The sequence below is a fragment of the Medicago sativa genome, chromosome 8 (assembly GCF_051527215.1).
Source record: "Medicago sativa cultivar Bolivia chromosome 8, Bolivia_mono, whole genome shotgun sequence".
Lineage (NCBI taxonomy): Eukaryota > Viridiplantae > Streptophyta > Magnoliopsida > Fabales > Fabaceae > Medicago > Medicago sativa.
Genome location: NC_140756.1, coordinates 54,782,915 through 54,845,992, shown reverse-complemented (window position 1 = coordinate 54,845,992; position 63,078 = coordinate 54,782,915). Strand labels below are relative to the sequence as shown.

Genomic DNA, 63,078 nt, shown 5'->3' with positions numbered 1-63,078 from the left:
TAGAGAATATCTACCGAAGTTGTTACAAGGTTTAGTCACGACCAGGTCGCTCTCTTTAAGACGTTTCATGGCACTGCCCAAAAATGTGCAAGGTAGACTATCAACTAGCTACAAATGTGCGGTTAACTACTGCATTGTAGAAAATCGTTCGAGATTTACACACTCAAATATGGTACTACGACCACTCTTTAATACTGAAACCAATATGGTATTGTGACCACTCTGTTAAGGTGTTGAGACCATTCAAATATGGTGTTACCTGTTGGAATATTTTATTATTTTATTATATTCCAATATCATTATGTGGGCAAATATCGTAATAATAATTATATTAGCTATTTATCAATTGTGAGCCTTAGTTGATTAGTGATCAAATTAAGTAATAAGGCTATTAGATTTCTATTTAGAATATTAATTAATTAATTAATGGATATGGACTCAATATGGGTGGATGTCCGGATGGCCCATTAACGGAATAATGGGAAACTCTAATGACCATCCAATATAAAAGAGGCTGTGGTCCCCAATATACCGTACACGGCGAAATCTCTCTTCTCCCCATCTGAAGAGAACTTAAGGCATAAAGGTACCGGTTGACGAAGAACCAAATCAGCCGCCGCTAACCCTTGTTGTGTGTTCCAGATTATCACCTCCTCTCTCGGTTTACGGTTGATGTTGAAAGAGGGTTGTTATGAAAGCTTTATCCAGGTATTCCTAATACCCTAATTCTTAATATCCTTGATAAATCAAACATGTCGTAGATCCGATCATAATCATGTTCAATGTTTTGTTTGCTTCCGCTGTTTGATTCATAATTGTTGAACATGTTTTATGAAATCAGTTTTATATTAAGACTAAATTTCTAACAAGTGGTATTAGAGCAGGTCTTCATGTTTGATTTATTAAGTTTTTTGAGTTCTTCCAATTTTTGTTAAGGATTCTTCAATTTGTTTGTATCGTATAAGCCCTAAAATTTTAATTTGGGGATTTTGTCGATCTTAAATTCCATGGTTTGATCGATTTATGTGTATGTACAGACTACCATAAAATTTCTTTTCATTGTGATCATCGCTCCCTTATTATTTATTAACATTAATCATGCGAGTTCTCCTATTCATTCTTTCGAATAAACCCCTTCTTCTTATGTTTTATTTGGGGATTTATTTTGTTTGATTTGGTGACGCAACCATTTATTGCTATTTTGCTTTATTTGTGATGATTCGATGATCCAGTAAATATTGTTGCTATTATTCTGTATACTTTTGCGGTAATATATATTATGGATCCATATGCTATGCAGCTTTGGTAATTTTGCTTTGTTGAAGTTTGGCTAGAAACTCTTACTTTGATTGCCAGATATTTTGTTTTTAAAATTATTTTTTATGAATTTCTTTAAACAAATATATAAAGGGTATTAATTTGGTTATAATACGTATTTGCCTTCGTATTATTTGAATTGGAAATTGATTTAAAGTCTGCATCGATTCTAGTATTTGGATTATGTATATTTTGGATCCAGATTATATTACTTTGTTAGCTTGCACATGCTTGGCAAATAAAATAACACATGTGGATGTCTTGCTAACTTGTTATTTTAGATAAGAATATATGATCGGTATGAAATTTATAATAGAATTCACCATTTTGGTAACCGATCACACTTGTAAGCCTATTTTTTGAAAAAATATTTTTCTTCAATGTTGCAAGTCGCGAAGAACTGGTCAAATGAACTTTTCGCATTTGACATAGTTAAATCTATTTTAAGTTTCAGAAATTTTGGAATTAAGGATTTTGATATGAATATGATTTGGTTGAATCTTTAATCTTTTCGAATCGAATATTTAGTTTTGACTTATTTATAAAGTTTTTTTTTTTTTTTTGTATTGTTATATCTTTCAGGTAGCAGGTATAGCAAATATAAATGTGTTGTTAACAAATAAGTATTTGAATTTGATTTGACATGATTTTCAAATATCATTATCATATCTTGCAGCTTAATTTCCATTTGAAATTATTTTTTGATTCACGAAGATTTTGTATATAAAGTTTATTTTGAGAGAACTAGGCAAATAAAGATTAAAATATGTTTGTGTTTTAATAACGAATCTCAAAATATTATGAATAAATTTTTGGTACAAAAAGTAAGAATTTGATTCTTTAAAGTTTTGAAAATAATAATTCTAGTTTTGTTTGTTTATTTATAAACTTAAAGTATATTTCCTTATTTAGGAAATAATTGAGTCTAGAGTTATTCACTATTTTATTTAAAGAATCATTGATATATGTGAATTAATTGTGGCATGAATATTTTGGTGTATATAAGATTCAATTTTCTTTTGGTTTGAAATTGAATATTTTTCGTATAGCATGATTATGATGTTAGAGTTTATTGTTATTAAGTTTTCTACAATAATATTTTGTCTTATCATGCATTTTGAATATATTTCATGCCATGTTTGTTGTTGCTTTTATGCGATATATGTAAATGTATTGTCATACACACATTGGTGTGATTTGTGACTTGCATCTTCTTTCAAATTTGTGAGTTTGTCTTCACACTTAAGTATTGTCATACATGCACACATTAGTATGATTTTGGGACTTGCATCTTCTTTTCAATTATTGTGAATTTGTCTTCACACTTAAGAGTTGCTGAGTGGCCTTATAGTTATTTAGCGACATAACGAACTAATTCGGCCTACATTATGTCGGTAGTGCCTTGTAAATTTAAGACATTTCCCATTTGCATTGTAAAATTAAGACCATTCCTATTTAAATTCATTTATTGAATTGTCTAGTAATTGCGGTTGTTTTGGTTGAAACAACATGTTGCAAAAGTAACCTCTGTTGCGTAGATTTGATTCAATTGGAATTACAAAAGATGTAGTATGGAATTGTTCATGCGAGCTGTTTTAGTCGGCCAAAAGGAAGGCACAGTTTGGCCGGATAATTACATACCTGCGATGGTAAATATGCGGTAATTATTAAGTTTTTCCATGTGGATAATGAGGATGTCAAAAGACACTCATTATCTGACCGGACTTCTTAAGTTTTATCCATGTGGATAATGAGGATGTCAAAAGACACCCATTATCTGACAGGACTTATTACCATATTTGATCATTGCATTGAGATTACTGTTTGCAGTTAATTCTTAGCAGTCAAAAGATTGTGTTTTAACGGTGCGTTTGGTATCTTGTTCTTGGTCTTTTAATTTACAACTTGTGATGTTAAATATGTGGTAATTCTTAAATTTTTATGTGGGTAATGAAGATGTCAAAAGACACCCATTATCTGACACTTCTTAAGTTTTTGCATGTGGGTAATGAGGATGTCAAAAGACATTCATTATCTGACAGGACTTATTACCAATATTTGAACATTACATTGAGAGTACCGCTTGCAATTAATTCTTAGCAATCAAAAGATTGTGTTTTAACGGTGCGCTTGGTATCTTGTTTTTGTCTTTTAATTTACAAATAAAGATAAATTGTGCATGTCTTATAATTAATTAATTTTGACATGTCGATTAATGTTGTGTGAGTGTAAACTCATTTAAGTATTAAGAGTTTACATCCACACCTGTGATGGTAAACATTTGACAATTATAAGAATTTATTCTTTATCAAAGTAAATTGTCATTGTTTGATCAATATTGTAAAATACCGTTAGCAATTGATATTATTGTTTAAAGACTTGATATTGATGATGCACTAGGTATTTTAGTGAGTGCTTTTGCTACTCTTGTTCTCTCTAAACTAATATAGTTTATGTATCTGCTAATTTGAGTTAAATTCTTTAACTCTTAAAATTCTAATTTAGGATTTAAAGAAGAACATTAATATTGTTCTTGGATCAAGACATTAGATAAGGATGGTGAAACTCACATTCTCTCACAAATTCAGTACCTAATGTGAGAATCAAGTTTGACAAGTGAGTATACACCAAATTCCATAGGTCACGTGTGATCATAAAGCTAAAATATCATATATATTAGAGGTGTTGTTTAAGATGACAAATTTTTTTTGTCATATTTCCTTTGCTTAAACTAAGGTGCTTTTGAAGCAATACAGAGAAAAACAAGCTCTCATTGGATAGTGAGTATTCTATTAAGATTATTAGACAAAGAAAATATTATGAGCACATTATGTAGATATTTAATCTTGCTGAGACACTATAATTTCGACTATCAAGCAACTTGTTCGAAAATTCAGCATTTAGTATTCTATTTGCACAATTAAGTTTATAACTGTTATAGTTAGAAATGATCTTTTGAAAGATCAATTCATAAAGTGTGCAAATAAAGAAAAGCTGAAGCAAGAGAAAATTAAATAGTGCTCATTCGGAAAAAATACCTCAAATGATAAGGGCAAATAAAGAAAGGTAGTCTTGACTGACTTATGTCCAATGATATTGAAAGATATATCAATTTAGAATGAACAAAGTCGAAAGAAAGATTGTTTTATTCATTTTTTAAACCAATTTTAGATTGTCGTTACTAGCTTATTTTTTTTATTTAAAAGACACTTTGGTGAATTGTTATTTGAATGAATTTTTGTTTTAATTTCTCTTTGAATAAATCATGATGGTTTGAGTTTTATTTACAAATGATGATTCAATGTGTCTTTTAAGTTCAATTATTGGAGTCAATTCAGTTATGACTTGTGACATTCTCTATTGTTTAAGGTTTTGAATACTATAAGCTTTTCGTCCCACATATTAGGAAATTTTTTTGAGACATAAATTGTTAAGCTTTCTTGAGGATATTGAGTTTGAGGGAGAGATATGGTTTTAGAACAAAATTGAATTTGAATGAGGAAGAATTAGTTCTAAACTAATTCATATAGTTACTATTATTATAGTATATTTGGATCCTCATGAGGACATTGTTGTGCTTCCTCTCAATCAAGTTAAGAAATTAATTCATATAGATCAAACTCAACACCCTCAAGAACTATGGCTTCTAGTATCATTAAGAATTGATAGAAAAGAGAAATTCTATTTAGTTTAATTAAAAGACTCTATTAGGACAGTCATGATACTAGTTTGCTCATTATAATTTTGGAGCTACATAAGATGGATGTCAATACAATGTTTCATAATGGCAACATTAATGATACAATATGGTGCAACTGAAGAAAACTTTTGTGTCAATTGATACAAAGTAGATGGTTTTCAAAATCATGAAATCCACTTATGAGTTAAGAAATTTGTCTCTTTATTGTTACTACAAATTCTCATAAAGCAATTGTCTCATTTGGTTTCGAGATAATATTATGGAGAATTGTGGATTTAGCAAGTTCAGTGGGAGTAAGTTTATATTCCTAGTTTAATATGCCATTTTTATTTTATTTAGTCAACTATGCTATATGTTTGTTATGTGAAACCAAGGAAATCTCTAACAAAAGTTAGTGATGAAAGATCTTGGGGACACCTCTTTTGTATTAGACATTTCAATACTTAGAGATTCTTCTCAAGGTATTATTCAGATATCACAAAAGAGTTATATCAATAAAGTTGAAAATAAAATGACATAATTTTTGGATGACTTTTCAGTCTCAAATATTGTCCATTAGGAAATTTATGAATTCAGAAATTTAAGTATTTTCCTACAATTTGCCTATAGGATTTTTATGTATGATTTTATTATACACATTTGGATATAACGTATATAATAAGATTGTTTGGCAGATACTTGAGCAATTCAAAGTTTGAATTGTTGAAAAGGCAACCATAAGGATTATTAAAGAGAACATGAGAGTTATTACTCACATTAGAAATCTGACAATTTGGAGATCGTTAGTGTGTTAGACTCTTGCTTTTGGATGTTTGTATATAATACACATCCAACTCAAGAAATTACTGTAAGTATTTATGTCACTTGGTTGTATATTGTTAAAGGTATTGAAAGACCACTCAAGTTATATAGTGACATAATTCAGTTGTATATTTATATGATAAAAAAGTTTATAAGGTTCATTACCTCTGTTGTTAAATGATAGAACACATAGAGACAAATTTTATGCTAGCTATACCACTAATCAAAGACATGACACATAAGGTCTTTCATGTGGTTGTTGTCATTACGGATGTCTTGGATTAGTGGGAGTCTCTTATTTTATGTTCTATACTTTTGTTTTGATATTGATACAGACTTTATGTTATGATTTTTTGCAGAAATAAAGTTCATGAGGTTATTATTGCTATAACCATTTCTGTATCATTTGTGCAAATTTTAAATTTGCAAAACTTCAGTTTGATCTCATTAAAGACTTTAGTTGGATCAGTTGGAAATAGGCATGATTTAGAGATCACATTACATGAAATTTCCATGCCACTCATCCATATCAATCTATGTCATCGAGTGCATTGATATGGTGGTCATCGGGGTTCCGTCACGTTATACGTCAGTGACGACAGCCGCGGTGGTCCCATTATTAATGTATGAGGTGGACCAGATTGTAAAGTTGAAGTCTAAAGATAAATAGCATTCGGATGCGCGCCTAAAGAATTCTGATATAATTCTTAAGATATGTAGCCCAAGTGGGAGATTGTTGGAATATTTTATTATTTTATTATATTCCAATATCATTATGTGGGCAAATATCGCAATAATAATTATATTAGCTATTTATCAATTGTGAGCCTTAGTTGATTAGTGATCAAATTAAGTAATAAGGCTATTAGATTTCTATTTAGAATATTAATTAATTAATTAATTAATGGATAAGGACTCAATATGGGTGGATGTCCGGATGACCCATTAACGGAATAATGGGAAACTCTAATGGCCATCAAATATAAAAGACGCTGTGGTCCCCAATATACCGTACACGGCGAACTCTCTCTTCTCCCCATCTGAAGAGAACTTAAGGCATAAAGGTACCGGTTGACGAAGAACCAAATCTGCCGCCGCTAACCCTTGTTGTGTGTTCCAGATTATCACCTCCTCTCTCGGTTTACGGTTGATGTTGAAAGAGGGTTGTTATGAAAGCTTTATCCAGGTATTCCTAATACCCTAATTCTTAATATCCTTGATAAATCAAACATGTCGTAGATCCGATCATAATCATGTTCAATGTTTTGTTTGCTTCCGCTGTTTGATTCATAATTGTTGAACATGTTTTATGAAATCTGTTTTATATTAAGACTAAATATCTAACATTACCACCATTCTAATTTTTTTAACTTCTCCAACTATGATACGATGACCACCTAAATATGGTGTTGCTACCATTCTAACGTCTAATTTCTCCAAGAATTGAAGAAGAATATATTTGTTAAGATCATTCTTATTATACCGAAAATGAATCTTAAATATTATTTATTCTAAAGGTACATAAATAATTGAAGGGACTATCCTCTTAAGACCATCCTTAATTCCGAAGGGACAATAAACCGAAAAGGGAGAACACTCTTAATTCCAAAGGGACGAAAATAAGGAGATGATAAGAAGAATAGCTCGTTAACACAGGCTAGAGAGAGAAGAGAGAAAGAGTTCTCAATAGCTCAATAGAACTCTTGTGTGTGTAGAATGCACTATGTGATCTCTCTATTTATAGAGAAAATTGACAACTAGTAAGTGACAAACTTTAGGAACAAGTAATACATTACTTTGGGATTAAGCAATTCACATATTAGATCTAGTACAAAAATATCTCAATTGAGTACCAAAATATATTATATTGAGTACAAAAATATATCATATTATGTACCAAAATATATTTCAGATCGAGCACTAAAATATATTAGATTGCCTACCAAAATATTTCAGATTGTGTTCCAAATTCTAGATTGCGTTCCAAAATATTTTAGCAAAACTTGGGGACTAAGAAAACACTTTCTAATAATGATTAAATTAATTATTTAATTTATCATTTCCAAATAATAAAATATATATATCAATTTACATTTTTTCTCTAGTGCTTACTTCGTTCACATAATTATGTACCCCCTTAAAGATACACCCCTACTATATAAACACTACTATTGTGTGTGTTCCATCCGATGTGAGACTTTCACTTTTTTCAATTCACACAACACTAGTTCTACCCTACTTGGGAATTTGTGTTTAGTCTTTTAACTCAATTTTCACACATGTTCCAACAATTATCCATGCTCAGTATTGCGTGACAGGTTGTGAGGTGTTGAATCAGCTCAACATATTTATTTATCTCTGGTAAATCTTTGGTTCTCTTTGGCCATTAGTTCCATCGTGGATTGTTTTTTCAATTGCGAACCCTCAATCGCTTTCAGATCATTTTATTCAGTTTGTTTATGCGACAGGTAGTTTGAAAGCGCGCCGCTCTTTTTTACAACTTATTTGTCTTCTTTGAATTTGGATGATGTGGAATGGACGAAACAGTAGAATATTCAATAATTTAGATAATTCCATTCCTCAGCTTATGGAGAAAGTAAAACATTATTCGTAATGGTGGATGAAGGCAAAGAATGCGAACTTTGTCTTTGGCTATCATTATTAAGATTCAAGCCCTTTATACTTGTTTGGGCATCATGATTCCGTCCGAAAATTCCGTCCGAAATCACTGTTTTTTTAGCAGTGTCAGTTCCTTTTTTTGCCTCTTTTTGTGATTGATTTATTGTAAATTTTAGTGGTATATTTTGGTACACCTTATGCTAAAAGGACTACCTTGTTGGTGTTAATATATTATATTTTTCTTCTTAATAAAAACAAATTGTTATTTTTTTTAAAAAAATATTATTATATTTTTCTTCATATTTTTCTCTCTATTTCAATTCAATTAAGTGATTTTTCACATAGATCTAGGTTTATTCTTCGTGATTTCGTCATCCGAGTGTGGTGGTGTGCGTTGTTCGTCGTCTTGTGCGGTGTAGTTTGATTTTCCGTCTCTTTGTGGTGTTTATTTGATTCATATTGAAAGATCGATTATTCAATTAAAGATTTAGGCACATGGGTATTCCGGTCACTTTAATTTTATCATATATTTTTGTAGGCGTTATGCCTGGATGTTGAGAGTTTGTTCGCAGATTCATTCTTTATGTTTTTAGCGGTGTTGAATGATATGTACACTGTCAATTTGAATGAATGAATATCGTTTTATTTTTTGTCAAAAAAATGAGCTTTAATCATATCATATAAGATTTGAAATTTTGTTATGATTACTTTTTTGACAGATTTTTTATGTTAACTTTTTTTAAGGTGGTTTTTTATTTATGTTTACTTGTTACTCAATATTATTTGATTAGTAGTCTTTCATATAAATAGAAATAGAAGTCCACTACCAAAAAAAAAAAATAGAAATAGAAGTTACCCTAATTCACATGCTGTCGCAAACCCTACACCTTTGACTAATCTCCATTATCGCTCTCCCAAACCTTTCCATTGGTTCCTTCCTTCACCTCAACGATGATGGTGGATAGAATCAGCGATTTACCGGATGAGTTATTGTCTCACATTCTCTCTTTTCTCCCAACCAAACTCGCTTTCACTACAACCGTTCTTTCCAAGCGATGGACCCCACTCTGCTATTCACTCCCTGTTCTCCACTTTGAATTTGGTTGGGAGAACTTGTCTCAAACTAACCACCAACACAGGGAAGACACCTTCTATCAGTTCAGCCGTTTTGTAGACACTCTCATGCTCTCTCATCTTTCAACCAACAAACCCCTCAAAAGTTTTCTCCTCATCTGTCCTTTTGGATACGGCGAGCAATACAGTCACATCTTCAATGCATGGTTTGAAGCGGCGAAAGAGCGTCGTGTAGAGGAGTTTCATTTTACTATGTTGTTTCACGACTTAAATCCCATAACTTTCATCTCTCAAACCCTTGTTGTTCTCAAACTTATGAATGTAGTCATTGGGAATGATACTTCATGTGTTGATCTTCCCTCCCTCAAAACCCTACATTTAAGCTTAGTTGAATTTGAAAATCTGAATGATTACATAGGTTTTCTTTCTGCTTGTCCCAACCTAGAAGATTTGCATGCTGAACAAGTCTTTTGTAGGAAACCGTGTCGAAAGAACACATCCAAAGGGTTAAAATCCTTCGCAGTATCTAAATTGGTTGGAGCTAGTATCAACGTGATGGATGCTCACTTTAATGTCATTAAAAATGTCAAGTTTCTACGTATAATCATAGATCAAAAGGAGTCTTTCAAAGTCATTCATGTGTTTTCAAACTTAATTCATATTGACCTGTCGTTTTCTCATTACTCATTTCATAACTGGGATCGTGTAGTTCAACTGCTCTACCATTCTCCCAAGCTTCAAATTCTTTCTATTAGAAAGGTTTGCTGAGTAGTATGTTTGTTTGTTTGCTTGTTCTTTTTTTTTTTTTTACATATATTTTGTATAAATGTTGTATTTTATCTCCTTGACAGGAGAAGAATAAAAATTTCTCCAAGAAATGGAAATGCCCATCCTCGGTTATTGAATGCGTTTTATCTCACCTCAGATCATGTACTATTATAAACTTAGAAGGCTCGGCAAATGATCTTCGATTTACAAAATATATTTTGCAGAATGCGAGTCTCTTACAGGACATGAAAATCAGCATTACTACTGTTGGAATGCTTAACGAAAATTTGGAAAAAAGTAGGATTCTAGAAGAACTGTCCTCCTGCCCAAGGATATCTTTAGGATGTAAACTTTCATTTGAATGAGTATAGTTACTGGAATTGTCGGTTTTTTCATTAGTTTCTATTCTAAATATGTTGCAACCATTTAGTTTGTTAGTTCAGACAACATGTATGGTAGATTACCATTGCGACTCAATTAATGATTATGTTTGGATGCTTTTAATATTATTTTGCTCTATTACATTGAAAGTGAGAATTATGTCCTTATTATTGTCAGAATTGTTTGACTGTGCTTTTGTTTTGAATATGTTGGCACTGTTAACTGTCAATTCAATGCTACTGCCATGATGACTCAACATTTTTGTATAATTCTTGGTCCAGACCTAGTCGAACAGATAGCCTTGAAGAATTGCATCAGACGTGTATATATTTTTTGTTGCCTGAACTTTATTGTGATTTTCTTTTTCAGCTCTGTCTAAATATATTCTTTTTTAGTATCCAGTTAACAAAAGCTACCCTTGTTAACTGCATTATCCACAAACTCACCTATCTCTCTTTCTGTTATCCTTCAATTAAATACGATAATTTAACAGTAATTTTGCTGCATATATTCATTTGTTGTTGATTAGCATACATTTTCTGCAGTTCTTGGAAATTGGCACTGTCTATCTGAAGTCATATGTGTGTGTGCGCGCGTGCGCCTGTGCATGCATTTATTCTATCCTGCTTCTATTATGACATATAGCTTAGCTGGTCAATTCTTAGAACTAACGATTCATAGTCAACATTAATATGCCAACATGAAGGGAAAATGTGAAAGGAACAGACAAACAAGTCAATCCTAGAAATCGTAATCCTAGAAAACCAAAGCTACGTGTTAGAGGCTTTGACACTGTGTTTAATAAAATTGTTATTGTAACTATCTCTTACCATTGTATTTCTTTGGATCTTTCTATTGGTAACAAAGAAAGTATAATAGTGGCAGCACCATGAATAAGTTAATGACTGGAATATTGTTTTTTGGGCAGGAAAGAGAGGATATGACTGATTCTATCCACTATTTCCCTCGAGTTCGAGGAATTTCCCTGTTTTTGCATTACAATATAATGCTTTTTCTTTCTTGTGTCGGAGGAATATTAAGTTTTGAAATCCATCTATGGTGGCGGATATTCATCCATGATTTGTTTGCATCTCAAGATAATTAGAGATATTCATCTAAATCTTATGGGTAGTCCTTATCTAATTCTTGAAATATTCACTCCGGAGTGAATATTTCAAGAATTAGATAAGGACTACCCATAAGATTTAGATGAATATCTCTAATTATCTTGAGATGCAAACAAATCATGGATGAATATCCGCCACCATAGATGGATTTCAAAACTTAATATTCCTCCGACACAAGAAAGAAAAAGCATTATATTGTAATGCAAAAACAGGGAAATTCCTCGAACTCGAGGGAAATAGTGGATAGAATCAGTCATATCCTCTCTTTCCTGCCCAAAAAACAATATTCCAGTCATTAACTTATTCATGGTGCTGCCACTATTATACTTTCTTTGTTACCAATAGAAAGATCCAAAGAAATACAATGGTAAGAGATAGTTACAATAACAATTTTATTAAACACAGTGTCAAAGCCTCTAACACGTAGCTTTGGTTTTCTAGGATTACGATTTCTAGGATTGACTTGTTTGTCTGTTCCTTTCACATTTTCCCTTCATGTTGGCATATTAATGTTGACTATGAATCGTTAGTTCTAAGAATTGACCAGCTAAGCTATATGTCATAATAGAAGCAGGATAGAATAAATGCATGCACAGGCGCACGCGCGCACACACACATATGACTTCAGATAGACAGTGCCAATTTCCAAGAACTGCAGAAAATGTATGCTAATCAACAACAAATGAATATATGCAGCAAAATTACTGTTAAATTATCGTATTTAATTGAAGGATAACAGAAAGAGAGATAGGTGAGTTTGTGGATAATGCAGTTAACAAGGGTAGCTTTTGTTAACTGGATACTAAAAAAGAATATATTTAGACAGAGCTGAAAAAGAAAATCACAATAAAGTTCAGGCAACAAAAAATATATACACGTCTGATGCAATTCTTCAAGGCTATCTGTTCGACTAGGTCTGGACCAAGAATTATACAAAAATGTTGAGTCATCATGGCAGTAGCATTGAATTGACAGTTAACAGTGCCAACATATTCAAAACAAAAGCACAGTCAAACAATTCTGACAATAATAAGGACATAATTCTCACTTTCAATGTAATAGAGCAAAATAATATTAAAAGCATCCAAACATAATCATTAATTGAGTCGCAATGGTAATCTACCATACATGTTGTCTGAACTAACAAACTAAATGGTTGCAACATATTTAGAATAGAAACTAATGAAAAAACCGACAATTCCAGTAACTATACTCATTCAAATGAAAGTTTACATCCTAAAGATATCCTTGGGCAGGAGGACAGTTCTTCTAGAATCCTACTTTTTTCCAAATTTTCGTTAAGCATTCCAACAGTAGTAATGCTGATTTTCATGTCCTGTAAGAGACTCGCATTCTGCAAAATATATTTTGTAAATCGAAGATCATTTGCCGAGCCTTCTAAGTTTATAATAGTACATGATCTGAGGTGAGATAAAACGCATTCAATAACCGAGGATGGGCATTTCCATTTCTTGGAGAAATTTTTATTCTTCTCCTGTCAAGGAGATAAAATACAACATTTATACAAAATATATGTAAAAAAAAAAAAAAGAACAAGCAAACAAACAAACATACTACTCAGCAAACCTTTCTAATAGAAAGAATTTGAAGCTTGGGAGAATGGTAGAGCAGTTGAACTACACGATCCCAGTTATGAAATGAGTAATGAGAAAACGACAGGTCAATATGAATTAAGTTTGAAAACACATGAATGACTTTGAAAGACTCCTTTTGATCTATGATTATACGTAGAAACTTGACATTTTTAATGACATTAAAGTGAGCATCCATCACGTTGATACTAGCTCCAACCAATTTAGATACTGCGAAGGATTTTAACCCTTTGGATGTGTTCTTTCGACACGGTTTCCTACAAAAGACTTGTTCAGCATGCAAATCTTCTAGGTTGGGACAAGCAGAAAGAAAACCTATGTAATCATTCAGATTTTCAAATTCAACTAAGCTTAAATGTAGGGTTTTGAGGGAGGGAAGATCAACACATGAAGTATCATTCCCAATGACTACATTCATAAGTTTGAGAAGAACAAGGGTTTGAGAGATGAAAGTTATGGGATTTAAGTCGTGAAACAACATAGTAAAATGAAACTCCTCTACACGACGCTCTTTCGCCGCTTCAAACCATGCATTGAAGATGTGACTGTATTGCTCGCCGTATCCAAAAGGACAGATGAGGAGAAAACTTTTGAGGGGTTTGTTGGTTGAAAGATGAGAGAGCATGAGAGTGTCTACAAAACGGCTGAACTGATAGAAGGTGTCTTCCCTGTGTTGGTGGTTAGTTTGAGACAAGTTCTCCCAACCAAATTCAAAGTGGAGAACAGGGAGTGAATAGCAGAGTGGGGTCCATCGCTTGGAAAGAACGGTTGTAGTGAAAGCGAGTTTGGTTGGGAGAAAAGAGAGAATGTGAGACAATAACTCATCCGGTAAATCGCTGATTCTATCCACCATCATCGTTGAGGTGAAGGAAGGAACCAATGGAAAGGTTTGGGAGAGCGATAATGGAGATTAGTCAAAGGTGTAGGGTTTGCGACAGCATGTGAATTAGGGTAACTTCTATTTCTATTTTTTTTTTTTGGTAGTGGACTTCTATTTCTATTTATATGAAAGACTACTAATCAAATAATATTGAGTAACAAGTAAACATAAATAAAAAACCACCTTAAAAAAAGTTAACATAAAAAATCTGTCAAAAAAGTAATCATAACAAAATTTCAAATCTTATATGATATGATTAAAGCTCATTTTTTTGACAAAAAATAAAACGATATTCATTCATTCAAATTGACAGTGTACATATCATTCAACACCGCTAAAAACATAAAGAATGAATCTGCGAACAAACTCTCAACATCCAGGCATAACGCCTACAAAAATATATGATAAAATTAAAGTGACCGGAATACCCATGTGCCTAAATCTTTAATTGAATAATCGATCTTTCAATATGAATCAAATAAACACCACAAAGAGACGGAAAATCAAACTACACCGCACAAGACGACGAACAACGCACACCACCACACTCGGATGACGAAATCACGAAGAATAAACCTAGATCTATGTGAAAAATCACTTAATTGAATTGAAATAGAGAGAAAAATATGAAGAAAAATATAATAATATTTTTTTAAAAAAAATAACAATTTGTTTTTATTAAGAAGAAAAATATAATATATTAACACCAACAAGGTAGTCCTTTTAGCATAAGGTGTACCAAAATATACCACTAAAATTTACAATAAATCAATCACAAAAAGAGGCAAAAAAAGGAACTGACACTGCTAAAAAAACAGTGATTTCGGACGGAATTTTCGGACGGAATCATGATGCCCAAACAAGTATAAAGGGCTTGAATCTTAATAATGATAGCCAAAGACAAAGTTCGCATTCTTTGCCTTCATCCACCATTACGAATAATGTTTTACTTTCTCCATAAGCTGAGGAATGGAATTATCTAAATTATTGAATATTCTACTGTTTCGTCCATTCCACATCATCCAAATTCAAAGAAGACAAATAAGTTGTAAAAAAGAGCGGCGCGCTTTCAAACTACCTGTCGCATAAACAAACTGAATAAAATGATCTGAAAGCGATTGAGGGTTCGCAATTGAAAAAACAATCCACGATGGAACTTATGGGATTTTCCTACTAAAGTTTCCGAGGAAATTTCCTAGGAGTTTGTTTCCTACGAATTACCGACGAAATATTCGTCGGAAAACTTATGGGGGACCCTTATACACAGAAAGGTGAGATGTGGCAGCTTGTGATTGGATTCGTTTACCTAGGAATTATTTCGTAGGAAACCCCAGCCCCACATGCAAAAAAATGAGTACGTGGTAGCATGGGATTGGCTTCTTTACCGACGAAAAGATTCCTAGGAAAGCTGCGGCCCCACATGCAGAGAGACGTTGAATAAAGGGTGCGTGGAAGGTTGTGATTGGTTGATGTTACCGACGAAATGTTCGTCGGAAAACTTGGGACCCACAACCACACTAGCCGTTTCTTACCGTTGCAGCATCTGTGTATAAATCCACTCTTCACTCACATTTTCTTCACTCACATTTTCTTCACTCTATTTTCTTCCTTTCAATTTTCTTCACTCTATTCTCACTCAATTTTTTTTAATATCACTCAAATTTTATTCTCCATCATTTTATTATCATTGTTGAAGTTTCTAACACAGGTTATTATTGTTATTTTTTTATAATTGATTTCAATTTTACATGTGTTTGAATTTATAAATATATAATGTAGTTATATATTAAAATAAGTTACATTTTTTATTTATAGTTTTGTTGGTTCCGATCCATTTTGAGGTTGTTCGTTGCCGTTGATTTTGCTGCCTCCGCTTAGTTCGTCGACTTATTATTTGAGGTTGGTATATTTCTAACTTAGTTTAAATAATTGCTACAATGGTATATATTAGTAATAAATATTAATTATTAGAAAAATAGTTACTAAAATTATTATATTGTGATTAATAAAAATGTTATCGGCATTTTTCTAAAAAAAAATGTTAGTCAGATTAGCTTCTTTAAAAAAAATTTAGTCGGATTAAATTAAATTTCAACTTATTAGTGTTAGAGAGAGTATAATAAAAAAAGTGTTAGCTTGTAGAAAAACTTGTAGTTTAGTTAAAAATGTTTACTTTTAAAAATGTGTGTATTTATATATATTGTTGATTTAGTTATTAAAATATGTTGCATTTTTTTTTGTAGTTTCCTTACTTTCGATCCATTTTGAGGCTGGTGTAGTTGTTGGTTGGTTGTTGCTTTTTTTTTTGGATCCACTTGTTCATTGGCTTGTTATTTGAGGTTAGTATCTTTTATTTATTTAAAATTTATTCAATGGATTAGTAATAAAAATATTAGTTATTAGAAACATAGTTAGTAAAATTAAATTGTAGTAAATATGTTATTTAGATCACATTTGTTTTACTTAAAATAAATGTAGTTAGTAAAAATGTTACCGTAGTTCTTTAAAAAAAAAAGTTAAGTTAGTAAAGAAATATGTATTTAAGTTTGTTAGAAAAATAATGTAAATTAGTAAAAAAATTATGAAGTTAATTTATATGACATATGTGAATTATTTTGTGGGAATTAATTTTGGCGTCCGCGCTTAACATTTATTTGTCGTTCGTAATTTGTATATGCGCGCAATTTATTTCATACAAATTTTAGAAAATGTGATATAGATTAGAAAATGTTATATATTTTAGTCATAAAATATAAAATATTATATAATTTTTATGCGATAGCATGTTTATTTTGTACAAATTTCAAAATATTTAGGTGATTAGAAAAAAATTGTTATTTATATTAGAAAAATATTTACGTATAAAAAAGGGAACTAATTTGAGTCAACTGCAGCGACGCGAAAAATGGACCAACATATTTTCCATCGTAGTTGGATGTACGATAGAAAATATCCGGGGAAAAGGAAACTTAAGGCGGCTTTTGTGGATGGAGTTCGTGATTTTGTTGCTTACGCCATGGCGCAAGATGCCTTTCAACTGGAGGGAGGGATAAGATGTCCGTGTGTTAAATGTACGTGTAGGTTGATTCGGAGCCCAAAAGATGTTCTAAACCATTTAAAGGACCTTGGTTTTATGGAGAATTATTATGTGTGGATTTATCACGGTGAACAAGAGCCGACAAATAATACCGAGTCTGATGTTAATATGCACGCTTCAAGCAGTGAGGCGCGTATGGAGTGTGAAAACTTTGGCGTGATGGAAGATATGGTCGGTGATGCTCTTGGGGTGAACCTGTCTTACAACGAGGGTGGTGAAGAGGAAACAATCCCGAATGAGAAAGCGTTGAAGTTTTACAAGATGATGCAAGAAGTAAACAAGCCGTTGTTTGAAGGGTCGTCTGATTCTAAGTTATCCATGAGTGTGAGGCTTTTAGCTGCCGCGTCAGATTGGAGTGTAGCCGAAGAAGGCTCAGAGTGTTATACAAATATCGTGAGGGACGCAACTCCTGTAAAGGACAATTTGCCCTTGAGTTATTATGAGGCTCAAAAGTTGGTGGAGAAGTTGGGATTGGAAGTTAAAACTATTGATTGTTGCGTTAATGGGTGCATGTTATTTTACGACAACGAATTTGGTAAAAATGATGAGGCGTTGGTAGCGTGTAAATTTTGCAATGCACCGAGGTATGAAGTATGTGATGATGCCGGTTCTCAGAAGAAGAAACAAGTCTCAGTCAAGTCAATGTTTTATCTGCCAATAATACCAAGATTGCAGAGATTATTTGCATCAACTCACACGGCCGATAAAATGACGTGGCATTATTACAATAAAACTAATTCAGGTGTGATGCGACATCCTTGTGACGGGGTGGCATGGAAGCACTTTGATCAAGTACATCAAGATTTTGCAGAAGATCCACGTAATGTGAGGCTTGGATTATGCTCTGATGGATTTATTCCGTATATCCAAGCATCAGCAACGCCTTATACTTGTTGGCCAATTCTTCTTACCCCATATAATCTTCCTCCTGAGATGTGCATGTCAAAGCCTTATTTGTTTTTGAGTTGTATTGTACCAGGACCTACGAGCCCCTTAGATGGTATAGATGTGTATCTACAACCCTTAATTGATGATTTGAATAGATTGTGGAACGGTGTGTCGACATATGATATTGCAAGGAAGAAGAATTTTAGAATGAGGGCAGCTTTGATGTGGACTATTAACGACTTTCCTGCATATGGAATGTTGTCTGGATGGTCGACTCATGGCAGATTGGCTTGTCCACATTGCATGGAACGCACAAAGGCCATATGGTTGGATCACGGAAGAAAGCATTCGTGGTTTGACTGTCATCGTCCGTTTTTACCAGCGACACATGAATTTCGTAAGAAGAGGAATTTGTTTACTAAAGGAAAAACAGAAAAAGATGGTCCACCTCCTAGGACAACATCAGAGGAAGTATATCGTAGAGTCAATGAACTAGGACTTTTGAAATTCACAGATGTTGGCAAAAGAGTCAGACACCCACAATATGGTAATAAGCACCATTGGACCAAAAGAAGTATCTTCTGGGATCTCCCTTACTGGAAAGATAATTTACTGAGACATAATCTTGATGTTATGCACATTGAAAAGAACTTTTGTGACAATATAATTCACACGGTGATGAATGTCTCTGGTAAAACAAAAGATAATGAGAAGGCTAGAATGGACTTGCCATTGCATTGTAAGAGACCAGAAATGGAGCTACAACTTCTTCCAAATGGAAAATATCTAAAACCCAAGGCTGTTTATAGTCTTACTGCTGATGAAGCAAAATCTGTTTGTCAATGGTTGAAAGAATTGAGGATGCCAGACGGATATTGTTCTAACTTGTCGAGGTGTGCCGACGTCAACTCAGGAAGACTGCATAGAATGAAAAGTCATGATTCCCACGTTTTCCTGGAACGCTTACTTCCAATTGCGTTTAGTTCATTGCCAAACAATGTCTTAAACCCATTGACTGAAATTAGCCAATTTTTTAAAGACTTGTGTGCTTCAACCTTGAGGATGGATGAACTTGTTAAAATGGATCAAAATATGCCTATCACTCTTTGTAAACTGTTGATGTACGAATGAACAGGATGTATAATGCATTTGACCCTTTCATTTTGGCAAGTAAAGTTAGTCAAGTGTATTATGTACCCTATCCTTCCCATCATCGGCGCAAACATGGATGGTGTGCTGCTATCAAGTGTAAACCAAGAGGTCAGTTTGAGACAGAAGTTCCAGATAAAGAAATACCTTACCAAGATGATGAAATATCACATGTTCCAAATGTGATTGAAGTCGATCCTGTTACAAATTTGGTTGACAGAGATGTTGACGGTCAACAACTTGATGCTGAAATGTTAGCTCGAATGTTACTTATTGACACTGATAGCGGGGAGGAGTCAAGTAACTCTAGAGACAATGAGGAAGATGCAAATAACCCTAACAATGTGGATGATTTTTATTATGACGACGATGAATAACCCTTGATAAAACACATGATGTCTTTAATGTAATTGTTTTATCATAATAATGAAACATTTATGTTTTTGTACCCAAAAAAAATGAAACATTTATGTTCAATATAATGATTTTATCATATTAGTTATCTATAATTTTTTTTGTTTGAAGAAGCCTAATGTAATTTTTATATCATTTATTATCTAACTAATATATTAAAAAATTATTTATAAGATATTGTAAAATAAAATAAAATTATATCTCTCAAAAAAAAAAATCATATGCTATCAAAATGAGAGAAAAGGTCGCAGGTTTTCACACTCCCTCTTTTCCATTCCAATTTCAGTCTCCCTCCCACCTCTTTTCCCCAATTTCAATCTCCCTCCATCACCTCCAAAACCCTAAAACGAAAATAATTCCTCAATCTCACCTTCCCCCCCAAATCTGAAACCTAAATCTCAATCTCACTAACCCAATGGCTCAATCTCACCCACAATCTCACTAACCGAATCTTCACTCAATCGGTTCCTTCACTCGTGGCATAAATCAAAGCATGCACCTTCACTGTTCATCATCTTCTTGCCTTTCGCTGCTTCCATCGCTGCTTCCATCACACTAATCGCTCGCTCTCACTCTCTTCCTTCAAGATTTATCCAATCGGTATCTTTCTTTTCTCTCTCAACTCCTCTGTCATCTTCTCTAATGGTATCAGGTATCTGAATCCTTATTCTCTTTCTTTGTTGGGGTTTACTGTTTCTTTTCTTAATTTTTAGGGTTTGCGATTATTCATAGCATCTTGTTTGAGAAAAGAAAAAAAAAACCCATTTTTTTTGTGTGTTTATGCGACATATAGGTTTTGATATATACATTTTTTTTTAAAATAAAAAAAAACCCCAACTTTGTGTGTTTATGCGACATTTCAATAGTTGTGGGTTATTGAGCTTTTGAAATGGGGAAATCTTCAATCCCTGTAGTGGGATTTAGGGGTGTGCATGGTTAACCAAATATAAGAACCAATCCACTTAAAAGGTTGTAGTTTGAGATCAAAATCTGTTTTTCTGTTTGTTTTGAATGAAATTTTACTGGCAGATTTTCATATTTTCTATTTCTGAGTTATTTTGTTAACCTTGTTTAAGGTTGCTGTGTTTGCTGGAGGTGTTGATACCTCTGCAACTGAAACCAAAGGAACTGTTCTCATACATTCAGCCGAGCAGGTATAGCAAATTGACTATTGATTTTGATTATTATAGCTTTTCTTTTGATTTTAACGGGTTGTGAAATTTATTCATTGTTATGAGTTATGAACCACTGACCAAGACACACACACCAAACACGACACTGACATGTTGACGCCAATAATAATCCGAGAAATTGGAATTATTGAATGTAACCTATGTGTAAGTGTTGGTGTCAGACATTGGACACGTCTTCAATTTGAAGTGTCAGTGCTGTGCTACATAGGTTTTGAGTAAGGAGGCCTATTTATTTGTGTCTAGTGGTATAAGCTGGAGCTCTACCCACTGGGGTTTTACACATTTCTGTTTGCTAACTCTGTTTGCTATACCAGCACCTTAACTGGGTTTTACTCTTGATTGGTTGTTTGTTTTTACATATTTTTATGTTGATTTGAGTGTAATTCTACAAAACCAATCCAAAAGTTCAGTTTTGTTAGTAAACAGACTTCAACTTCGTCTATTTAATTAAAATATCAAACGGTGTCCGAATTGAGTAAACTAACATTCGCTGGAAAGCTTAGAATGTCAAGAATATAAATATAATTTTCGTTTTGGTGTTTAAGTATCCATTTTGTACAGTTTTACTAATGAACGTGTACAAGTATAGAAACATGTCAGCAGTTTTTATTCAACTTATAATCAGGGTTTTGCCCACTATACTTATTGAAATTCCATGATTCTAGTGCCTATTATGTAGATAATTTTGTCTACTTTCTAATGGTTCGAGTTCCACTCTCAAAAGGATATTTGTATCTTAAGTTATACGATATTTACTAACAGGGTATCTAAGCTGTATGTGATTTAATATTCCCTGTCTACTCAAATTGTGAATGCTTTTCAAGTAGCTTTTGCTGTAGCTATTATTTATAGGAGATTACACAAAAATGAGAACAATTTTAAGATTGAGTTTATCTTTTACTCTTTCTTTTGCTACCTCTATTAATTTTGTTTATTGTATAATTATGACAGGGATGTCTGGGCGAGACAAGGATAGGGGTAAGGCTCATGTTGTAGATCATGGGAAGCCGAAGAAAAAGAAGAATGGAAGAATAGATGTTTCCTCGGACCCTACCAGACAGTGGGTTCGGCCGACGGGGGTTACCTTCCGTAACATTGATGAACGGACAGGTACTCCTATTCCTACTGCTACTACTCCACCTCCTTACTCCACTCCATTCCCGACTATTCCTTCCGCACCATACCCGCCTAATCCTCCCGCACCATTACCGCCTATTCTTCCCGCATCATTTCCAGTAGCTACTACTAGTCAGGCTACTACTAGCCAGCCCCCCATATATTCTCTTCCCGCATCATTTCCAGTAGCCCCCTCAACAACAACAACAGCAACATCAACAACAAAGCAACCAAAATGAAGAACAACAGCAACATCAACAACAACAACATCAACAACAAAGCAACCAAAATGAAGAAGCAAGCAACCAAAATGAAGAGGTTCCGTCTGGGGGTGATCAACCACGACAACAACGGCGTCAAATTATTGAAGACTGGGAGTATATGGACAACCTTGTTGTCGTTACACCAACACCTGAAACGTACGTAATAAAAATTTAATTTGTTACCTACGTTTGACTTAATTCTTATTAGTTTTTTAAATGCATAATTTAATTAACAATTCAAATTTGTAGGTTGGAGCCATCCCACGGAGTATCAGAACATATTAGGATGGCGATCCAGACATTTTACCCTAAAGATAGGCGTTGGGCTGTATACACAGATCTTACTACCGATGACAGGAAGATCCTTCTTAAATACTTTTCGGTAAACACATTTTATTGAATATTAAATAATTGTATTTACTTTATAATATGCTTTATTTTTTAAATTATTGAATGTCTAATAATTTTTTTTATTGCAGGATTTTTGTACATGGGAACCTCATCATCACACTCTTGTAGAGAGAAACTTTCATAGGGTAGCCGCTAGACGTTTATCAGATTTGTTGTATGATGAACGGCAGGAATTGAAAAAACGTAAGGGAAATTATCGTACAGAATGGATCGGGGAAAAAGCCTGGGAGTTACTGCTGAAGTATTGGAATGAAGATCCACATTTTATCAACCGATCCAAAGCTAACAAGGCGAATAGGGCATCTGTTGTAGGAGGACAGTTGCACGCACAAGGCTCTGTCAGTACCACTACCCATGCTAGAAATTTGGTAAAAAAATATATTTAACTATTTATATTTCTATATATGTATATATTAAATTTGCCAAATGTTCTAATTGGTTAATATTTTTGTGTGTACAATTAGCGTAACAATTTGGGTAGAGATCCTTATCCGGAAGAGATCCATAAAGAGACTCGTTTCAGTCTGCGACTTGGTCGGTATGTCGATGCTCGAGCTAGCAATACTCAGGTAAATTTGTGATCATTTTCTGTTTTCAGCTGTGTTCAAAGGATGTGGGTCGTGTGTTGGTTTGTGCTTGTTGATTTGTGATCAGACTGTTATTTTAATTAGGACTCATATGCAATGTTAGTTTCTCTATGCTTCAGGTAAAATATTTGGTTTCATCAGGTATTATTATATATAATCTTGTGTCTGCTATAGCAGAGTTGTGATTTTTTTATTATTCTGAGAATATCTTAGTAGGAGCATGTATGGCTGGAAATTATGATGGTTAGAAAATGTGAATACGATTTTGATCCTTAGCTTAAAAAATCACTCAAAGTGTGATTTATTCATTTTAATGGATTCTTTTTGTGGTTGGATGACTGAATGAGGTCTGTCTAATTTGCAATGTCTGTTGGAAATTTGGGTCCTTATGTGGTAATTTGCAATGTCTATGAGTGGGTTTGGGTTCCGGGATAGTGCCTTAGGCGTTAGGGGTATTGGAAGGTTGTATATTATCACAGTTTTGCGGCTGTTTTGGTGTTTTATGTTTATGGCTTTTCTGTTTTGGTGTTGATAGCTTGCTGTTGCTGTGTGTTTGTTTTGTTTTGGTTTTGGCTTTATTATCTATTACTTTTCTTTATAGGAAGCTTATGCCACGAATGTAGCGAAGTTTTTGGCAGATAATCCTGAGGTTCCATCATATCCAGAAATTACCTACCTCAATAAATTTCAATTATGGGCAAAGGCTGCAAAGGCTGCAGGAAAAGGAAGACCGGGTACAATATACGGTCTTGGGCCGTTAGCAGGCAATGTGGTACATGGAAATTTGTTCTATGTTCCTCCTCCACCAGAGTCCTCATCTCGTTCTAGAGAGCTGCCTCTTGAGATGCAAGCAATGATACAACGAATGAACCAAGAGTTGCAATCTCAAAAGGAGGCGTTGGCAAAGAAAGAAGAATCGGAGAATGAGTTAAGGGAATTGCTGGCCAAACAGGGAGAGGAAATGAGAAAACTCAAAAGGATGGTTACAAAAAGGATGGGTGGCATGAAGAGTAGGAAAACATCGGAATCATCGTCGCCATCGAGTCAATCATCACCGTCGGTTCAAGAAGACCGAACACATGACGACGACGACAACGTTGATGATGATGAGGACGAGGAGAGCGATGATGATCATAGCGAGTAATGTATATTCTTGTTGTGTATTTTGGTGTTAGTTTTAGTAGGTTTTTTGGCTAGTTTTAGCAGGTTTTTTGGCTAGGGACTGGTTTGGGTCACTTTGGGGTGTTTTATGTTGTTTGCAGTGGTACATCACCACTGTCAAAGAAAATTCTACTTGCCTTGATGCATTTTGTTTATGTAATTATTATCAACATTATGTGTTTTCTAGGAAACATTCTCAAAAAAAATTGGGTGTTTTTTTGAAATTTTGGCGCACTTTATTTATATTTTTTTTTTAAATTTGTTTTTTTCTGAAATGTTGGCGCCAAATATTTTGGCACCTCTTTTGAATTATTTGGTGCCTTTTTCAAAATCAAAATTTGGTTTAATTTTTAGTTTTTAAATATAAATGTTTCCTAGGAAAGTTTTGTCGGAAACCATGTGTCAGTGGGAGTTTTTAAATATAAATATTTCCTAGAAAAGTTTCGTAGGAAAGCGTGTGTCAGTGTTGACAGTCTGCAAAATGCTTTCCTACCAAAATGTCCTCGGTAATTTCCTCGGAAAAATATTTCCTCGGAAGTTCCTCGGAAAACTCGTAGGAATAGATCCAAAATTTCCTACAATTCGTTTCCTCGGTAATCCCTAGGAAAACAGTGTTTTCCGACGAAATAAGTGTGCTTTCCGAGAAAATTTTCCCTAGGAAATCAAGTGTTTTCTTGTAGTGTCCTCCTTTTCGTTCTTGTCAAACTCCTTCTTCGCCCCCTTGCTAGACTCCTTCTTGGCCTTCTTTTTGGACTTCTCCTTCTCCATGGTCTTCTTATGAGGTTCCACGACCTTCTTATGATCGTCCTCCATCACCTCCATGGCCTTTTTGTCTTCTGCCAAACCCTTCTCTAACTCTTCTTCGATGTGACACATCAACACAGTATTGATCTTCTCACACTCCTTTACTATGACATGCATGTGTTCATCGATTTCGGTACGAAGTCTCTTCATATGACGTTCAAAAATGGGGTCAGTGTCAAGCAACTTTTCTATAACTTTTCTATATTACCTCATATATTTAGACTCCTCCTCCTCCTTGGCCTCATTGTCAAACTCAGACTCAGACTGCTTGTCTAATTCCTTATTTTAATATGTCATTTTTTTTACTCAAATTTTGATTTTTTTTTGGTTGAGATTATTTTATAACTTTTACTTTTCTAACTTAATATTCAAAAGAGCATAAAGTCATAAATTTATATTAAATTCAGAAATTTATGTATTTCGATAGAAAATAAAATATTAGGAAAAGATTTAAGCTTCAAAATTTTTAAGGTCGTAGTTTTTCCAACAAATAAAATAAAAAGAAACTACTAAATGAGGTGCTGCCACCAGAAGAAAAATCTTCACCCAAAGAAATACACGAGATTCAAACACTTTGAAAGCAAGATAAATGGTTATTCATAAGCAAGAAAAGAATAAATGATTGTAAGATTCGAAAGAGTACCACACGACATGTTGATGAACACTCGCTTAAAGCCATTTCAAGCCGAAGACACACACTTCGACGGAAAGGAGGATAATCTTAAGTGATTGACAGCAAATTGACAGAAGCGGAGAAGCTCTCTATAGCATGTTTTAACCGAGAATCTTGAAGCAGGATTGGGAATCTGAACGCATCTGCTGCACCAACTATGGGTGACACCAGAGCTCAGCCGAGTTCAGCCGCCTTGTCCAGGACAGTTTTCAATCCTATTTGTTATTCAACCAGTCTCCCATCTTAACCTTTCATGATGTATGAGAATTTTCTGATATGATATTTCATTTGAAAGTATCCTCGGAAGGCTAGTTATTGGAATTCATGTGCATATGTTACTCTGATGAAATTAGTCAAATTTACATGAAGAATTAATTATAACCAAATCCTTTTCTGTGACTATGTAGGAGATATGTATCAAATGGAGGAAGAAAGGGAAATACAACTTGAACAAAATAGTTTTTAGTTTGTGTTGTAATAATTTGATGTTAAATGCAATAGAAATACATGGTTTGATTCTTCAACTGATATTTGATTTGCATATGCTTAGCCAATAACACTCAATAATAATATCAGTAGATAAACAAGAAGGCGGACATGGAAATTATAGGAGACTCCAGTAGGACTACTTCATTCATACTTAGCAACATCATGATTATTGAAACGATACTTATAAATAGTAATGAAATGAAGGTATTAATTATCATCATTATTATTATTTGCCAAGTAGGATCCTTCGGCAGAAGCAACAATTTTGTCTTCGTAGTTTCCAGGCTACGAGAGTGATGATTCTCAGGGCTGGGCTACGGCACCGGGCCTCCAATTTTTTGGGGCCCAAAATATTTTTTTTATATGTATGACACGAAAATAATGGATATATATTTATTAAAAGCGGATAATATCAAGATACACAGATTGCTTCAGTGGTGAGACCACTTTTTGTTGAGTGTGAGGTCATGTGTTCAAGACCCACCAAAGTGTGATTTTTAATTTTTTTTTAAATGACTTATTTATTTATTTTTGGGGCCCAGATTTTTTCTTTTTTTTGCATCCCTTCTAAAATTAAAACTGGGCCCATGAATTTGTTAAGACGGCCCTGATGATTCTGAAGCAAGGGAGAGAAGTGAGAGTGATGAATTTGGCAAAGAGAGATAGTAGCCTATGATAATTGGCCGTATATCCACAAATAAGAGCGGAACCCCTTGGTCCAATCCCATGTTCTTGCATTAGAGTTGGCCAGGAAAATTGCAAAAGTTTCGTGTTATTTATATTGCATTTCTACATAACAACCATAAGCTTGTAGACTAAATGAACGAGTTAGAATATAAATAGTGTTAAATAACAAGTATTAATTCAAGTAGAAAACTAGCCTTAGGGTTTGAATATCAACTAGACTTGACAATAAAAAATCAATCTGAGAAAGATAGTAACTCAGAGAATATTTGGGAGTTTGAGAGCTTAGTACAGGAACACCAATTAGTGCACGAGAAGACCGGGTGTGAGAGAACAGGAAAATGAAAGGAATATTCTAAGAACCAATAGGCCACACCAGTAACCACTACGATTGTGAACATAACGCATATGCTAAAATTTAATTAAATCATAATGGTTCAGGTATTTTGTGGTATGCAGTATGTAAATACTGTGACACAAAGTTGAAGTAGTACCTCCAGAACATGTACAACTAGATCCTATCACTACTACCACGAAATTGAATGGTAAGAACAAATAGAAGAAAACGAGCACTGGCGTTGCACAAATTGGTTTTATTTAGTACTTGTGATTATAAATATATTGTATTCTATCCTATTTTTGAATACAATATATTCCTTTTTTAGGATCCAGTGAACAAAAGCTACAATGTTGATGTATCCTTGTTATTAACAGTAATTTTGCTGCATTCATATGTTGTTGATATACATTTTCTGCAGTTCTTGGAAATTGGCACTGTCTTGTTTTTATGACAGTTAGAGAATGAATCCTATGATTGACTGAATCATTGTAATCAATAGCACTAGTCAACTGTAATTATAATAAGATGAGTCAACTGTAATTATTATAGAATCATTGTCATGATGACTAGCATGATTATAGGATAGGTCAACTAGTCATTGTTGTAAAAATACTCATGTATTCATCAATGTAAAAGCATAACAGTTTTACATATCAATTATATTTTCTAACTTGGTATCAGAGCGCTTAAGTCTTGAAGGCTCTTGATCCAATACAAACCATGTCATCCGCTGCCAATTCAAACCACAAAAATGAACTTCCATCCACTGTTTCTGCAAGTTGGACAGAGAAAACTATCCATTATGGAAATCAATGGTGTTACCCATAATCAGAGGTGCCAGACTCGATGTTACATGTTAGGAAAGAAGGAGTGCCCTGAAGAATTCATCATTGCTGCAGATTCAAGCAAGAAATCCAATCCTGCCTTTGAAGATTGGAAAGCATATGATCAACAACTTCTCGGATGGTTGATGAATTCAATGATTACTACAATAGCAACACAGTCATTGCTGAAACCTCAAACCAACTTTGGGATGAAGCTGAAAGTCTAGCTAGTGCTCACATAACACTACTAGAATTTCGGTTATTATTGGCCAACTAAATCCCACAGTAATGAATTAAATCCCTCAGTAATACACATTACTGGAGGCTTTTGTGACAAAAACGATCCCTCAGTAATACTGGCGTCAGTAATGTTACTGGTGGAATATTCCCTCAGTAGTGTTAGGGATGATTTGAGGAAGCAATACTGAGGGATTTTTCCTTTAGTAATTACAGACAGAATAATCTGCCAGTAATTACTGACGGAAAATTCCGTCAATAACGTAAATAGAGGAAATTTACCTAATTAATACTGGCCGTTTTTTTCTGCCAGTACTGTTACGACCAATAAAACTAACCACTAAATCCGCCAGTAATTTTGCTTCCAATTAATATTAAATATTAAATCCACCAGTAATGACAAACAATAATGGCAGAAAAATCCGCCAGTAATACTCTTTTTTTTAAATGATTTAATTAATTAATTAAAAAGATAAATTAAATTTCCACTGTTTTTTTGAGAGCGCTTCCTAATGAAATAAAATTAATTAGACAAAAATAAATTAAAGAAATAATTGTTTTTTGTTGGATGAACAAATTTTCATTAGCATAGGAAGGTATAAGAACTACCAACTCTAGCAAAGTAAAGAAATACAAAGTTCTAACAGCAGCAACATGTTACAACACCAAAAAACTTAAGCAAAATAACAAGGGAAGCACACACAAACAGTCCTTGGGTGCTCCCTGATTCTGCACTGCTGAGACAGAATAACATAGGAATCTAAAGCTAAAAGTTCTAACAATAACAAAATAAAAACCAGTCTACAAAACAAGAAAAACCAATCCCAAGACCGCCTATTTCCCAAGACCTGTCATCACAAAGAATAGTCCAAACTAATCATCATAGTATTGGGTAAAATTTGATCCCGATCTCCCACCTGATGATCCACTTCCTCCTCTACCCATGTTTTGGAGATTTTCTTGTGAAGCATTAAAATTATTATTGAAATTCTGGCAGGCTAGCTTTCAGATGTTTTATACGATGTTTCAACATCAAATACGAACATAATGTCGAGTAAGATGTTTTAACATCAACTTAGCAGAAAACAGACAGATCAAGACAAATATAACAGATGTTGAATTTTAGCGCGTTAGTTAGAAGCTGTTCTATGTGATCTTTCAATTTCAGATGCACAAACAGCAGATGTTCCGTTTAATGTTCCAACATCATGCTGGCAGTAAACATAAACAAACAGCAAAATAAAAGACAAGAAGGTAAAAGGCACAGAGAGTTTGTTAACCCAGTTTGGCACAACTCACCTACATCTGGGGGCTACCAAGCCAGGAAGGAAATCCACTAGTGTAGTCCATATTCAATAGCTCGTAGCAAACTCCTCGTTTGCACTATATGACCTAGGACCTACCCGTATAGACTTCAACCTAGGAACTCCTAGATCTGAGATCCCATCCCACTCCCTTACAAAATGAAGTTACCTTCAAAACAAAACTACACCGTTCTTAAAAGCTTTGGTGTATCACAACGAGTTTACAACTCAATAAACAGTCCTTAGCATGTATCACGATGATACAAGAAAGGCTCACAATAAATCAAAACTAAACTTGCATCAACATGATACAAGAGTAGAACACACAAAGACTCAAAACCCTAAAAACTAAACCTTTTTAGTTTGACGGCTTCAGTAGTGAATTAGGTCTTGTGGTCTTCTATATATACTGAAGCAATACGGGTCAGAACGACTTGTTGGGCTTCAGAACAAACGGTGATCCATTTCATAAACAACAGAACCAGAAAAGGAAACTCCTAATATGTAGGCACATAATTAGGAACATCCTCATCACCTCCAAAACTTTCCTAATTAAATAGAACAATCTTAGGAAATCATAAACGATCTGATTCTGTACAGATATGCGCGTTGCTTAGCCACCAAGATATGAAAACGAGGTTTCCTTAATAAGAAAAGGCGCATGTACAAATAGGCATAAAACCAGGCACACTGAACCGTGCCAGGATGTTAGAACATCATATCCAACATCTTGCAGAGATGCCTAAAACATGTTGGAAACTTGTATCCAACAACACAAACATGGATATTTGTTTTAGCAACAATGAAGCCTATACTCAAATACCCAACAATCTACCCCTTTGGATTTATTTGTTGATAAAACAAATTGAGGCCATACAGACAAGGTAGAGAGATACCACACATACATTTCTTCAATCCACGACCATGAAGAAAAGTAACACAACTGCAAAATGAACATGTTGAATCATCATCCAGCACATTTATCCAGCATCTTACAGAGATGCCTAACCACATGTTAGAACATTGGTTCCAACTTACAGAACGAGGATATTTGTTTTAGCAATAATGCAGCCAACACAAATACCCAAATATTATAGTTCCTCAAAAAAATTTCACCATCTGGTATGTTGAAATCAGCGGCATTGAAAGCGGATCTTGTCGAAGAAGACGTCTGGCGATCACCTACAGGAACATGAGGTCTACGATGCTCTTCATGATTACTATGCATAGATTGGGGTTGTACGCGAGGGCGTTTGTTTAACTATGGAATTATGCACCTATCGAACGACGTCTGTTGTGATAATAGGAAAAGAAAATGAGAAAATGATTATTTTGGAACTAAAAGAATTCCAATGAAATATTGAATTCATATTTATATATAGAAATATTAGTACTAAATTGGTAATAAAACAAACCTAAAAAAAAGTAATAAAACTTTAAAAAAAATGAATCAGATATAAGATCATACCCACAAATCATCATATTGAGGTGTTACCGTGTGATCATATGGAACAAGTTGTGATGTACCCCCACGAGATCGTCGTTGTTGCTCTTGCATGGTTGTTTGAGTTTCAACTACTTGGCTCTTCATTTCTTGTTGTGATTTTACAAGTTCTTCATATTGTGCCTTCAATATTGCATTCTCAGCCCTCAATTGCTCAACCTCAGTATAAATGGGATCGTCGTGTCTACGAGTTGACCGACCTGTGCGTTCAAAATAGTTAAGGCAAGTATCTATATATGAGCCAGATGAATCCTTCTGATATAACTTAGAGTTACTACCAGCACCAACAATACGGCCCTTGTTCTTCCCACCCACAGTCTCTATAAATTTGTTCATTATAATTCCACTAGCAGTGGCAGAATCATATCAATCAGAAGGGGGAAGACTATCCTGCTGACTTTGAAAAGCTTCAATAAATTCTGTCATGGTCTTCTGCACATATATTCAAAATTAAATATAAGTTATCATGTCTAAAACAAACCAAACATCTTAACTGCTCTAAAACAGAAGCCATACAAACGCAACAGTGAAAACACCAACAGCCCAAATAGAACTATTGAGTGAAAGCCAACAATGAAGCCATAAAAACACCAACAGTGAAGCCATTAATTGATATATTTAATAAAAATATTAATATTATATGTACATGTATGCTTTTCGATCTATCATCACGAGGCGATCCATCTTTAAAATGAAAATGATCAAAAGTCTCCAATAAGGTTGGAAGTCGTCCATGTTGTGCTTCGTGTCTGAAGCTAGATGTACCAGCATTTACAGACCTCCCTGAGTGTGTGTTGGTAGCTGACCTCTCTGACCCTTTGTTAGCTGCATTCTGCGCACACTTCTTTTTGTATTCTGGTGTATTCCACTTCTTACACAATTCAAGCCATGTGCCTTCGCCAATCCATTCTGGACGATTTTCATCGTTCGCTCCACGGTTCTTGCGCGCAACAAAAAGCATGCCTGAGAGGCGCTTGGAGCATGCTTTGTCAAAAACTTTACTAATCTCACCATCCTCATCTTTTTTCCACACGCATTTCTCCTGCAAAAATAATAATGTATAAAAAATTTAGTAAATATATTAATTATAAAATATATTTAGTTAAATATATTAATTTGTAACTTACTTTGAAACTATTCCAAAATTCATCCCTTGGCTTGTTGTTATCCGTGTTCTTGCCTTCCGTAGTGATGTCACCCCATGATAGCTATGGTTTCTGATATCTGGCTTCAATCATTGCTGTGATTGACTCCGTAGCCAACCTGTTAGGCAAAAACCTAAATGAAAAAAAATAAACGTAATTGTTGATCAACATTAGAACACATTAGGAACAACCAAAATCTTACAAATCATCATTACCAACACATTAGAATCAACATATTAAGACCAACATTATAAACACTTACGCCTCAGACCAGGAGCTAATGACATATCGGTCATGTCGATCAACAAAAATCTTCACATTAGGATCACTGATGTCTCGAAGTGTATAATCGAAGTACGGAAGATTAGGATCAGTAGGCGGATCTAATTACGGTTGTCCATCAGGCCGCTGAGTCTGTGGCATCGGAATGAAGGAAGAGTGGTGAATTGTTACTTTAGGTCCTCTTCTATTTGACCGTGGTTATAGTGGTTGTGGTGGTTATAGTGGCTGTGGTGGTTGTAATGGATGTGGTTGCTGTTCTTCCTCCGTCTATATATAGCAAACGAAAGAAGAAAAGAAAATGAATTCTAATTTCAATAACATAAGAACAGATTCAGCAACTAAATTCACAAGCAAAATGAGCCCTTGGCAAATTTTAGAAAAGTGAGTTAAGTAGAACATGTGCCCAGAAGGCAATACAAAATAACTATCATCAATAACAAAACTACAAGCAAATCATTTTATTTCTTAAGACCTATGAAGCACGGACAGCAAACCAAATACATTCCCCTCAAATAATTATTTTATCGGTTTTCACTTAACAAGACACAAAGCTACATAGAAAAACTTAAGAGCCAACAACTGAAATCATTAACTTGAGTTCAGGCTACTATTAAAGCTATTACATGTTGCAACAACTTGAAATCCTTAAATGTTGCAACAACTTTCTTCAGAAACACTCCAAGCATAAACCTATCTCTGCTTCTAGAAACACGTTTTCTTGGTCAACTCTCAACGTGAAACAAATCTTTAGATAATATATGAAAATATTCACGTTTATAAGGAATCTCCAAGTAAGTGGAACAAGACACGCTATGATGTCGTACCAACATGTTAAGACATTGTAACGCCCGTCGTAATTATTTAATTATTTTGATGAGTTTTAACATATATTTATATGATTTATATGTGTGATTTATATGATTTATGAATTTAAGTAGTTTACATGATTTATAGGTAAATTGTGTGATTTTCAAGATTGATGTGAAGTATGTGATTTTGTGAAGTTATAATGTTGGTGTGACTTATTTTATTATTAAATAAAATAAGATATGAAAAATAAAATAAAAATATTACAAGTTGGGCTGTGATGTGGAAAGAGTAAGTTTAGAGGTGAGAAGAGTAATACGAAAAGATAAATAGGGCAAACATAAGTTAGAAACGTTTTTACGTGAAAAGCTTTTGGAGAAAAAGGGAGAAAAGTCAGAAAAGAGGAGAACTAGAGGGAGAGCTACGACTTCTTCATAACCAGGTAAGGGTGAGACTATCTTTCACTAATATTAAGTCTGTAGATCATTAGATTGCATCTAACATGCTTTAGGATGAGTTTGTGAGATTATGAGAAATTAGGGTTGTATGATCATATGTGTAGTGAAGGGTTTATGTTTGTTTTGATGATCTTTGATGAATTTTGTTAAATTCAGGTTCTTTTATATATTGTTATAACTATACCTTGATTGTAGTTTATAAATTGTGCTGAATCTTTGTTAAATTGTGTTCCCTTGTGTCGCTATGGCTTTATGTTGATTTGTAGTCTATGAAGTGATTCCGTATGTAAATATATGTTCCTTGAACCTTTATATGAGATATCAATTTTCATCAAACCGTGATGAATAACTTCCGTACAGGATAAGCAAGTAGTGTTTGTTTCTATTTAATATTGTTTTAAAAGGATTGCATGATATTTTAGCAATATTTTATCGTTTTAAACAAATCAAAAGCTATGGATTTGCTGCACCATAAATTCTTCTCTGGATCTATTTCTTTGAACTTGAAATTGATAATTTTGATTTAAATACGAATAAAGAAATTCAAGCGTTTAGGGAGAAAACCGTTCTATAGAAAATTTTGTTGTCAATTGGACTGAAACTTTCTCAATCTTGATCGGTTGTGCTGTGTTTGCCTTCCATCATTTGACTGTGTTTTATTTAACTTTGTCTCGCTTTTCCCATCTTTTGAGTTCTTTGGGTTTACTTGACAGATAGTATATATAATGAGAGTTTTATGCGGTATCCTTCAATTAGGTTTTGTTTTGATCCTTGATCCACCAACCTTATTCATATAAAGAAAAGTTAGTGTGGGTTATAAAAAAAAAAGGGGGTCTTAATTGGTTCTTTCTAAAAGGTTATTCATTCGGCAATTTTTTTGTGTTTTATAACATATTGAATTAATTTTGTATTATGTGATTATACCTATGTGGCTAATGTTATAGCAAATATTTGATGATGTTTTAAATGATGAATTATTTAAAGATTTGTATTAGTGTGTTATTTATTGATCTAATTGATGTGTTATTTAACAAAGTATAATTGATGAATTATTTGACTATATGTGATTCAAAGAAAGGTCTTATATAAAGATGTGTTATTCGAATATGTGTGATTTAAAGATGTGTAATTTAAGAGGAGTTATATAAAGATGTGCTATTTGAAGTTGTGTGATTTAAAGATGTGTTAGATAAGAGTTGTTATATGCTGCACTTGTTGCTGTTTGTTGTTGTTGACCATTAATGTCATAAGTTGTAAATGTCGGTCTAAGTTGTAAAGTTGTAAGATGTCGTCCAAATTATTGGGGTCATATAAGATGTTCATGATGTTCAAGTTGTTCAAGTTGTAGGAAGATTGAGTCCATTGCATACTCATTAAAGTTGGGGGCTTTAAGCCCGGCAGCCTTTGTGCTCATTAAAGTTGGGGGCTTTAGGCCCGGCAGCCTTTGTGCTCATTAAAGTCGGGGGCTTTAGGCCCGGCAGCCTTGGTGCTCATTAAAGTCGGGGGCTTTAGGCCCGGCAGCCTTTGTGCTCATTAAAGTCGGGGGCTTTAGGCCCGGCAGCCTTTGTGCTCACATGTCGAGAGCCTAATTACGCTCATTTACGTTGCTGAATGGTACCACATGTATTTGCATTTTAAGAAGTTTCACGGTGGTTTAAAGTTGTTAAGTTGTTAAGTTGATAAGAGTTTCATTGTCAAGTTGAGTCGTGTTGTCGAGTCAAGTGTTAAGTTGAACATGATATTTAATGATGATGATATATGATGATGGTATTTGATTATGAAATGATAATATGCTAAATGATAAATGTTTGATATGTTAATAATGTTTTATGTTGCTAAATGCATTTTAATGAATTACATGCTTAATTTATTGACTGTGAAATCTCACCCCTTCTGCTTGAAAATGTTGCCCTTCGTATGGGTAACTTGCAGGTAATAAAGACTAGAAGTGTTCGTGAGTGGACTCCTCACTTTGTGTCTAGGTGCTCTGATACGTAACGGGATGGGACTTGCTTTCATATCTATTCCTTACGTGTCTTTTATGAACCCTTTTTATGATTGAGTATTGAACTATTTTATGAGATTTTTGATAAGGCCTGCGTGCCAAGACTTAAAATGCTGAATTATTTTCCGCTGCATGGTTTTAGAATTTGATGTTGAATTTGAGAGATACTTATTATTATCCATTTTATGATTTTTCAAGAAGTATGTGACACTCTGTTATGATTTAAAATACTCTGATTTATGATGAAATTTTTATGTTGGGAAAATGGGGTGTTACAATTGGTATCAGAGCAGGTCGGTCCGTCCGGCCAAGTAGATGAGTCGTTGTGTCGCGTCGTCATGTTTTCTAGTTAGTAGTTATGTTTTATTATGTGATCTGTTGTTTATCATGTTGTTGTTGTTGACACGTGATCTGTTGTGTTTTCTTTGCATTAACCATAAACCTTCTATTTCTTGATTTATATTAATTTTTTAAAATATTGATGATTTTGAAGGCCAGTGTATTATAATATTTTCTAGTTGTTAGTTATTTTATAGTTCTCCTTTAAAGGAACGTGCACAATATTGCTAGATTTGTGTAGCTTATAGATACAAAATATCATCTGTCGAAAAGTGACATATGTATGCTTTATTAGATTGATCGAATTGTTTTCTCGTAAGTTTAAAAAAAAAAAAAGAAAAAAAAGAGAGAGAACATTATTACATTATATTTAAATTAAGAATTGTATGTTAAAATAATAAAGGATGCATCTTAGATTTCTTCAATAACACCGGAATGTTTCCAGCTTTATAAGAAAATGGACCGTATTGATTTAAATATTCCTGAAGTTTCCAAAACTGTGTTGTGGCATGCTAGTTGTGCGAGAACTATTTTATTTATTTGAGTTTTTTTATTTTTTATTTTTTTTTTATTTTTTTTATGAGGACTATCTTTTTCAAATTATGCATTTGTTTTAATAACAGTGTTCAACTTCCATGAACTTTTGTTGGCTGTAGTTTGCATGACAATTACACTAATTCTCAAATTTTCAGTTAGTGTATAATTTGCTTTTCATTGTTTTGGTTTTACTGGCTTTATTATATACATACATTCTTACAACAATTGTCAATGTTTGTGGGTTGAAATACTAGTTAATGCAAAATTAGCAAGTAGTATTATTCTTACTTTGTTTTATTGTTTCTTCTCTTTAAGGTCGTAACTTGAATATGTGCAAAGAGAACCTATGACTGATTTTCATTTTCTTGACTGCTTCTGTGAAAGAAAGAAAAAAATTATTATACGCATGTAACTACATGTTTACTGACGTGTGCTTATTTGTATATCACTTTATCATTAGAGAGAATCCTTGATCATATTCTTGTTTTGTTGATTTTAGTAAACCTTTTGTGTAGAGTGATGATAAAGTTTGAGGTAAGTATTAGGGATATACTTAGATAGTTAACTTGAATTTCACTATATTTTTTTTTTCGTGCTCTTAGAAAATCTTAAAAGATATAATGTAAGAAGTTGTAAATGTATAGTTGTGAGACCTAGAAAAAGGATAATCATAATAAGTAAGTTGATAATTTTATTTTATTTAAAAAAAAAAAAGGATACATGTAATGTGCTGCATGACAAGATTTTAATTAGAGCCTTGTTTCAACTTTTTATATTGCGCTTTCAGATTAGTGCAGGAAGTCTAAGTGCGGTATACTTCAGTGTAGAAAGTGAGTTATTGGTGTTCTATTTCGTCCTCTAATTGTTGAAATTCATAATTTATATTTGGTTATAACGTATGTTGTTATGAGTGGAAGTATGACGGGTTGTAACTCTTATTTTAATCTCTACTTGTTTGTTGTTGTCATGAATTTGATTGCTTAAGTTTGGTGTTGGGGCCTTATGGCTGATCTATTCGCCTTGTGATTCTTAAAGTTTTTCCTTTCGTTGTTGGGTGTCTTCAGGGAAAAACTTGTTTTGATTTTCTGTCGTATTTTTGTGAGGCCTGTGGTGATATCGTGTTTGAAATACTTTGTAGTTTAAGACATTTGAGCAATAATTAAATCAATTTTCTCTTGTGCTCTGAATTTTCGAGGACGAAAATTCTTTAAGCTGGGGAGAGTTGTAACGCCCGTCGTAATTATTTAATTATTTTGATGAGTTTTAACATATATTTATATGATTTATATGTGTGATTTATATGATTTATGAATTTAAGTAGTTTACATGATTTATAGGTAAATTGTGTGATTTTCAAGATTGATGTGAAGTATGTGATTTTATGAAGTTATAATGTTGGTGTGACTTATTTTATTATTAAATAAAATAAGATATGAAAAATAAAATAAAAATATTAGAAGTTGGGCTGTGATGTGGAAAGAGTAAGTTTAGAGGTGAGAAGAGTAATACGAAAAGATAAATAGGGCAAACATAAGTTAGAAACGTTTTTACGTGAAACGCTTTTGGAGAAAAAGGGAGAAAAGTCAGAAAAGAGGAGAACTAGAGGGAGAGCTGCGATTTCTTCATAACCAGGTAAGGGTGAGACTATCTTTCACTAATATTAAGTCTGTAGATCATTAGATTGCATCTAACATGCTTTAGGATGAGTTTGTGAGATTATGAGAAATTAGGGTTGTATGATCATATGGGTAGTGAAGGGTTTATGTTTGTTTTGATGATCTTTGATGAATTTTGTTAAATTCAGGTTCTTTTATATATTGTTATAGCTATACCTTGATTGTAGTTTATAAATTGTGCTGAATCTTTGTTAAATTGTGTTCCCTTGTGTCGCTATGGCTTTATGTTGATTTGTAGTCTATGAAGTGATTCCGTATGTAAATATATGTTCCTTGAACCTTTATATGAGATATCAATTTTCATCAAACCGTGATGAATAACTTCCGTACAGGATAAGCAAGTAGTGTTTGTTTCTATTTAATATTGTTTTAAAAGGATTGCATGATATTTTAGCAATATTTTATCGTTTTAAACAAATCAAAAGCTATGGATTTGCTGCACCATAAATTCTTCTCTGGATCTATTTCTTTGAACTTGAAATTGATAATTTTGATTTAAATACGAATAAAGAAATTCAAGCGTTTAGGGAGAAAACCGTTCTATAGAAAATTTTGTTGTCAATTGGACTGAAACTTTCTCAATCTTGATCGGTTGTGCTGTGTTTGCCTTCCATCATTTGACTGTGTTTTATTTAACTTTGTCTCGCTTTTCCCATCTTTTGAGTTCTTTGGGTTTACTTGACAGATAGTATATATAATGAGAGTTTTATGCGGTATCCTTCAATTAGGTTTTGTTTTGATCCTTGATCCACCAACCTTATTCATATAAAGAAAAGTTAGTGTGGGTTATAAAAAAAAAAGGGGGTCTTAATTGGTTCTTTCTAAAAGGTTATTCATTCGGCAATTTTTTTGTGTTTTATAACATATTGAATTAATTTTGTATTATGTGATTATACCTATGTGGCTAATGTTATAGCAAATATTTGATGATGTTTTAAATGATGAATTATTTAAAGATTTGTATTAGTGTGTTATTTATTGATCTAATTGATGTGTTATTTAACAAAGTATAATTGATGAATTATTTGACTATGTGTGATTCAAAGAAAGGTCTTATATAAAGATGTGTTATTCGAATATGTGTGATTTAAAGATGTGTAATTTAAGAGGAGTTATATAAAGATGTGCTATTTGAAGTTGTGTGATTTAAAGATGTGTTAGATAAGAGTTGTTATATGCTGCACTTGTTGCTGTTTGTTGTTGTTGACCATTAATGTCATAAGTTGTAAATGTCGGTCTAAGTTGTAAAGTTGTAAGATGTCGTCCAAATTATTGGGGTCATATAAGATGTTCATGATGTTCAAGTTGTTCAAGTTGTAGGAAGATTGAGTCCATTGCATACTCATTAAAGTTGGGGGCTTTAAGCCCGGCAGCCTTTGTGCTCATTAAAGTTGGGGGCTTTAGGCCCGGCAGCCTTTGTGCTCATTAAAGTCGGGGGCTTTAGGCCCGGCAGCCTTTGTGCTCATTAAAGTCGGGGGCTTTAGGCCCGGCAACCTTTGTGCTCATTAAAGTCGGGGGCTTTAGGCCCGGCAGCCTTTGTGCTCATTAAAGTCGGGGGCTTTAGGCCCGGCAGCCTTTGTGCTCATTAAAGTCGGGGGCTTTAGGCCCGGCAGCCTTTGTGCTCACATGTCGAGAGCCTAATTACGCTCATTTACGTTGCTGAATGGTACCACATGTATTTGCATATCAAGAAGTTTCACGGTGTTTTAAAGTTGTTAAGTTGTTAAGTTGATAAGAGTTGCATTGTCAAGTTGAGTCGTGTTGTCGAGTCAAGTGTTAAGTTGAACATGATATTTAATGATGATGATATATGATGATGGTATTTGATTATGAAATGATAATATGCTAAATGATAAATGTTTGATATGTTAATAATGTTTTATGTTGCTAAATGCATTTTAATGAATTACATGCTTAATTTATTGACTGTGAAATCTCACCCCTTCTGCTTGAAAATGTTGCCCTTCGTATGGGTAACTTGCAGGTAATAAAGACTAGAAGTGTTCGTGAGTGGACTCCTCACTTTGTGTCTAGGTGCTCTGATACGTAACGGGATGGGACTTGCTTTCATATCTATTCCTTACGTGTCTTTTATGAACCCTTTTTATGATTGAGTATTGAACTATTTTATGAGATTTTTGATAAGGCCTGCGTGCCAAGACTTAAAATGCTGAATTATTTTCCGCTGCATGGTTTTAGAATTTGATGTTGAATTTGAGAGATACTTATTATTATCCATTTTATGATTTTTCAAGAAGTACGTGACACTCTGTTATGATTTAAAATACTCTGATTTATGATGAAATTTTTATGTTGGGAAAATGGGGTGTTACAAACATCGTGTCTGACATCTTGCTAGAACTACTATTTTAACAAAATGTAGCCATTACATGTATAAAAACCTAACAATCCGTATTATCAAACTTTTGTGCAAACCTATTGTGGTGGAAGCCTAAACCCTAAATTGATCCATTGGTGTAAGGGTGCTCCGTTTATGAATTCTTGAGGTTTGGATTCTAATGCTAATTTAGTTTACTTGTCAATTGCTTTCATGAAATTAACACAGAAAGCATTGTCCTACCAACTGAGCTAGCTATGCTCAATTGCTTTCATGAAATTAACACAGAAAGCATTGTCCTACCAACTGAGCTAGCTATGCTCACGGGTGTAAGGTGTAAATTTATGGTCAGGTAGCCTAGGTAGTCTAGTGTAAGGTGAATAAGTGGGGTCTTCGGGGTTCGAACCCCGGCCCCTACATATAATAATGCATTGTCCTACCAACTGAGCTAGCTATGCTCACGGGACAATAATGAATGTAATTATTTTGACTTAATTAATATCATAGTTTTATATTCATCTTTGACTGTATTTATGTATACCTTGACGCTAACAAAAAAAATGAAACCTCTATTAAAAAATAAACGTTGGTCAAATACCTCCTTTTCATTTCAGGCTACCAATTAATAATGCATATAATGATTTTTCCTTAATTAATATCATTGTTTTTTTCTTTTTTTTACTTTGACCATGTTTATGTATACTTTGAAGTTAATAAGAAACGGAACCTCGCATAAAAACATAAAAGTGTGGAACCTGAGTTAGTGTAATACTCATAGTTTTAAAAACCGGACAGGTCATCGAACCGGTAAAGGTACTGGGTCATTGGGTCATTGGTCGAACCATTGGGTCATTGGTCGAACCATTGGGTCATTGGTCGAACCGCATGAAAGAACCGGATTAAATCGGTTGACTCATTTATATCAACCGGTTGTTGTAAACATTTTGTTTTTGTATTTAACCGGATGACTCGATCTTTAAGAAAAATATAAGACTTTTAAAATGTTAAAAGAAAATAAATTAAATTAAATTAATTTTACAAATTTGTTCTTTAAATTTTCATCAATCAACTATGACATAATTATCTAATTAAATATACAAATTAATTTTAAATGCTAACTAGTTTGCATTTAAAAAAAAAATTTCCTTTACTAAAAAAAAACAAATTTTCCGTTGTTAACCATTTTAATATTTACAATCAAGTGTTTTCTTATAAAAAAAAAAATTGACTCGAAAGTACTCACGTAAAAAAAAGTATACTACACTAGGTATTAATTTAGCATTTAGTGTTTTATAATATAATTAATATGAAGTAGTAATTTAACAAAATAGAAGTCATGGTGTAATGGTTAGCATTGCCTCTGATTACCGCTAGCACTCCAGTCATGCTGAATGTGTTTTTTCAATTTTTTAATAAATTAAAATGCTATTCCCAGCCACTAAGACATTCACCCGGCCGGTTTTGTAAAACCGCCGGTTCACTGGTTTTCATCCGGCTTAGCCGAGTCACACCGGTTTTCACCGGTTTGATAACATGACCGGTCCAATATAACTGAATGTGTTTTTTCAAATTTTTAATAAATTAAAATGTTGTTCCCAGCCACTAAGACATTCACCCGGCCGGTTTTGTAAAACCGCCGGTTCACTGGTTTTCATCCGGTTTAGCCGAGTCACACCGGTTTCACCGGTTTGATAACATGACCGGTCCAATATAAGAATATAATAACCAAACTGGATACCCCTCCAGTTCCAGGTTGAACCGGTCCGACCGACTGGTCCGGTCCGGTTCTGAAAACTATGGTAATACTAGTCATCCCTCTGTCTCTAATTACAAAATATTTTACCCAAAAAAGGTTTGCCATTAAATACTATACTCTTTACAAATTTTTGGATGCATTTACTATTCATTTTTCAGATATATCTAATATTAATAATACTAATTTATCTGTACCAAAAAAAAAAAAATAATACTAATTTATCTTGAACTATGAAAAGGTAGCATTAAATATATCTATAAGCGTTTCTTCAAAAAAAAAAACAAATCTATAAGCGTGATTTATATTGTAAAATCTTATAACAAGGGCTGAATGGAGTATTATATACTCCCTTCGTCCCTTAATGTAACATCCCTTTGCTTTTTTCACATTTCTTAAGAAAAGTTGACAATGTAATTATTATGTCTGTTTTGTGTGTTAATATTACCATAATGTCCTTTGTTTGTATATGTATTAAATTTGACTTTTTAAATTTCAAAACAAGTTAGTAGTATTAATTAGGGGTATGTTTTGGAAAAAAAATAATAAATGCATCTAGTAATTTGAAAAGAGGTTTAGATTTAGGGACAAAAATAAAGTCAAATGGGTGGTTAGATATAGGGACGGAGGGAGTATAATTAGAATAGGTAGATCGTAATGTAGTTTCCTACTTAGATGTTAATTTCTTACATTAGGAACTAGGTTTGAATTATAAGCTACTAAAAGATCGTGAAAACCTTAATTCGATTTTTGGGTGGAACAATTTTTGGACACTAATTTCTTTCCTCTTGGCCTAACACCTGATTATTTGGGTTCTTTCCCATAGAAACTGGGAGGGTTAAAAAAAATATTTAATGTAAAAGAATATTATAAAATAAAGTAACTAGTTTTTGATATTGAAAATTAACATATTAAATGAGAATTAATCTCTCATACATCATGTATATTTCTTCCAAAGATAAAAATAATTGTGCAAGACAATAAGCTAAAAAGAAGATGACCCAAGTGAAGATATACAAAATCTAAATGTGTAGTCTAACATAATTGATATTGTGGTTCTGGAATTGACAAGCAAAGCACCTGAAATATATGAAAATAAAGATATCTAATAAATTATGTCACTAATAGATTACAATGGAACCAATGTGAAGTCAATGTTACTGATGTTTCCGCATATAATATAGTGATAAATGATAATCAAGATCATGAACCTAGGTTTATTAGGGATTGTAGACCAAGTAATTATTGGCCAAAATGGAAAGATGAAATTGATGTAGAATTTAATTCAATTTATAAGCATAGTTTATTTGGACATGTAGTTTTGAACACCTAAAAGTGTAAAACTCTTAGACTAAAATGAATAATTTTATGCAAAAAAGAAATATCTTTTTTTTTTGAATTTGTAAGAAACAAAGCTCAAGTTTTGGGGCATGGTTTTGCAGCCCTTTGCTTTTGGGGTGTTGGTGTGTGATTTTTTGCTTACTAGTTAGTAATGCCAATGTTGGATAAGGCTGGTTTCTAATATAATTGTGCTACTCATTGTTGGGAAGGGATCTTATTGGTTTTAGGTTTATTTAGGAGGAACTTTTTTTAGCTTGGTTTGTTATGGGGTCTGAATTTTGTCCTTGTAAGTTGTGTGTTGACACTTGACACTCCTTGTATTTCTGGTTACTCAGAACTTTTCATAAAATTTTTCGTTTCGAAATAAAGTTGGTTCTCATGAATTTTTGCAAAGATCTTATGAGACTTATTCACGTGTTGAAGATGGAAGTACTTTTCAATATTTAATGGCTTAATTGCATGTTTGGTCCCTTATGTATATTTTAGTTTTCAAGTTGGTCCCTTATGTTTTGAAAGTTTCAAGTTGGTCCCATACGTTTATTTTAGTTTTCAAGTTGGTCCCTTACGTTTTGAAAGTTTCAAGTTAGTCCTTTATGTTTATTTTAGTTTTCAAGTTGGTCCTTTATGTTTATTTTAGTTTTCAAGTTGGTCCCTTATGTTTTGGACCGACTTGAAAACTAAAATAAACATAAGGGACCAACTTGAAAACTAAAATAAACATAAGGGACCAACTTGAAACTTTCAAAACGTAAGGGACCAACTTGAAAACTTTTAAAACGTAATGGACCAACTTGAAACTTTCAAAACGTAAGGGACCAACTTAAAAACTAAAATAAACATAAGGGACCAAACATGCAATTAAACCATATTTAATTAACTTTGTAGCACATGAAGGACTTAGTGTATATACAATATATGTTGTTACAACTTATCTGGACTTGCTTTTAAATATGAAGCCCCATCGAAGATTTAAGTGTAGTCCTACGTCTTGTTCATCAAGACTATAACTAGAAAATACCAGCATTTTTCTTTTTGCTGGTTTTTGCATGTATTGTTACATTTTGAAGATTTGCAGCCAAGTCCCTTTCTTCGAGGGGGTAGGGAGGTTGTGTTTGGTGTAGTTTTGAGGTAGATGTGCTGGAATATGGTAGGTGTGATTTTTTGTGTTTCTGAAATCCTTATCTTAATTTTAGGGAGTGTCTAAAATTATGTTTTGATAATGTTTGTGTGCCACCAGTGAGGGGCTACTATGTTTGTGTTTTTGTTATACTTTAGAACTTTTTTTCAAAGTTATTTATGTTGATTTGTCTTTAGGCCTAAAACTGTTTGTTTGGACAATTCAATTATTTGTTTCTACGCGCATATTTGTTCTTGTTGTGCAAGGTTTTGAAGAAAAAAAAAAGGTACTTGATGAATTATTGTTTCAGTATCATATGCCAAACTATTACATAAATTAGTTTGCAATAAAATTAGCACATATTGAAGTTTATATTAGTGCCACATCGGTTGCAATTGTTTTCATCACCCAACACAATGTGTATAAATAAAGGTTTCAATAATATTGAAACTTGCCTTAAAGTAATGAGTAAGGAAAAAAAATGCAAACGGTGGGAGCTTGTCACAACATCTAACTAGATGATGCAATGAATTTTGGAGGGTTTATGTGTTGATTGTGTGATGAAAGGTTATCTTACGTTATTCTTAACGTGTTTTTCAGTTATTTTTAGTAGGATTTAGCAGCAAAACGGAGGAGTATTATAACGATTGCCTATGATTTCGGGACTTTTGTAATGTTTTCTATATTTGAGTATGTAATTCTAGTTTTCCCTAAACATAGCAATTTTAGGGGGTTTTTGAAGTAATTCACGAAGAAATCATGCAAATCGGCAAATCAAGAACAACTGAAGAATTGTGAAGATGCAAGAAACAAGAATAAAGATTCAAGAGGCCTCAGAAGACTTACAAATGGGAGGAATTCCGTTCCCAAAGTACCGAGGCAAGTTATTTGAAGACGAAGACCTAAAAACGACGGAAAATCGGAGATTAGGCCTGAAAGAGAGACAAAATGCGCCTAGGGCATGAATCTAGCAATTCGTGCGCCTAGGGCATGAAAATTTCTCTACTCTCATGCGCCTAGGGCATTTTCTATGCGCCCGTGCATGCAAAAAGTCAGGCGCAATTGTCTTTTCTTGCTTCCGTGTTGGGTAAAGCCCACACTTTTAACCAAAACCCATGTAGAAACTCTCACTATAAATGCCAGTCTTCCTCATTCAAAATTTCTCATTTAGAACTGTGGCAGTTCAAGAGGAAGGCAGTTTTGTAGCTTCGGGAGAGTTTCTATCTTCTCCTTGATTTTCCAGGGTATGTTTTTATCTTTAGTGATTTGTTTTTAGTTACCTTGTGTAACTAAATCTTTTTAGGTTAGATTTCTAAGATGAACCTCTGTATATTTTTGTTGGATATTTATTTAATTTAATATGTCCTTTATTTTATTTATTCTTTTGTTCGCTATTAAGTTTTATTACGAAGTAGTTTATTTCTGTGAGAGGTGCAACCATATATTAGATACTTAGGTTGTGACATGGCCTAATATTGTTATCATCAACTGGATGCTTATATCTTGATATTTATATCTCTTTACCGATACCTATCTATCTAGGAAGTAAGTGATTATTAACTAGGCAAAGTGATGCAGGAGGGTTTTATTAGTAATTTAGTACAAATCTTAGTAATTTTCTAGAACTCTCTATTATTATTACGTTTTATTTTATTTTGGCCCATGAGTTTGTTATTTCTTTCACTATATAAGCAGAACTTATGCAGCCTAAGAGGCACACTTTTATCCATTAATATTATTCGAGACTTTTCTCTATTTTCTGGTGGATTCCGGAACCCTATTTTCACAAGTTTATCGCTTGCAAACTTGTTCTTTTCTATCTAGGTTTAGCGCTTGCTAGCCTACGTTTCCGTACTACGTCAGTTGGTATCAGAGCAGGTTTCTCCTGTTGTTTTCCTAACGGATCAGCCATGGGAGATCAACTGATAACGAGGGCAGAGTTTGCCGACATAACCACGACTCTTAACTCGACCATCAAAGCTCTGTTAGATCAGATAGTGGCGTGGACAGCTACGGTTGACAACAACAACAACAATCCGAACAGAGGAGGACCAATTCTGGTTATTAGGGTTTCTAATAACAACCATACTATTGTTACGTACCGAAAATCAAAATATGCCAATGAATCTGATTTGGAATATTATGAGCGTAGATATTACAACAAGTTGACGGATGATTACTACAAGTTTAAAATCTCCGATTTGATATATCGTTGTCTGTTTTGTTGCAACAAAGATTACTCCTTGAACGACCTTTTGAGACATGCGTCTAGAATAGCATATAACTCATGTAAGACGGTTAAAGATATTGCTAGACATTCTGTTTTGATAACATATATTCTAAGAATTCTTACGACGTTGAAAGAGGAGATCGACGTTGCTCAGGCGACCGAAGCATTTTCGACGTATGTGAAACTAGTCGAAGAACATTCAGTCACCGAACCTATTTTTAGTATTGGGGAGACTGATGAGCACATGGTTTCACTTTGTGATGGAGAAAATAGGAACGATGAACAACCGAAAGAAGAACAAGAAGAAAAAGAAACTGAAGAGCCTGTAGTAATTGAGGTCAAAGCAGCCAACAACCGTATAATTCAAGCACAGGAACTTAAACCACTTGGTCAAGAACTTGTTAAGCTCGTTTCAGAAAATAATAACCGTGAGGAGAGATTGGAGATGATGACACACAAGTTAGAAAATGCAGAAATAGAAAAGTCTGAACTAAAAGAGTTATTTATAAATTCATGTGTTGAATTGATTTTAGTTGAATCTGTCAATGATCAATTAACTTGTCAGAATAAGAATAAAAGGGAAATGTTGTGTCAAAAGAAAAAAATGCTTTTAGAAGCACCGCCACCAGAACCTCCAGACGCAGGCTCACGATGTCTGAAGACTTCACCGTCACTGTCGGCAAACCCTCAGTCGGCAGAGATCAAATTCATCTCAATTAAGTCATGTTGTGTCAAAGCCGATATGGTGTGTTTCATCGTGGAAGAGAGTGAGAAGGATCTAGAGAAGACAAAGGCAAAATTGGTAATCTGTAAGTTGAATCCTCTTCTCAATCTATTGAGCCAGACCCATAATCATACTAGTTTACTTTAGTTATTTGTGAAGGCTTATACAATTTGGACTAAAGCAAAACTTATAAACTTTGTCCAATTCATTAATAGCAGTAAGGTCCAGGTGAACTACGATTATTCATTTGATGACTTAATCATTCATATACCTAGTAACTCTTATATGGCATCAGATGTAATACCTCCATGGGAAAAGAATTTTTCTCTACACTTGTTATCCGTTAATTCCAACACAGTGCAACAAAAGAGCAATCACTCACTATTCTCACATCACAAGCTTATATCCCCACAATTCCCTCCTTATACAACCCACTTTGTTTCATTACAAGCCATTGTTGTGGGATCCAAATATCTATTCCACTCACACATTGCACCAACAATTCTGTCCACTCCCCCAAGTTTTCAACAATTGATACACGGTTCTTGTTTTCCTTCTGATTGTTCCGAAGGTGTTTTTGGTGAGAATTTTATTGACCATTCTAGGCATCATATTGCAATTCCAGTGAGTTTTCACGACCCCTTAATTTCGTTTCTTTACATCAACATATTAAATTGTTTCTTGAAAGGCCAACGAGTTGCTGCCTTAAATTGTTGGCAAGGGTGCTCTCATTGTATCACAACCTATACTATTTTGAAAACTTGGAAGACATTGTGCAACTTTGAGGACAAGGTTAGTCTTCATAGGGTGAATAGTGATACTATCCATATTGGTTCGGTCCAGGGGCGGACCTGGACTCACAATATTAGTGAGGCTAATTTTTTTTGTCAAATAATTAAATAATACTAAATTTAATTAGAAGTCATATTAAAAATAGTTGTAGCAACAAAAATTAAATGATTGAATTAAAATTAACACAAATTAACCTTATTGGAAAAACCACTAACATATCTATGAGTCCTAGCATAAGCAACAAGTGCCAATTGAAGTTGATGAGTGATTGGTGAATGGGTGTGATTTTGAAAATGGTTAAAATTAGTATTTGTTTATTGAATTTGCAGGGGTGGGGGGTATAATTATTGGGGTGCGAGGTAAAATCAGGAAAGAAAATGTCTGTAATACTGATGGGCTTGATTGGCTGTAGTGGACAAATACAAAAAAAAGTTAAAAACTGGGTCTGGGCTGGTGTGGCTATTGCCACACCCTGCCTTGAACAGGTCCGCCCCTGGTTCGGTCCAAGGTTTATTAGCATATGGATGTTTCATATTGAGGGAATATTATAGAGGACATCGAAACTGTTGAAGTTGGAATGATGGAAGGAATTAGAAAAAAGATGCTTCCTTCATCATGGGTACAAAGATATCTACAATTGATATATGTGGTTCGGTATCTTCTGAGTGTTCAAGACATAAATATGATTTCTCATAATGATACACTTGACTTTTATCATGTTCATATTATGGATCCACTTGAAGTCATCCCAATGGAGCCACTTGAAGTTGATAGTTTGATTTTACAAGTTTTCCTCGTTCAGTACCATGGCCATTGCATACAGAGTGGAACTTGGGTCGAGTCTCTTTGTTTATTCATATTTTGGCTACTAATAAAAATGATTGTGTTCATTGTTTACTTTGAGCAATGGGATCCTGGAGGTCATTTGAATATGTTTACACCAGCTAGGTCCTATCGGTTGAAGCAATGGGATCCAGGAGGGTGGACTCTTATTTATCGGAGGAGTCAACATGAAGCTCTTTATCAAAATAAGAACTCGGGTCGAGTTCTTCAGAGGTGGAGGAGACTGATGCAGGAGGGTTTTATTAATAATTTAGTAGTATTTATTATTTAGCCAAATCTTAGTAATTTTCTAGAACTCTCTATTATTATTACGTTTTATTTTATTTTGGCCCACGGGTTTGTTATTTCTTTCACTATATAAGCAGAACTTATGTAGCCTAAGAGGCACACTTTTATTCATTAATAATATTCGAGACTTTTCTCTATTTTCTGGTGGATTACGGAACCCTATTTTCACAAGTTTGTCGCTAGCAAACTTGTTCTTTTCTATCTAGGTTTAGCGCTTGCTAGCCTACGTTTCCGTATTGTGTCACAAAGATACCATAAGAATTGTTGACCTTAGACGTAGGTACTTAGTGGGTGATGGCTATTGAGTCGGGTGGTGCCTTACCGAACCTAGGAATTAACTGGTTAGTAATTAGGGAAACAAGTACCTAGCTGTCCGATATAAGATATAACCTAATAGAATCATTCTCTTAAAATCCTTAGTAAGGTAGACGTAGATTAGGGGTGCTCGTTTGTAGAACAACTAAGACAGCGTATAGACAGTGTGCTCTGAGTGTCCTAAGATTCATAGATGGGAAGACCTAAGGGAACCTTGGCCTTTATTGTCTTGGGAAACACTGGAAAGCTAATTTAAGTTTATGTTTCAATTACATTTGAATTAGAAAGACCCCGCACGTAAGGATCACCTTGCGATCAACATGTGCAGTTAGCCATCAGAGGAATAAACCAAAGTAGGTTAGTAACGTCCCTACGATCTCATCACTTGTATAGTCTACCTAAGACAAATAAAAGCGACATAATTTTACTTATTATCCAACAACAAATATACAAAGGGGATTCGAAGAAAATATCTTCCCTAAAGCTCACCCAGAAATAGAACCGAGTGACTACTCTAATGCCAATTGAAATTCTGGCACGTAGGTATAATAGATGTTGAACACGATGTTATGACAAATCAAATGTCACGAAAGATGTCAGAACATCATGACAACAATAATAAGAGATGAATACTTTGATTAAAGGACATGAAGTAAATGACACAAGTAATTTGTTAACCCAATTCGGTGCAACTTCACCTACATCTGGGGGCTACCAAGCGAGGAAGGAAATTAACTATAGTAGTATCAATTCGAAGCATACATAAAATCTTTCACCAGCCTACTAACTTCTCACTTAATCACTACCCATGTAATTTCTATCTATGACTCTCTCTAGTCCTAGATATGAGAGATCCCCCTCCCACTTCCTCTTAATCACAAGCCAATAATCATCCTTGAAATACTAACAAATATGGAGACACTCTCCTAGACAATGAATCAACTCGTGCTTACAAACTTTGAGAGATTCAGAGTTTTACAACTCAATAACAAAGTCCAACTCTAATACTAAAGTGATATAAGAGTGGCTCACAAATAACAAAGACAAACTAAAACCCTAAAAGACTCTTTTATAAATTGCGGCTTTAGTGCTCAATTAGGTCTTTTGTCTTCCTTTATATAGCCTGCTTGCTGAATGGGCTTGATGAACAAATCAGGCAAAACAATAAGTTGAATCACGAGATTTCAGCACAAGTATTCTGAAGCATATAAGATGTTTCCTTAAATGTTGCAACAACATTCTTCAGAAACACAACAAGCATAAACCGCCTATCTCTGCTTCTAGAAACACGCTTTATTGGCCAACTCTCTACGTGAAACAAATATTTAGATAATATATGAAAATCTTCACGTTTAAAATGAATCTCCAAGTAAGTGGAACAAGACACACTATGATGTCGTACCAACATGTTAAGACATCGTGTCTGACATCTTGCTAGAACTACTGTTTAACAAAAGAAGCCAATACATGTCTAAAAACCTTAAAATCCGTATTATCAAAATTTTGTGCAAACCTATTGTGATGGAAGCATAAAACCTAAATTGATCCATTGGTGTAAGGGAGCTCCGTTTATGAAGTCTTGAGGTTTGGATTCTAATGCTAATTTAGTTTACTTGTCAATTGCTTTCATGAAATTGATACAGAAAACAATTGACATGTAAACAAAGTTGGCATTAGAATCCAAACCTCAAGAATTCATAAACGAAGCACCCTTACACCAATGGATCAATTGAGGGTTTAGGCTTCCATCACAATAGGTTTGCACACAAGTTTTATAATACGGATTGTTAGGTTTTTAGACATGTATTGGCTGCATTTTGTTAAAACAGTAGTTCTAGCAAGATGTCAGACACGATGTCTTAAAGTTTGAAAAATAGAGAGAGTGTCATGAATAGATAGGAAAAGAGATGTAGAGAAAGTGATATCTTGAATGAGTGTAGGGGAATTAGAGGTGTGTATATATTAGGACTCTTGAGTGTAAGGTGTAAATATTTTTTTGAGGAACGCTATATAGTACGGAAAACTATAGTACGGGATTCACACAATACATGCAGACGGTGGAGTTATATTTTTAAAATATATAAAAAGCACAAATATTTTACAATCTTATCTATATCCTACGGTGTATATTCATTCGTCGTTTTTCGTCACAGCACTTCCCGTACCAAGAAGCTTTTCCCTATTTTTTTTATATAATACACATACAAGATTGAATTTTTTTTTCAACGTTGGTCAACAATCTCCTTTTCTTTTAAGGTAACATATTAATAATAAATGTAATTATTTTGACTTAATCATCTTTGACTGTATTTATGTATACCTTGACGCTAATAAAAAAAATGAAACCTCTATTAAAAAACTAGATTGATGACCCGTGCGTCGCACGGGTCTTATGAGCTGGAATACATTCACATTTAGTAAAATGCAATAGTTATTTGAAAATAGACTTTTGACCCGTGCAACCCATGAGTATTTTAGATTTAAAATGATAGTATTTTTATAACAATTGAAAAAGCATGGATAGATTTGAAATAATTAATATATGATTTCAAAAATTCAATGATTAGAAACCGTGCAAAGGAATGGGACAATTTGATTTTTCCGTTTAGCATATTCTTGTGGCTGTAATTTAAAATACTATAATAAAAAATTAACCAAGGGACGTACACCTAATTTAGATTTATCAATGTCATCTAATGAACCATTGTGACAAACAGTTGTTGTGCTGTTTTTGGCAAAACAATGTCAAACAAATATGTAGTAGAACCACAAAACAACCTTAACAATGATTGATGATTGATCACTACATCAATAAGTTAGACCACAGTGTGAATTAATCATAAAACAAAACTGATTTTGAATATAGGATGGACACATAGTCAATGGAGCGCCGAAGACAAAGGATTCATGTTGCTTAACGATAAAATCGTATTTGTAGTCTCGCCAACGGAATATACATAACGAAAAGTAGAGAAGACAGTTAGCGTTCACATAGATGGACCTCTCAATCTAAATCTCAACATTGGTAACACTCCAACATAATCAACACTTTTATAAGATAATCATAATTTCTCATGTATCTTTGAATGCAAAATGAATGACCAAATAAAAATGAATGACATAGAGAGAAATCAAAATCACAAACTCCCTTGCATTCTGTAGATGCTTGAACCTCAATAATACATATTATGATGTTGTTGTTATAGCACAAACTCCCTTGCATTATATGAAAATAATTTCAAGCTTGAAGACTATATCATCTATGTTCTCAAAAAATCACACGATGACTAAAACAACTAAAAAGAATTAAATCTAGAAGCATTTGTTTTGTCCACTGAAGCTATAGACAGAACAAAAAAAACACACAAACTTTAAAAAAAAAAAAATATTAAAAGAGGAAATAAGTGAGTTACGAACACTTCAAATTAATTCATATCATTCTTGGCTTCCTTTATATCTGCCTTCTAACCATCCAACCTGTCATATACAAAAATAAGTATTTTCAAATTAAAAACTTAGAAAATATAATATCATTAAGATTTTGGTTTTTAATTTGCAGTTTGTAGGAATTGAATTCTAAATCTCAACACATAATGGATATTTAGCATAAGTAATTATATGGTGGGATAATTTGCAAGCAAGATCCTTCATTACATGAAGCACATATTTAAAATGCAAATTAGGATGCTTGAGAAGTAGAAAACAAAAATAAGATAGACAGTAGACCCATTAATGTAACAATTATATTTCAACTAAAGAAACTAAGGTATAGGTGGTTCTACCTTTGTATCTTTGTTTCGAATAATGGCTGTGGGAGAAGAAATGTCAAACTCAAAGCATTATTAACCTCCATAATCTGAGCATCAATATCCTTAAGATTCTTTTCAAAAACTTCAAAATGCTCTTTCAATGCTTCCTCCTCAAATATCTCATCAGAAAATTTGGTCGGTCCATAAGCAAAAACGGTTGCTGCAATGAAATAAGCATGCAATGATTATGTAATGCAGAGTTTCTATCAGAGGCACAAATCATATGGAAGGACAGAACAAAATGATACAAATATACTTAAAACTTTATCAGAGGCACCCCATCAGTGCAGATAACGCAACATTCTTTACTGAGTGGATATTAAATGTGTTAGTGTGCATGGGGTATTTCAAGGGAGAGGAATAACAGAAGTTTATGTTTTGAAATTCAAACCGGAAGCTAATTGTGCTAAAAGAATTCCTTAATAAATGCATAGAAAGTGGGTCAGTTAATGCTCACAAAAAATAGGAAAAATAACAGATTGCAATGCAAAATTTTAAAATTCAAATTCAAACCTAAGGAGGGAAATATTTTTAGGGTTGATTAGCAATTAATGAGATGTGATTTAGAGGGAAAAAATTAGGTTTAGTGATAAGCTAGACCTAATAAGCTTTAAGAGTAAGTGATAAACGTTGGTCAAATACCTCCTTTTCATTTCAGGCTATCAATTAATAATGCATATAATGATTTTTCCTTAATCAATATCATTGTTTTTTCCCGTAAATGTAGTTCAGTTGGTAGCTACCAGGGATAATTTGTGCAGTGGTCGGAGTTCGAACCCCGAATTCCCCACTTCTCCACACATAATGTGTGTGAATCTTTTTTTTTTTTTGGTAGTGATACGAGCAATTTTTTGGTAGTGGATGTGTGTGTGAATCTAACCACTAAGCTACTTGACCAAAAAAAATATCATTGTTTGTTTTTTACTTTGACCATATTTACGTATACTTTGAAGCTAATAAGAAACGGAACCTCGCATTTGGAACCTGAGTTAGTGTAATACTAGTCATCCCTCTGTCTCTAATTACAAAATATTTTACCAAAAAAAGGTTTGCCTCTAAATACTATACTCTTTACAAATTTTTGGATGCATTTACTATTCCACACAACTACTATGTATGAAACATCAGCTAGAAGACTGTCAGTTCCTTTGTGATAACTTGATATCTTGGGCTAGTAAAAGATAAATCACTACTGCATTGTCAACATCAGAAGCAGAACACATCTCAGTTGCTAGTTGTTGCACACAGCTACTATGGATGAAGCATTAGTTAGAAGACTGCCAGATTAGTGAAATCATTATTCCAGTCTACTGTGATAATACTACAACTATCTGTGATCTGTCTAAGAATCTAATTCTTCACTTAAGAGCCAAGCACGTTGAGATTATGGATTATGAATTATGTTCAAAAAGGTGTCATAGATATGAAATTTATTGACACTGATCATCATGAGCTGATATATTTATAAAACCCTTGTGTGTTGAAAGGTTTGATTTTATTAAAAAGAACCTGAATATGCACTTTATCTCATAATGATGTTTGCCTCTGAGTGAGAAAACAAAATTCGTAGAAGGTTCATAAACTACTTCCTCAGAACCTCTATGAGTGTCTTAGACAAAGTAACATAACCTGAAACAAATTTTGGAGTGATACAGAAGTTGGATAATTTAGACTCTGACAATAAACGAAAGTGGAATAGTTCATTATTGTACCTATCCACCTACATATTACTTCTCTGAGTAAGTTTCTGACGTGGCTTTTGACTGTTGGGTAATAACCTATAGGCCATGATGATTAAGCTCTATTTGCAATATCCTCGCACTCCCAAATGTCATTAACGCTTTTATCTTTACGTTTCTAAAAAAACTCATGATCTTGAAAAGTTAATTTTTGTTTATAAATAGTCTTTTCTTCCACAAACTTTTCACGTCATCTTTTCAAAAAAAATGTTTTTGATAAACAACACAGTGTTCACAGAACTGTTAGTGAAACTCAAATCCAAAACAATGAACTCATAAGTATTTGGTTAATCAAAAGAGAAGCTATGAAAGTTGTCAGTGAAAATCCCAACATAATATCCACTGTGGATAAGTGTGATATAGAAGACCATTGCACAACGCAAGAAGCTCTGAATGATACTGAAGATCATAAAACAGAGATTATGTCATCTATTATAGGGATTAAGTTTAAGCAACCGAACTCTGCCATTCGTAAATGTGCCAGGTTTCAACTAATCAAAAATGGGAAGAACCTCTTGACACTACAAGACGGTTGCTTAAACTACATCGAAGATGGAGATGTAGGTATGATAGATGGATTTGGACGAAAATGTCCTATCTAAAGATATCTCCAGATTCTATGTTGTGAAGGCTTCTGGGTATATCTGAAGAACAAGAAGAAGTAGAAGACCTTACAACTTTAAGACAACATATCTTAGGATTTAATGTATAATCAACTACTGAGTTCAGAATTTAGGATTTAATTTCATTCTCTTAAATTCTTTGTTTGCTTGTTTTGTTTATTGTTTGTTCGTTTTGTTTTTCTGTATTTAAAATTGTAATTTCCATGATTAATGAAGAATGTTTGTCCTTATTAGATTGCATCTTTGTTAAATTTTTATTTTACAAGATTTTTTAAATTATTTTATTTTATGTTGTTTTTATTTTTGTTGATGACAAAAGAGGGAGAAAGGATAAAGTATTTGAACTCTGAGCCAAACACAGAAGTTAAAGAACCTAGTTTATCTTTTTTCTTCTGCATTTTATAAATAAAAAAATCAAAAAAATATGCATGTAATTGATTAATCCTATCAGACTATGATGAGGTTTTCGATTGGTCTTAATCAGAGCTTGCAAACCTTTGTGTGATCTAAGATTCTGATATCTTGTCAATGTTCTGATAAACATTTAATATTTGTTCTCATACACTTAAGAGTGACTAAGAATGAATTTAAATAACGGGAAATAGAACTTAGGGGGAGCTTGCAAACCTCACCTTAATTGACTATCACAGACTCAAAGGGAGCTTGCAAACCTCAGAACCTGAGACTGTCAGACTCAAGGGGAGCTTGCAAACCTCAAACCCTGAAGTCTAGCTGTTAATTAAATTAACAACAATTCTTCAAAATACTTGTGTTTGTCATCATCAAAAAGGGGGAGATTGCTAGAACAAGAATGCTTCATACAAGTTATCTTGGGTTTTGATGATAGCAAAGTATTGAAGAACAATTGGTATACTAACATATGTTCAAGTGTGCAAGAACTCTTTATCATGAAGAAGGAACATATATGAAGAGCATCAGAAAGGGGTTGTGAAGCTTAGAATACTATGGTGGAAGATTTACTGGCAGGTACCAGAAGCCAACATCCTTGATAGAAGGAAGTCTCACAGAAGTTGGGGAGTGACCTTAACAGATTCTGTGAAGGACATCAGACACAGAAGTTTGCTAGGCTACTTGGATCTAAGGGACGCAGATCCACATAAACTTTTGTCTTATTCCATGAGTTGTCTCTATCACTGCAGCTGGTAGAGCAGAACTTTTGAATTCTTCCGTCTACGTGTACAATCAGATAAAGGACATCAGGAACGAGGAGAGCAACAAATAATTCACCTTTCATCAAAGGAAATTCAACGTACTTTCCAATGGGATTATCCATATCAGGCAAAGGGCCAACGTTTGTGATCAAAGCTTCTCAACAATTCTATTTGCGTTGGCAATCTTCTCCAATGTCTCTCAAATCACTGCCTATTAAAGGAGCTGAAGACCTGAAGAAGATGTAACAAGACTCTGCTATTTTTCTGTGTCAAATCAAATAGCGCAAGACACTTATGATTATATTTCAAGTTTATATCTTAGTTTGTTTTTTTGTTCAGTTTACGCTCATTAGTTAGAAAGAATGTTAGAACAAATTAACTTGTTTGCAGTTGGACAAACATTTTAGAAAGTTTCTCGCCTGCGTGCTTTAGCATATAAGTCTCTTGGTGAAACCTTGAGTACCTAGGAAGTACAAATCGTCCGACATACACATGTTGGTTTTAATTATTATTGGTATGGTTGTCTTGCCGTTTTATATCTCTGAACTTGATCAATCTCTTTTATTATGCATTACTTTGTTATTATTTCTTTTCGAACTTTGATGGTAATGGGTTGAAGTACCCTTCCTTGTACTATTTTTATTTTTTAAATTTATACATTCATTTTTGAAAAAGATAGGTAGACACCCTTTTTATATGTACCTCTCATGTACATCCTCGTGTGGCAGAAATATTTTAGTAATTTCACATCACACACCATCACCCCCTCTCATCTCTTCTTTCGATGTTTTTGCCATATATCACAATTGCGTGTGAGTGTCAAAGTGTGTATGTCACCTAGTAGTTCATTATTTTTCCTTCTTCCTTTTTATTCTCAAAGTCTTCTACTCATAAACTCACAAACATATACCGCCTAACTTAATTAACACAATTGTAATTTTTTGACAAATTATTTAACACAATTGTTTCTGTCAAAGATTTTCCTCAACTTCCTGCATGATAATTAACTATATGAATTATGAGTAGGATTTTAAAGCTATATTCCTCTTCTCAACACGAATAAAAATACCAATCAATTGAAGTAGATCAATCCAAGGGAACGAAATTAACACAATTGTTGTTATTGTCAAAGATTATCCCAAATTTCATGCATGATAATTAATTATATGAACGAATAATAGGATTTAAAAGCTATATTCCTCTTCTCAACTGGAAAAAATTATCAATCAATTGAAGCAGATCAATCCAAGGGAACAAACTCAAATCAGGAGTTAGATTTTTTTTTTTCTAGAGAATTTCCACCATCAAAATTAACAACAATAGATGCATGCATGCTGGTTGAGGACCATTAAAGATAGCCAATTTATTTCACCATTTTCTTTGTCAAGATTTATTTCACCCTTTAATTGAATTAATTAATTAAATCACTCAAATCAAAAGATGTGAATATTAATATTTGTGGATCATTCTTATTCAATTAACCGTCATCAATGGATCTTCATCGCACACAACCAGATCTAATTCATTTCTTAATTATCACGCATGAGCAAGAGAAAAATTAAAATTATAAGAAGCCATATATTAGATATTCAAACTAAAAAATAAAAAAACTACTCATGTATGATAAATTGATAATAATGGCGTTGGAGAACAAAATTACATCAAAGATAAGTGAATTATGATATCATAACACATAGATCTAAACCATGTATGTGTCTGTGTGTTCAGTAAAAACAGGTGCAACAGCGAAGAGTTTCTTTCTAGCGAGGCATCGAGGGCGGTTAATGGTTGGATTGAAGCACGGAACAACGTTATCTAAATTCTGCTGTGGTGGAGAAGAGGGAGAAGAAGTTGGGGTTGCTGGTGAGAGTTGAGAGAGATCTAATAAATTCATTTGGTTTTTAAGTTTTCTGCTGGCTTTGATTTTCTTGGAGTCCCTCAGTTTTGCAAGAGCTCCTGGCTTTAGATAACGACGTGGTGATGGGGAGGATGAATTAGGTTTAGGGCTTCCTTTCATTGTCATGGCTGGAGAAAGAGAGAGAGAGAGAGAGAGAGAGAGAGAGAGAGAGAGAGAGAGAGAGAGAGAGAGATTGTATGAAGAGGTGTGTGAGTGTGAGTGAAAGGGTAGAAGGGTATTTATAAGAGATGGTAGAGGGAAGCAACGGTTGGTTTCGGTGGAGGCAGAATATCTTGATGTTATTACGTATGGAGCAAATCTAGGGTTAATTCACTTGTGTTTTTCATTGCACGTGCATATCACGGACTTACCATTCTTGCCTAAATCTACTTTCAAGGGTAACTAGCTAGCCACGGTATAATCTCTAATGCATAAAACAATAATTGTTCTCATCATTCAATCAAAGATATTCATTCCAAACACAACAAAATGAAAAAGATGTACTTTTTGAAAAGATTATTTTGAAAGGAATAAAGATTGGTAGACACCCTAAATATGTACACCCCTTTGTACCACTCTGTAAAATTTCAGTTAATCGAATATATGGTCTCTGTGACCATATTTTTTCAGTCGCCTGACCATAATTTAGAAGCTAAAAAATGTGGTCACGCAATAAAATATCCAGGACCACTATTTTTCCATTTAGTTAACCAAATAAATTCTGGAAAACTAGTGGTCACACAATTAAAAAAAATATGATCACACAGACCATATGATTGATCCTCATCAATATGATTGATCGATAATGAATTGTCTTAGTGATAGGTGTCAAAGTCAAAATTTTGATAGTTGAATAAACAATTTTGCATGTCAAAAACCTCAAAAAATAAAATTTACATACAATAATAATTTAAAAAAGGCCACATATTTAGAGTTAATGTCAGTACTGATAGACTATTTTGACTAACAAAGTACACAATCAAAAAGAATTTTAATATTTTGATAAATTGGAGGACCATTGTAATATCCCGCCTATCAGTATTGGAATATTACCAGTCGATCGTGTCAGAGGATTAAAGTGCATGGATAGTAAGTGTAATGGAAAATATTATTATGTGATGTCAGCTAAGTACGAGTTAAGTAACTGAGTCGGATGTAGCACGTTTAAGGCAAGGGCAATTTGGTAATTGCACGGGAAAGGATATTTATTTGGTAAAGGCACCAAAATATCTCACAATTCTTATCCTTTTCTCTCTCTAAGTTTGGGAAAGCAATTCTCTCTCCCTTCTCTCTTCTCCCACGCCATTCTCCTTCATCCCATCACCACCAATCTTCTCTAAACTATCTCTTCTTCCATGACAAGTTATATTATGAACCCTAATGTCATCATAAGCATATGAAGTTTGGTTCTAGTTTGGATTATCCTTTACCTTCTCTTCTTTAATCCTTTCCAATCTCTTACCAAATCAAGAAGCAAGATGAACAAGATTCTCTCAAGATTTTATGTTACTTAGAAGCATGGTTTGGGTTGTTTTTCACTTCTTCTCCTCATCAAGGAAAGCTCATGAAGAATTAGGGTTTGGTGATGAAGTGGTGAGTTAGAAGAGAAACCTATAGATTGATGAGCTAGCAAGAGGCATGGTGCTTAGATTTGCAAGAAAGAACATCAAGATGGATTGGTTTGAGCAAAGGAAGCAAGTTACCAAGAGCTAGGGTTTTGGCATGCTTGAGCTTAGGACTTGGAGCTGCTATGTTAACCTTGTTTAGGTGAGTTCCTTAGTTAGTATTCCTTACCTTTGGGAATATGTTTATGACTTGTGAGTATAATATGAAAACTTACGGTTTTTATATATAAGTTTACTTGCCCTTTTCTTGCCATGCTTGCTATGCTTGTGAATACTTGTCTTGAGACTGATTTACAGGTTTTCTATGACCACTAGAGTCATAACATGCATAGAGACACTTGGTTTTGAGGCTTTTGGGTCAAAAACACCATTTTTACAAGTGTTGGACTGTCACAACTCGCCACATCGAGCAGATTGCTCGCTAGGCGAGCCAGACCCACAGGAGGGGGTGTTTACTCGCCTCCAACTCGCCACAGCGAGTAGCAACTCGCCTAGCAAGCTAGAGTACTCGCCTGGGCGAGTAGACAGTGCTTTCGTGCATTGTTTGCTCGCTTCAGGCGTTTCTGGTGGGTTTCGGCTTGGTTTTTCTTGTGCAGTCTTTTTACAAAAAGTAAACCCCTCAAACCAAGGTTCTATTTGATAATCTTGAGCAAAGTTTTCTTGAATAAGAAGCAAGTATTTGACAAGTTAACAAAGCATGGCAAATGAGAGAATAGTACGATAAGAATCGGGTACCAAGATAATCATTCAGGAAGGGAATGAAAGTAGAGCCTTGACATAGCTTGTCAAGAAATAGAATAGTTAGTAAAGAATAGAAGGCTATGCTTTAGTGATATGCTTGATAAGACGCGGAGTGATATAGAGTATTATCTTCGCGTTGGAGCTAAAGTGTCATACGAGTATGGCAAGACGTGAATTGATTAGATATCTATTCACAAAGTAAGTTAAGCAAGCATATAGTTACCTCTAGTGGGATCGTTTAAGGATCTGAGGTAAAAGAGTTAGTATGATTAAGTTTAACTTTCATACATGCATAAGACCAAGACTTTTTTTAAAGATGTGAAACGATTAATTATCTATTCACAAGAAAGTTTAAGCAAGTTTAAGACAAGAATCATATATGGTCAAGACCATTAAGTAAGAGTGGGTGCTGTGTCTCTTGTAATCCTTCTGAGGTTGGATTCAAGGGGTTCTCCGAGGGGAACGGTTAAGCCGTAAGGGAGCCGCACATCACTGAAGGAGTCCGGTGTGCCTTAGCTAGGTTTTTCGCCGGTAGTAAGGGATTAACTTCCGGGGTTACTCCACCCGGGACTAATCCGTAAAATGAACTCAGATATTGTTTGTTTGTTACACGCTAACATAATCAATGAATTTGACTATGCATATTTGTTAGACATGTATATGTTATTTCATAGAGCCTTGACGTAGATCGTCAAGAACTAGTAAGATAGCAAGAATCACTTTTGTGATAAGAGATGATATGTTGTTAGATGCAACATATTCAAGCAAGTATAAGCAAGTAAAGATGGATATGCCAGTGACGATCTTAGGTTCCTCTAATCGTCCGGCTTAGAATCGTGTCATGATTATTTTATGCTTAGGCCTCGATACGTAGAGCGTATTCTTGGCATTACGGTTCTAGATTCCCCTTAATCGCCATGACACGTATAAGAAGTGAAGCCTTTAACAAGTTAAGAAGAGCCTATGACGGGTCTAGTATGCACGATCGTCTAGGAAAGCAAGTCCCCACACACGTATAATCAACCGGCAGGTTGTATTGTAGACACGTGGTGACCGTAGGTTTT

The 63,078-nt window shown here is 33.9% G+C and overlaps 4 protein-coding genes and 2 long non-coding RNA genes across 6 annotated transcripts; 3 read left to right on the top strand and 3 right to left on the bottom strand.

The window, feature by feature from the left end:
- Positions 1-9,388: 9,388 nt before the first annotated feature.
- On the top strand, positions 9,389-10,755 carry LOC146899615 (F-box/FBD/LRR-repeat protein At4g26340-like). The gene is made up of 2 exons (XM_085736824.1): positions 9,389-10,270; positions 10,363-10,755. Exons 1-2 carry the CDS (start codon positions 9,389-9,391, stop codon positions 10,642-10,644), a joined length of 1,164 nt encoding a protein of 387 aa, XP_085592950.1. The 3' UTR covers positions 10,645-10,755.
- A 2,134-nt stretch (positions 10,756-12,889) lies between these two features.
- On the bottom strand, positions 12,890-14,256 carry LOC146899614 (F-box/FBD/LRR-repeat protein At4g26340-like). Its single transcript, XM_085736823.1, has 2 exons — positions 13,375-14,256; positions 12,890-13,282 (listed from the first exon to the last, which is right to left on the bottom strand). The coding sequence occupies exons 1-2, from the start codon at positions 14,254-14,256 to the stop codon at positions 13,001-13,003; spliced, it is 1,164 nt and encodes a 387-aa protein (XP_085592949.1). The 3' UTR covers positions 12,890-13,000.
- A 2,922-nt stretch (positions 14,257-17,178) lies between these two features.
- LOC146899613 (uncharacterized) lies at positions 17,179-19,396 on the top strand. The gene has a single exon (XM_085736822.1). The coding sequence runs from the start codon at positions 17,186-17,188 to the stop codon at positions 19,394-19,396; it is 2,211 nt and encodes a 736-aa protein (XP_085592948.1). The 5' UTR covers positions 17,179-17,185.
- A 1,498-nt stretch (positions 19,397-20,894) lies between these two features.
- LOC146899612 (uncharacterized) lies at positions 20,895-25,172 on the top strand. The gene is made up of 7 exons (XM_085736821.1): positions 20,895-20,982; positions 21,973-22,310; positions 22,342-22,556; positions 22,650-22,782; positions 22,880-23,179; positions 23,276-23,380; positions 24,000-25,172. Exons 2-7 carry the CDS (start codon positions 21,975-21,977, stop codon positions 24,540-24,542), a joined length of 1,632 nt encoding a protein of 543 aa, XP_085592947.1. The 5' UTR covers positions 20,895-20,982; positions 21,973-21,974; the 3' UTR covers positions 24,543-25,172.
- A 7,117-nt stretch (positions 25,173-32,289) lies between these two features.
- LOC146899611 (uncharacterized) lies at positions 32,290-32,994 on the bottom strand. Its single transcript, XR_015022832.1, has 3 exons — positions 32,826-32,994; positions 32,546-32,696; positions 32,290-32,460 (listed from the first exon to the last, which is right to left on the bottom strand). It is a non-coding gene; the product is annotated as an uncharacterized LOC146899611 (long non-coding RNA).
- A 20,543-nt stretch (positions 32,995-53,537) lies between these two features.
- On the bottom strand, positions 53,538-54,325 carry LOC146899610 (uncharacterized). Its single transcript, XR_015022924.1, has 2 exons — positions 54,191-54,325; positions 53,538-53,885 (listed from the first exon to the last, which is right to left on the bottom strand). It is a non-coding gene; the product is annotated as an uncharacterized LOC146899610 (long non-coding RNA).
- Between the last annotated feature and the right edge of the window lie 8,753 nt (positions 54,326-63,078).

What these genes read in the sequence shown, in the direction of transcription:
- LOC146899615 (XM_085736824.1), top strand. Translation starts at nt 9,389, where the DNA reads ATGATGGTGGATAGAATCAGCGATTTACCGGATGAGTTATTGTCTCAC. An exon ending in AAATTCTTTCTATTAGAAAG is followed by an intron (nt 10,271 to 10,362) that starts GTTTGCTGAGTA and finishes TCTCCTTGACAG; the next exon opens with GAGAAGAATAAAAATTTCTC.
- LOC146899614 (XM_085736823.1), bottom strand. Translation starts at nt 14,256, where the DNA reads ATGATGGTGGATAGAATCAGCGATTTACCGGATGAGTTATTGTCTCAC. An exon ending in AAATTCTTTCTATTAGAAAG is followed by an intron (nt 13,283 to 13,374) that starts GTTTGCTGAGTA and finishes TCTCCTTGACAG; the next exon opens with GAGAAGAATAAAAATTTCTC.
- LOC146899613 (XM_085736822.1), top strand. Translation starts at nt 17,186, where the DNA reads ATGGACCAACATATTTTCCATCGTAGTTGGATGTACGATAGAAAATAT.
- LOC146899612 (XM_085736821.1), top strand. Translation starts at nt 21,975, where the DNA reads ATGTCTGGGCGAGACAAGGATAGGGGTAAGGCTCATGTTGTAGATCAT. An exon ending in TCCTTCTTAAATACTTTTCG is followed by an intron (nt 22,783 to 22,879) that starts GTAAACACATTT and finishes TTTTTATTGCAG; the next exon opens with GATTTTTGTACATGGGAACC. An exon ending in CTACCCATGCTAGAAATTTG is followed by an intron (nt 23,180 to 23,275) that starts GTAAAAAAATAT and finishes GTGTACAATTAG; the next exon opens with CGTAACAATTTGGGTAGAGA.